At 36.5% G+C, this 72,089-nt stretch overlaps 4 protein-coding genes and 1 non-coding gene across 6 annotated transcripts; 3 read left to right on the forward strand and 2 right to left on the reverse strand.

The window, feature by feature from the left end:
- Positions 1-20,262: 20,262 nt before the first annotated feature.
- On the reverse strand, positions 20,263-20,369 carry LOC112739008 (small nucleolar RNA R71). The gene has a single exon (XR_003169951.1). It is a non-coding gene; the product is annotated as a small nucleolar RNA R71 (small nucleolar RNA).
- A 5,630-nt stretch (positions 20,370-25,999) lies between these two features.
- Positions 26,000-27,056, forward strand: LOC112733869 (uncharacterized). The gene is made up of 2 exons (XM_025782966.1): positions 26,000-26,264; positions 26,368-27,056. Exons 1-2 carry the CDS (start codon positions 26,000-26,002, stop codon positions 27,054-27,056), a joined length of 954 nt encoding a protein of 317 aa, XP_025638751.1.
- A 6,430-nt stretch (positions 27,057-33,486) lies between these two features.
- Positions 33,487-36,548, forward strand: LOC112738236 (G-type lectin S-receptor-like serine/threonine-protein kinase LECRK2). The gene has a single exon (XM_025788587.3). The coding sequence runs from the start codon at positions 33,915-33,917 to the stop codon at positions 36,345-36,347; it is 2,433 nt and encodes an 810-aa protein (XP_025644372.1). The 5' UTR covers positions 33,487-33,914; the 3' UTR covers positions 36,348-36,548.
- A 560-nt stretch (positions 36,549-37,108) lies between these two features.
- On the forward strand, positions 37,109-39,579 carry LOC112738238 (G-type lectin S-receptor-like serine/threonine-protein kinase LECRK2). Its single transcript, XM_025788588.3, has one exon. The coding sequence runs from the start codon at positions 37,109-37,111 to the stop codon at positions 39,521-39,523; it is 2,415 nt and encodes an 804-aa protein (XP_025644373.1). The 3' UTR covers positions 39,524-39,579.
- An 11,406-nt stretch (positions 39,580-50,985) lies between these two features.
- LOC112738239 (G-type lectin S-receptor-like serine/threonine-protein kinase LECRK3) lies at positions 50,986-54,522 on the reverse strand. Of its 2 annotated transcripts, XR_011869686.1 has the most exons (3): positions 53,545-54,499; positions 51,579-53,447; positions 50,986-51,328 (listed from the first exon to the last, which is right to left on the reverse strand). XR_011869686.1 is itself a non-coding variant. In XM_025788589.3 (2 exons), the coding sequence occupies exons 1-2, from the start codon at positions 54,210-54,212 to the stop codon at positions 51,680-51,682; spliced, it is 2,436 nt and encodes an 811-aa protein (XP_025644374.1). In that variant the 5' UTR covers positions 54,213-54,522; the 3' UTR covers positions 51,559-51,679. The 2 variants fall into 2 exon arrangements, 1 of the variants encoding a protein (XP_025644374.1); XM_025788589.3 differs by lacking the exon at positions 50,986-51,328 and having other exon boundaries at positions 51,559-53,447; positions 53,545-54,522.
- Between the last annotated feature and the right edge of the window lie 17,567 nt (positions 54,523-72,089).

Raw genomic sequence — 72,089 nt, forward strand, 5'->3', positions numbered from 1 at the left:
ATGTCTAGAAAAAGAGGAGAATCTAATAGAGGGAGATGGTGCCACCCCACAATTGGCACCCGGGTGTCCATGAAGATGATGATGTGGAGCTATCGAGGTTTGGAGAATCTTCTGACGGTTCATAGCATGAAAGGGATTTTCAAATCCCATTCTCCTGAGATAATATTTTTATGTGAGACAAAAAATGTTACCTCGATAGTTAAAGAGCATTGTGGCAAGGCTGGTTTTAAGCAAATCTATTGTGTGGAGCCGAGAGGCACAAAAGGAGGCCTTGTTCTTGCTTGGAAGGACAATGTAGAGGTAACTATTTTGCATGCGGAAGACTACTTAATCCTGTTCACTTGGGCAGATCCAATTCTACAGAAAATTTGGAAAGTTGCAGTAGTACATTTGCATGCAGAGGAAAATACAAGAGCTAAACAATTCAAGAAAATACTAGAATTAAAGGGAGAAATAGATGAACCTTTCTTAGCAATTGGTGACTTCAATGCAATCTCAACTTTTCATGAGAAAGAAGGGGGGGGGGATGAAATCGACTTCTTCCATTAACTCCTTCAATAGTTTCATTAACAAAGGTGAGATGGTTGACTTGGGATATGTAGGGAGAAAATTTACATGGAGCAATAGGCAATTCGGGGATCATCTTATTCGTGAAAGACTAAATAGAGGCTTGGGATCACTTTCCCTAAGAAACAACTACTTGAGAGCTTCCATTCTTTACTTGGAGGATACAGGCTCAGATTATAGCCCAATTATGCTAGTTTCTGATAGTGAGGTGAGAAGACCAAAAAGAAGGTTTCAATTCCAAGAATGATGGTGTGAAAGTGAGGAAGTGACAAATATTGTAAAAGAAGCATGGCGAACTGGAATAGATGGGTCCCTAATGTTTAAACTGCACTGCAAGCTGAAAAGATGTAAACATATGTTGGTAGAGTGGCAAAAATCTAGCATAAACAACTCCAAAAAATTCATAATAGACCTAAAGGAGAAATTGGAGACATCAAAAGGAGGTGGAAGGGAGGTGGATAGACGAAAAATTCTAGAGCTAGAGGAAGAATTGACCGAGGCCTATGTGATGGAAGAAAGATATTGGAAGGAGAAATCAATAGTCCAATGGCTAAAATGGGGTAACCAGAGTACGAAATTCTTCCATACAAAATTCCAGTACAGAATAAGAAAAAATCGAATTAACAAATTGCATGACAGTCAAGGACAGTACAAATCACGGCCAAAGGAAATAGCCCAAATAGTCCAAGAGTACTTTGGAAATCTATTCACAACCTCAAACCCGAGAGATGTTAATATCGAACTTCAATCTATGAGCAAAAAGGTGGACGAGGGCACAAACAGAAAAATTACAACAAGAGTAACAGAGAAAGAGATCAAGACAGCCACTTTTTCCATCAATGCGCTAGGAGAAGACGATTTCACAGCCAAACTCTTCCAACACTTTTGGAAAATAATCAAGATGGATGTAATTGATGCAGCCACAAGTTTCTTCGCCGGGGGGGGGGGGAATGCTGCGAGCCATGAACCATACCCAGATATGCTTGATTCCCAAGACAGAGAATGCGAAAAATATGACACAAATACGGCCGAATAGCTTGACTTGTGTGTTCCACAAAATTATCTCCAAAACCTTAATTCACCAGATGCAAGGGATCCTCAATGGAATCATTAGTGATAATTAGAGTGCATTTATTAAAGGCAGACTAATCAGTGACAATGTGCTGATAGCTCATGAGTTTATGCACTATTTGAAGAACAAGTGCCATGGTGATTATGAAATGGTAGTAAAACTGGATATGAGCAAGGCATATGATAAAGTGGAATGGTGTTTTATTTGGAACCTTATGGAAAGACTTGGGTTCTGTGATAAATGGATCGGTTGGATAAACGAATGTGTCATTACGGTATCCTACTCTGTTACTGGAGAAGGCCAACCATATAGTTTGTTTAAACCTACCCGGGGCCTGCGTCAAGGTGACTCCCTCTCCCCTTATCTTTTTCTAATTTATGCAGAAAGGTTATCTCATCTGCTTCACAGAGGAGAGCAGAGATAAGAGATATCTGGTTTAAGACTTAATCCAAGATATCCTAAATTCAACCATCTATTCTTTGCAGATGATTCGATTCTTTTTTGAAAGGCAACACAACAAGAATGCCAAAGATTACTTGAGGTGCTAGAAGTCTATGGAGACATTAGTGGGCAACTAGAGAATTTAAATAAATCATCCGGCTTCTCTAGTTCAAACACTCCAGCTCAGACCCGAGATTCACTAGCACAGACTCTACAAATTTCTCATGTGGACAATCAAAACAGGTATCTAGGACTGCCAGCAGTGGTATATAGGTCCAAGAAATAGACGTTTGTATACATTAAGGATAAGGTACAAAAGTGGTTTCAATCCTAGAAAAGATCTTTACTATCAGTGAGCGGAAGGGAGGTATTAATAAAGGCAGTGGCTACAGCTATCCCAATCTACACATTGAGTTGTTTCAAACTCCCTGACACAATGGTTTATGAGCTGCAGGGAAAAATCATGAATTTTTGGTGGGGGCAACGCGATGAGAAAAGAAAACAGAGGTGGATAAAATGGGACATAGTTTGTTGGGACAAGAAGATAGGAGGAATAGGCTTTAAGGACTTAAAAGCCTTCAACCTAGCTATGTTGGCTAAGCAAGGTTGGAGATTGTTAAGAAAGCCTAATTCTCTAGTGAGCAAGATATACAAAAGCAAGTACTATAGATTTACATCTTTTCTAAAACTAGAACCAGGACAGAACCCATCATGGGCCTGGAGAAGCCTATAGGAAAGCAGGAAAGTATTAAAGAAAGGAGTAAGGTGAAAAGTGGACAGAGGAATATCAATCAACATTTATGAGGACTCATAGCTCAAACTATTCAACCCAATCTCAATCCATCTACAAATCAATTCTCAATCAAATTTAAGATGGGTAAATTAATTACTCAACAAAAATAGGCAATGAAATGCAAAACTCATTAGAAACAATTTCAGGGAAGACATAGCCTTAGCAATCATGCAAACAGAAATAGAAGAATCTGAGGAAGAATACATTACCTGGAGCCGCGACTCCAAAGGACAATATACGGTGGCTTGCCATTTCTACCATCCACCGGCATAACATCTTCCCGAAATCTGCAAACAAAAATGCTTTTGGACAAACTTGTAGGAGCTTCAATGCCCAACAAAAGTGCAAGTATTCTTGTGGAAGGCCCTTCATGATGGCCTCCCTTTGCAACAAAAGCTCCATTGCTGTTTTTCGGTCATAGATAAAAGCTGTCCCAGATGTCCAGACTTGGGAGAAACAATTACCCATTGCTTAATTGAATGTTCGCAAGCAATGCACACATGGAGAAAAGCTGGATTCGAAGATTGGTAGAGGCAAGAAACAAATGGAGAAAATGAGCTCTGAAGGTGGTGGTTAAAATTAGTGGAAGAATTGTGTTGGGGACGAGAATGGAAGAAATATATGGCACTGACAGCAACAATTATGTGGAGACTATGGCTAGATAGGAACCTCAAAAATTTTGAAAATAAGAAAAACACCCCTAACCTTATTAGCACATTATTCATGGAATTGGTAGAAGAATTCCAAAAGAGTCAAAGATGCTAAAATATTTTATCTCTTTTTTGAGTTGTTATCTTTATTAATCATTTTAATTGGGTATCCCATTCAGTCTATGCTGGTTATCCTAATGTAGGACCCTCCCATTTTATGTATTGATTTTACTAATAAATGAATACATTACTATCTTGGAGAAAAAAAAAGATTGTTAAGAAAGCCTAATTCTCTAGTGAGCAAAATATACAAAAGCAAGTACTATAGATTCTCATCTTTTCTAAAACTAAAACTAGGACAGAACCCATAATGGGCCTGGAGAAGCCTATTGGAAGGTAAGAAAGTATTAAAGAAAGGAGTAAGGTGAAAAGTGGACAGAGGGATATCAATCAACATTTATGAGGACTCATAGCTCAAACTATTCAACCCAATCTCAATCCATCAACAAATCAATTCTCAATCAGATTTAAGATGGGTAAATTAATTACTCAACAAAAATAGGCAATGAAATGCAAAACTCATTAGAAACAATTTCAGGGAAGACATAGCCTTAGCAATCATGCAAACAGAAATAGAAGAATCTGAGGAAGAATACATTACCTGGAGCCGCGACTCCAAAGGACAATATACGGTGGCTTGCCATTTCTACCATCCACCGGTATAACATCTTCCCGAAACCTGCAAACAAAAAGGCCTTTGGGCAAACTTGTAGGAGCTTCAATGCCCAACAAAAGTGCAAGTATTCTTGTGGAAGGCCCTTCATGATGGCCTCCCTTTGCAACAAAAGCTCCATTGCTGTTTTTCGGTCATAGATGAAAGCTATCCCAGATGTCCAGACTTGGGAGAAACAATTACCCATTGCTTAATTGAATGTTCGCAGGTAATGCACACATGGGAAAAAGCTGGATTCGAAGATTGGTAGAGGCAAGAAACAAATGGGGAAAATGAGCTCTGAAGGTGGTAGTTAAAATTAGTGGAAGAATTGTGTTGGGGACGAGAATGGAAGAAATGTATGGCACTGACAGCAACAATTATGTGGAGACTATGGCTAGATAGGAACCTTAAAAATTTTGAAAATAAGAAAAATACCCCTGACCTTATTAGCACATTATTCATGGAATTGGTAGAAGAATTCCAAAGGAGTCAAAGATGCTAAAATATTTTATCTCTTTTTTGAGTTGTTATCTTTATTAATCATTTTAATTGGGTATCCCATTCAGTCTATGCTGGTTATTCTAATGTAGGACCCTCCCATTTTATGTATTGATTTTACTAATAAATGAATACATTACTATCTTGGAGAAAAAAAAAAGATTGTTAAGAAAGCCTAATTCTCTAGTGAGTAAGATATACAAAAACAAGTACTATAGATTTTCATCTTTTCTAAAACTAGAACCAGGACAGAACCCATCATGGGCCTGGAAAAGCCTATTGGAAGGTAGGAAAGTATTAAAGAAAGGAGTAAGGTGGAAAGTGGACAGAGGGATATCAATCAACATTTATGAGGACTCATAGCTCAAACTATTCAACCCAATCTCAATCCATCAACAAATCAATTCTCAATCAAATTTAAGATGGGTAAATTAATTACTCAACAAAAATAGGCAATGAAATGCAAAACTCATTAGAAACAATTTCAGGAAAGACATAGCCTTAGCAATCATGCAAACAGAAATAGAAGAATCTGAGGAAGAATACATTACCTGGAGCCGCGACTCCAAAGGACAATATACGGTGGCTTGCCATTTCTACCATCCACCGGCATAACATCTTCCCGAAATCTGCAAACAAAAAGGCCTTTGGACAAACTTGTAGGAACTTCAATGCCCAACAAAAGTGTAAGTATTCTTGTGGAAGGCCCTTCATGATGGCCTCCCTTTGCAACAAAAGCTCCATTACTGTTTTTCGGTCATAGATGAAAGCTGTCCCAGATGTCCAGACTTGGGAGAAACAATTACCCATTGCTTAATTGAATGTTCACAGGCAATACACACATGGAGAAAAGCTGGATTCGAAGATTGGTAGAGGCAAGAAACAAATGGGGAAAATGAGCTCTGTAGGTGGTGGTTAAAATTAGTGGAAGAATTGTGTTGGGGACGAGAATGAAAGAAATATATGGCACTAACAGCAACAATTATGTGGAGACTATGGCTAGATAGGAACCTCAAAAATTTTGAAAATAAGAAAAACACCCCTAACCTTATTAGCACATTATTCATGGAATTGGTAAAAGAATTCCAAAGGAGTCAAAGATGCTAAAATATTTTATCTCTTTTTTGAGTTGTTATCTTTATTAATCATTTTAATTGGGTATCCCATTCAGTCTATGCTGGTTATCCTAATGTAGGACCCTCCCGTTTTATGTATTGATTTTACTAATAAATGAATACATTACTATCTTGGAGAAAAAAAAAGATTTGAATGATATATGAATTTGTGGTGGATTATTTTGAAGCAAGGCCTAGATGATGTTCACATGAACTTGGAGGTTCTTAAGCATTGTGCTACGCTGTTATTTCTGGTGAGTGTTTATAAAATTAGTAAATTAACTTTGAAAACAAACACAAATATGAATTTCAAGAGAATGCATGACAGTTCTTACACATTTAATTTGTTCATGTTTTGGGAATGTCAGGAATCAAGTCTGCCAAGCACATTGCATAGCAACTAAAATGGGTACTCGAGTTCGACCATTATGACTCGAAGCAGAAGTAATGGGAAATCACCCCCCAGAGAAGACACAAGCAGAAAATCTCCTCCTTCTTCTTTATTAAGATATCAGAGGACACAGTACTAGGGGTGACAACATGCACCCTACTTGCGGGTACCTAACTCGACCCCATCTGGTCGGGTAGGGTTGCCAACTCAATCTGCAGCAGGTAGGGTAGGATACAGGTAGGGTTCTCATACGGGTCAGATAGGATGCGAGTTGAGTCTCAACCCTACCCAACCAACCTGCACCCTATATATGTATATGTTATATACTTATAAAAAATATATTTCAAGTGGATGTTGAACCAAATACCTCTCACTAAATTCAAAAGATCCTTAGCCACTAAAAGAAGATCATTAATTGATAATTTAGTACTTTTTTTAGATAAAAGTCATTTCTATTTTAAATTATCATCAACTTACATAATAATGTTGCATCTTTTTTGTAACCCACGGGTAGGGTCGGGTATCTGCAGATTAAGAACGGGTAAAATTAGAGTTGAGATATTTTTAACCCGCGGGTAGAGTTAGGGTTGACTCCAAACCCTATCCTATCCTAACTATTGCCACCCCTAGATAATATCCTATGGCAGAAAAAATTTAGGAAAGGTTTGTTTAATTTTATATTGGAATTCTTAATTCATTTTGATGTTACATGTATATATGCTGTAATGAAAATGAAAATATTTTGAATACAGATGGCTGAGAGTGTGAAGGGCCTAGTCTCTAAAGCCCGATGACAACTTACTATTGACCAAATATTAAAGCATTCTCATTCACTTCTAAGGTGATGGAAGTCACTTTTAAAATGTATGTGACTCATCAGATTAGATTGACTGTTTACAATTTTATTGATCTGAGATGATAGTTTTTTTGCTTTTGGTATTTATTTTGGTTGTATTTTTTTTGTAGGCAACTAAAACAAAAAGAAAGGTAGTGTATGGAAGAGCTACATTACAACATTGTTGTTATAAAACAATCCCAACCGAAAATGCTCTAGTTAAATTTGAATTTTATAGCAGAAATTTTAGAGTTTTTTATACTTTAATGGATGTTCTTTCTCAATTATTAAGATATTTATTTTCATGAGAAGAAGAACTAGTAGAATGAGTGGAAGAAGAATGTACTTGTAATAATGTGCCACTTATGGAGCTAGAGGTTTTTGAATTATAACTTTTGTATTAATATAGTTTTTTTATAATGCCAATTTGTTGTGGAACTTGGCTATGTACTTCATCTTGAGTGAACAAATCATGCTCTAATATTGAAAATGATATTTTTTTAAAAAAAAATTTGTAAAGATCAAAATAGATGAAAATGCTAAAAACAAAAGAGACTTTTAATCTTATTGTCATTGATCTTATCAATTAGTTAGTTATGAATTACACACAAAAACAAGCATTTATATTTGATATTTATTTATCTACTAATAATCCATGGAGTTCCAAGTAGTTGCTGTACAAAAATACATCTTGATTCCTATCAATGACTATTATTGATAGGAATAGAGATATTGCATGTATGATAAACCATGCTCGTGTTTGCCACCTACAACAAGGTCTTAAACAGTTTCATCCAACAAACTTTGAAATATGCATCTATCTATCGTAACACCAGCCTCAATTTCATGAGTGAACTTGCTTCTTGTCAAAGTTGACCCAAAAGAATATAAGTTTTGTAGTGGTCCCAGAATTTGGTTGACAAGATCAATCATGTTGAAGTAGAAGTTTATAACCGTGAACTGCGTATTACTTTTTTTTTCTATCTGGCTTGGCTTTTCAGCAATACAAATCAGAAAGGTTTATAATCTATTAAGAACCGGCAATGGGTTAGATTTCACACAAGTAGAACTTACAATGTAATTTGAAATCAAACATTCAACGAGAAATAGAACAACCATACATTTTAAATGAAAAATATACTGAATTTATACTATTGTACCAAATTTAATTAACTCCCAAACCACATAAAAAGCAAAAGACCAATGGTATAACCCAACAAACATCCACTTTTTGAATAGAAAGAACCATCTGCATGCATAGTAAAATAAACATCCTCCTTAATTTTTCAGTAACAACTAACATATTGACCAAAATACTACCCGTGCACCATGTTTAAATGGCTTAACTTAAATCCAATTTTAATTTAAGCAAAATTACACTAAATCAAATCCAAACCACATAAGAAAAAGAATCTATGGAACATGTGCATGCAGAATTAAACAAATTAAGTAATAGAGCAATAGTATAAATCAACTAAACATCCACTTCTCATATAAAAGAACCATCCATATATATAGTAAAATAAACATCTGCCTTAGTTCTTCAGTAACAACTAACAAATTGATCAAAGTACCACCAATGCACCATGTTTAAATGGCTTAACTCAAATCCAATTTCAATTCAGATAAAACTAAACTAAATCAAATCTCCACATAACAAAATAGATAATTGTTATAACTGAAAATAAGAAAAAAAAATAGAGGAGAGGCACGTGAAAAAAAAGAGACAACACATGACCCCAGTAATCTTTCTTATCTTCCTTCAATAGGGCTCCCAAATCCTACCCTTCCCCCCTCTCAGCCTCACCCTTCTCCTTTCTCATCCCTCTCATCTCCCTTATCTCTTCCATCTTCTCATCTCTTCTTTTTGCAATCACATACTATAATCACACTCACTTTCTTTATTTTACTTTGTTCTCCTTCTCTATTCTATTTTTTGTTCATTCAAATTTCATTTATCACAACCCTAAATCATAGAGCTTCAACTTAATGAGTAATGAAGCATTCAATTTTTGAGTTCTGGTTATTGTTAAGATTTCAAGGTAACTCTTTGATTCAATAATTAGATATATCTCTAATTTTTGTCATCCTAATACTTGTGAGTATAGATAAATCCAAAATTAGGATTATTATGTTAGAAAATTTAGGGCTTCTATCAAATTGAGTAAGATTTTATTAATTGACAACATTATTAGCTCACAAATATTATTATTGTCATATCTAGAGTTGTAGAGTTACTGGACATTATTTGGTAGCTCCGTAGCATGCTCAGAGTTTCTTTCGGTTCTTTAGAATCAAGATGTGAGTAGATATTATGTCTATAATTGTTTTTAAGTATACTATTATCAATATTTAAATTGAATCATTATCCTTAGAATTTGAAAATATTTTATTACTATGATGTTTGGATTATTAGAATGAATATTGATTTTTAGAAAACTTATAATTTTATAAAAATACACACGAGATGATATTTATATATTTTATCAAGCATACATGTTTTCCTTATTTGAATTTGTTAAACTTAATTTAAATTTTTAATATGCATTCTTATATATGTTCTATTTTTATGAAATTTAGTAATATGTGATTTGTTTGAATTGGTTTGGGAGACTCGGACTAGAAAATCGTAGTTAACGGCGGTTACGACGTTAACCTAGATGCATCTAACTCAGATCTGAGCTAGCAAGGGCGTTGCTTGCCAAACATGTAGGCCACACGTTGGATTTGTTATACCGTACGGGCACACTAGAGAAAAGGGCTACTTGATGTAAGGATTATCGTCGGTTAGGAATTTCACACAAATAATCTCGTCGAAGTATAGTTCCTAACCAACAAACAATCCTCCATCAAAGTTTCATTTTGGTTGTCACAAGTCCAACCCAATAAAGATAACCGAGAGTATTAATCCCGGGTCGTTCTCCTTAGGAATTACAATCGAGTGCTCAATTATTGGTTATGAGTTTCAAGGAGTTGGGTTGATAAAACAAGAAATTAAAAAGGCAAGAAATGTAAATTAAACAACTAAAGAAAGCAAATACTAAAGAGAGACATTCATGGCAAGAATTGAGAATCTAGGTTTTCTGTCCTAGTCTCTAATCATGATAGAATAATTAACAAAAGCTAATCCTATTTCGTCATCCCCAACATCGGAAGAAGGTATAATGTTATCTTCACATTGAGAGAAAGTCAAATAAGACTAGTTAATCTCAATCCATAAGTCCTAATCAACTTACTAATTGAATTAGCAAGAGATTAGATTCAATGGAAACAATATTAACTAACAACTCTAGATCACCAACATAAGTTGGGGATTAATGACTCAAGATTGCCTAATTTCTCTTTTCAAGCCAAGAATGCTCAAAAAGCTACTCTAAAGTCCAACCAAATATTTTGTCAAATACTTGGAAGGCATAAAAAGAAAGCATCATAAAATTGTAATAATAATAAAATCTACAACTACCCAAAGCAAGAAATTAACAATAACAACTCAAATAAACAACAATAAACAAAGAAACATTAAATTGCATTAAAAGAAAATCCAAATCCAACAAGAGTTCATCAACATAAAAAGAGGCATAAAAGGGGAATTAACAATGCAAACTAAGAGAATAAAGATGTAGGAACAAGAAATTGCAAAGAAAACAAGATGAAAACAAGAATTAAACCCTAAATCTAAGAGAGATTAACCTAATTCTACCCTAATTCTAGAGAGAAGAGGGAGCTTTTCTCTCTATAAAACTACCTAAAGCATGATCCTAAGCTAATCCAATTGCTCCCGCTTTGTCCAATCTTGAATTCTGCATCAAATAGCCTCAGAAATGAGTTGGATTTGGGCATGGAAAGCTCAGAAATCGCCCCCAGCATATTCACTTTAATGAGGTCACGTGACCAACGTCACGCATGCGCGTCGCCTTAGAATTTCCCTCCTCATGCGTACGTGTGCGCGTGGCCTTGAATTCTCCAAATGCTCATTTCTTCATGAATTCTCCATTTTCATGCTTTTCTCTTCACTTCTTCCATCAAATCTTTGCCTTATAAGCCTGAAATCACTCAACAAACATATCAAGGTATCGAATGGAATTAAAGTGAATTAAATTTAGCTATTTAAAGGCCTAAAAAGTATGTTTTCACTCTTAAGCACAAATTAGGGAGAATTTCACAAAACATGCTATTTCATCGAATAAATGTGAGATAAGTTGATAAAACCCACCAAATTCAACACAAGATAAACCACAAAATTGGGGTTTATCACTACTCTTAGAGGTGGAGCTGCCCTAAGTGTGTAATATTCAATTTGATTTAACTTCTGGAATGAGAACTCCCATTTCAGTTTATCCGTTTAATTATTTATCTAATTATTCGCATATTTATTTAATATGAATTTTTATCTCCAAAAAAAAAAGACTTTTAAGGTGAAGTTTGTATCGTCTTGTGTGAGTTATAGATATAATGTTTGCTCACTGAGTTGCAAAACTTACCCTATTATATTCCTATGTTTTTTAGATACAGGTGTCATTCCAGGTTCCATTCCACCCGCACCTCAGTAGATCTTAGTCATTTCGGTAAGCCCTTCTTCTTTTCAAGGGCTATGTGTTTATGTAATGAAACCTTTACTCAAAACTCTAAATTATGCCAATGCTCTATATGTCATAGACAGGGTTTTCGTGTAGGTTATGTTAGTTTGAATCTCGAACTGTTTAGATAGTAATTATGACTTGGTTATGTAAAACATATGGATTTAACTATATATTTTAGTTATCAACTTAATATATATCATGCGACTTTTGACATGTTTGGTTGTGGATATGATTGGAATATGTTGTTGTTGTCTTTGGAAATGGATGTTTATTTTTGATACAGGAAGATAATATTCATGTTGGTAAAGTCCTAGGAGTAGAGAAGATTCTGTTTGTTTTTCTAAAAATTTGATCGTTTGGCTTGCTGAGGAACTTGTCCCTTGAGCGCCAATCATGGCTTGGTTTGGGCCATGACAATAAGTGTGGGATTCGTTTCAAGAATCCAAATCTTATAGCTTCTATTTCCTCTAGCTTCGCTTTGGCATTGATTTTTTCCAAGTGGCTCATCATACCATTCATGTAACAACATGAACAACGTATCTCTACTAGTTTCTATCAACACTGTAAGTAGCTGTGAGAAGCAAATACAATCATGTTGAAGTAAAAGCCCATAACAGTGAAATGCGTATTACTTTTTTTCCATCTAGCTTGGTTTTTTAGCAACACAAATCAGGTGGGTTTATAATCAATTAAGAACCAACAAAAGGTTAGATTTTTCATACAATCCGAACTTTACAATCTGATTCGAAAACAAACATCCAACTAGTAAGTAATAGAACAACCATAAATTTTAGTTAGAAAAATATAATGCATGCATACTATTGAACTTAAATTAATTATGTAAAATATGGAACAATTAAACTAAGTTTAAACTAGTTGTTTAATTAACTCTCAAGCCACATAGAAAATCAAGCCGAAGACCAACAGTATAACCCAAACAAATATCATCTTTTGGAATGATAATAACCATTCAAATACAGGGTAAAATGAATATCCTCTTAGTACTTTAGTAACAACTAACCCGCAAACCAAAATATCACCCGTGCACCCAATTTAAATGACTCAAATCAAACTCAATTTCAATTCAATCAAAATTAAACTAAATCAAATCCAAACTATGTAACAAAATAAACATGCAGAGCACATGCATGAAGAATCTATCAAATTAAGTAACAGAGAAATGGTACTATAAAGCAAATAAACATGCACTTATCATATAAAAAAACCAACCACATCCATGGCAAAATAAAAACCTCCTCAATTCCTAAGTGACAACTTTCAGAGTGTCCAAAATACCACTCTTGCACTATGTTTAAATGGCTTAAACCCAAATTCAATTCAAGTAAATTAAACTAAATCAATTCCAAAGCACATAATACAAGAAACTTGCGGAGCATGTGAATGCAGCATCCATTACATCGAGCAAAAGAACAATGCTATAACTAAATAACTATCCACTTTTTGAATGAAATTAACCAATGCACTTAGTACTTGAATCCTAAATTCACACAAAATTTCAAATGAAGCGACATTAGGTTGAGTTATAACTATTTTTGGGTTTCAAAATCTAATAACAAACACAGAATCAGGAATTAGAATTTCATATTTGGTCTAACTAGCAGTTCATAGCATTTATAGCAATTGAAATCCAATATCAAACACATTAAGCAGCCAGGCCTAAAATCAAAGAACATCTGAACACTAAGAATCAAAGAAACATCCTCTAAATATTAGAACAATAGTTTTATACTGACCTTTCATAGTCTAAAAGGGGGATGAAGAGAAGCGTTGTGATGAATGAGCAGGACTCACAGCAGCACGATGTTGCAACAGGAGCAGGGGTGCGGCGTCGGGGCCGTAGCAAGATGAAGATGCTGCCTCCGCGAGGTAGAGACGACACTATGTATTTTGTGAAGGAAAGAACCAACGCACACGACGGATGGCAGAGAGCATATGCGACGACGGCTCTTAACAGGAAGAACCACCATCAAAGCAGGGGCAGATGTTTGCTCAGAGAGCAGACGCGATGGCAACTCTGAAAGGGAGGAGGAAAGGTGATTCTTCTCTCAGGGTTGGTGATGGTGGGAGACAGTGACGCTGCAGAGCTTCATCACTGGCGAGGATGACTGCATGCTATGGTTGGGTGAAGGTAGGGGGCTGTTGGCTACAGTGAAAAAGGGATTTGGATTAAAGAATGAGGGTGAAATTAGATCAAAGAGAGGGGTGAAGGGTGAAAGTGAAATTGGATATTTAGTAGGCCAAAAATGCGGCCCTTTGTTCATAACTTCCTTTGTCAATCTAGCAGAATTGTTTTTGATATGACTATTATACATCGGTTATACATTATAACTTGACTTTGGAGGTTATAAATCGGCTGTCAATAACAGTTACTCAAACAAATACCAAAACACTCAGAAATGCTATAATTCTCCATTTAAAGCATCATTACTCGGGGAAATAACCGTTACTTTTCATCTTCAAATATAAAAAAAATGGTAAGAAGATTGTTCTGATCATTGCATTCTACAAAGTCTATTATTCACTTACTAATTTGAGCATCGAAGTGCCTTTTGTAGGTACACACCCCCTTATTCCTTCACTGCTGACGTATAACTGATTCTGATGAAAAGTTTGCAGATACTTATCGGCGGACGAGCTATACACCGGCCAACTCCATAAGAACAATTGGCGCCCACCGTGGGCGTTAAAATAAAAAACCTTTCTTTTTATAGGTCCCAAAACTCCCATACCTGCTCATGGCTGACTTGCCTCCTCCCATACCATCCGAGCTCCTTCAGATGATAACTGATGAGCGGATAATTTATACGCTTTTTGGCATTGTTTTTAGTATGTTTTTAGTAGGATCTAGTTACTTTTAGGGATGTTTTCATTAGTTTTTTTGTTAAATTCACATTTCTGGACTTTACTATGAGTTTGTGTGTTTTTCTGTGATTTCAAGTATTTTCTGGCTGAAATTGAGGGACTTGAGCAAAAATCAGATTCAGAGGTTGAAGAAGGACTGCTGATGCTGTTGGATTCTGACCTCCCTGCACTCAAAATGGATTTTCTGGAGCTACAGAACTCAAAATGGCGCGCTTCCAATTGCGTTGGAAATTAGACATCCAGGGATTTCTAAAAATATATAATAGTCCATACTTTGGCCAAGAATAAATGACATAAACCGGCGTTCAACGCCAGCTTTCTGCCCAATTCTGGCGTCCAACGCCAGAAAAGGATCCAAAACCAGAGTTGAACGCCAGAAATGGCACAAAACCTGGCGTTCAACTCCACAAATGGCCTCTGCACGTGTAAAGTTAAAGCTCAGCCCAAGCACACACCAAGTGGGCTCCGAAAGTGAATTTATGCATCAATTACTTACTCATGTAAACCCTAGTGACTAGTTTATTATAAATAGGACCTTTTACTATTGTATTAGACATCAAGGGATTGTATTTTGATCCTGTGATCACGTTTTGGGGGCTGGCCATCTCGGCCATGCCTGGACCTACACTTATGTATTTTCATACGGTAGAGTTTCTACACTCCATAGATTAAGGTGTGGAGCTCTGCTGTTCCTCAAAGATTAATGCAAAGTACTACTGTTTTCTATTCAATTCATCTTATTTCGCTTCTAAGATATCCATTCGCACCCAAGAACGTGATGAAGGTGATGATTATGTGTGACGCTCATCACCATTCTCCCCTATGAACACGTGCCTGACAAACACTTCCGTTCTACATGAAATAAGCTAGAATGAATATCTCTTAGATTTCCTCATCAGAATCTTCGTGGCGTAAGCTAGAATGATGGCGGCATTCAAGAGAATCCGGAAAGTCTAAACCTTGTCTGTGGTATTCCGAGTAGGATTCAATGATTGAATGACTGTGACGAGCTTCAAACTCGCGATTGCTGGGTGTTAGTGACAGACGCAAAAGAATCAATGGATTCTATTCCGACATGATCGAGAACCGACAGATGAATAGCCGTGCTGTGACAGAGCATGTTAGCATATTATTCACTGAGAGGAGGGGATGTAGCCACTGACAACGGTGATGCCCTTGCATAAAGCCAGCCATGGAAAGGAGTAAGACTGATTGGATGAAGATAGCAGGAAAGCAGAGGTTCAGAGGAACAAAAGCATCTCTATTCGCTTATCTGAAATTCTCACCAGTGATTTACATAAGTATTTCTATCCTTCTTTCATTCTATTAATTATTATTCGAAAACACCATTATCAATTTATATCTGCCTAACTGAGATTTGCAAGGTGACCATAGCTTGCTTCATACCAACAATCTCCGTGGGATTCGACCCTTACTCACGTGAGGTATTACTTGGACGACCCAGTGCACTTGCTGGTTAGTTGTATCGAAGTTGTGAACCATGGTATTGGCACCATGTTCTTGGCGCCATTGCCAGGGAAAGAAAGAGCCATGAGTTTTACATAATCAAAGTGTAATCACGATTACCCGTACCAAGTTGCTCACGTTGCCAGGGATCGTTTGAGCCTGGACATCACAATTTCGTGCACCAAGTTTTTGGCGCCGTTGCCGGGGATTATTTAAGTTTGGACAACTGACGGTTCATCTTGTTGCTCAGATTAGGTAACTTTTTGTTTTGTTTTCAAAAAAAAAATTTTTCAAAAATCTTTCAAAAATTCTTCCTTTGTTTTCGAAAAAAATAAAAATGTTTTCAAAAATATATTTTTCTTCAGAATTTTTAAGAATGAATTCTAGTGTTTCATGAAATATGTTGAATCCTATCTGGCTGTAAAGCCATACCCAAACTACTTTGGGATTGGTATTCAACTAATCACTCCAGTCCATGTAATTATATGCTAAAGCTTGGCTGGCTATTAAGCCATGCCTGACCCTTTGATTGGAGCTTTAAGACTAACATGGCAAGATTCCTGGAATTCATATTAAAAATTTTGAAATCCTTATTTTTATTTTTCACAATAATTTTCGAAAAAAAAATTAAAAGAAAATACAAAAAAAAATTTAGAAAATCATAAAAATAAAAAATATTTCATGTTTCTTGTTTGAGTCTTGAGTCATGTTATAAGTTTGGTGTCAATTGCATGTGCATCTTGCATTTTTCAAAAATTTCATGCATTCATAGTGTTCTTCATGATCTTCAAGTTGTTCTTGGTAAGTCTTCTTGTTTGATCTTGATGATTTTTTTGTTTTGTGTTGTTTAGTGTTTTTCATATGCATTCTTGAATTCTTAGTGTCTAAGCATTAAAGAATTCTAAGTTTGGTGTCTTGCATGTTTTTTTTGCATTAAAAATTTTTTCAAAAATGTGTTCTTGATGTTCATCATGATCTTCATAGTGTTCTTGGTGTTCATCTTGACATTCATAGCATTCTTGCATGCATTCATTGTTTTGATCCAAAATTTTCATGCATTGAGTCTTTTTCATGTTTTTTCTCTTTCATCATAAAAATTCAAAAATCAAAAAAATATCTTTCCCTTTTTCTCTCTTAAAATTTCAAAAATTAGATTTGACTTTTTCAAAAATTTTTAAAATCTAGTTGTTTTCATGAGTCAAATCAAATTTTCAATTTGAAAATCTTATCTTTTTCAAAATCTTTTTCAAAAATCAAATCTTTCTCATTTTTTTTAGTTATTTTCGAAAATTCTAAAAATATTTTTCAAAAATCTTTTTCTTAATTTTACATCAAATTTTCGAAAATAACAATAACAATTAATGTTTTGATTCAAAAATTTCAAGTTTGTTACTTGCTTGTTAAGAAAGATTCAAACTTTGAGTTCTAGAATCATATCTTGTGATTTCTTGTGAATCAAGTCATTAATTGTGATTTTAAAAATCAAATCTTTTCAAAAATATCTTCTTATCTTATCTTTTTTAAAAATGTGATTTCAAAATATCTTTTCTAACTTCTTATATTCTTATCTTTTCAAAATTGATTTTCAAATTTTGTTTCAACTAACTAACTAACTTTTTGTTTGTTTCCTATCTTTTTCAAAACCACCTAACTAACACTCTCTCTCTAATTTTCGAAAATATCTTCCCCCTTTTTCAAAATTTCTTTTTAATTAACTAATTATTTTATTTTTATTTTTTATTTGAATTTTCGAAAAAAAACCACTAACCTTTTTCAAAAACTATTTTCGAAAATCACTAACTCTTTTTCAAAAATAATTTTTGAAAATTCTCTCATTCTCTCATCTCCTTCTATTTGTTTATTCATCTACTAACACTTCTCTTCATCTCACATCTCTACTCTCCTCACAAATGTGTTTCTGTCCTTACATTACACCCATATCCCTTTTCTTCTACTAACAATAAGGAACCTCTTTACTGTGACATAGAGGATTCCTCTTCTTTTCTTTTTCTCTCCTCTTTCTTATGAGCAGGGACAGAAAAAAAGGCATTCTTGTTGGCTCAATTGCAAAATCTAAATGAGAGGTTGAAGATCTCAGGAGCTCAATGAGACTAGAAAACAAGTCTAGATCTCAATCCCTTCCTTGATCCAACAGCAAACAGATTGAAGAAGAAATAGAGATGAAAGCAGTAAAGAGAGCTTTGATTCAAATCACAATTCAGTGAAATTATGCAGACAAGCAAACAGAGAGAATTTCCAAGGTGAGATTGAAACAGAATTTCTTCAATTCTCAACCCAAGATTCAAAACAAAAAGGAAAAACTAAAAGAGAGAGCTCTCTAATCCTAATGCTCCCTCGTGGAGCCAGCCTCTCTGATGGAGCTCCCCTCTAATGAGATGGAATTGATGCCTTTATATAGACTTTTTACAAATGAAAATGAAAATGAAATTGAAATTAAAAACAAATTACAATTGAATAAAATTCCTAATCTAGCTTCTCTATGTGCCTTTGAGTGATGGTAATGGGCTTAGCTTGCTTTGGATTTGAGGAAGAATGGATCTGGATGGCCTTGATGGAATTGGGATCATTCACGTTTGAGTCAACGTTTGAGGCAAACGTTGACTCAAACATCTTGTAATGGCATGATACAGAATGGGGGTTTGTTGTCACTCACGTTTGAGTTCACGTTTGAGGTCAAACGTGAGCTCAAACGTTAAGTCCTCCAGGGTGTGTTTTTGAAGTTCAAGTCTTGGGACGCTTCTTTGTCCTCTTGTCAACGTTGCCAATTTCATGCTCACTATAGACTATTATATATGGTTGGAAAGCTTTGAATGTCAGCTTTCCAACGCAACTGGAATCACCTCAATTGGACATCTACAACTCAAGTTATGCTCCATTGAAGGGGACAGGGTCGTTGGCCTTGGTGTGCAACGTTTGAGGCGACGTTTGCCTCAAACGTGGACGAAAACGTCAGGTTTTGGAGGCTCAAATGCATTGTCCACCCCATACTATTATATATTGTTGGAAAGCCCTGAATGTCTACTTTCCAATGCCATTGGAAGCGCATCATTTGGAGCTCCACAGCTCGAGTTATACTCCGTCGAAGGTGTAGAGGTCAGTTGGCCTCACTGCAGGTTGCCACCATGTTCGTTTATGCACATTTCGGAGCAGTTTTCTCCCTCAATTTTAGTGTCCACCATGCAGTGCCATATATGCTTGGAAAGCTCTCGATTCCTACTTTCCATTGCTTTTTGAATCACCTCATTTGGAGCTCTGTAGCTCAAGTTATTCTTGTTGGAAGTATGCCCCTTCATGCTATTTGGCGCCAACGTTTGACCTCACGTTTGAGGCAAACGTTGGCTCAAACATTGCTGCCTCCAGGGATGCCATTTCTCTTGGTATTCCTTAGCCAACGTTTGACCTCACGTTTGAGGCAAACGTTGGCGCAAACGTTGAGCTCCTGGGTGGCTGTGCTGATGAAGCTTCCTTGATTTGGTCATGGGCCACGCTTTTAAAAGCGTGGTCTAAGGCTCCAAAGTGTGCTCCAACTTCAAAGTGTGCCCAAAATTCCTCTTTTCTTCTTTTTAGCTTATTTTGTGCTCTTTTTGCTTCTTTTTCTTCTTATTTCCTACAAAGTTTATCAAATCAAAAGATCAAAGAAATATACCATTTAAGCACCAAAGAATGCAATATTTAAGCACTAATCATAAATTTCTTGTATGAAAAAGCATAGAAAAACATAACATGATGACATGTCATCAATCCAGAACCTGAAAGGACTCTGAAAAGGAAACTAAGAGAAGCTAAATTACAACAATCCAGAGACAACTTGATTGAAAATTTCGAACAAGTAAAGGAGATGGCAGCCGAACCCAACAACAATGCAAGGAGAATGCTTGGTGACTTTACTGCACCAAATTCCAATTTACATGGAAGAAGCATCTCCATTCCTGCCATTGGAGCAAACAACTTTGAGCTGAAACCTCAATTAGTTTCTCTGATGCAGCAGAACTGCAAGTTTCATGGACTTCCATCTGAAGATCCTTTTCAGTTCTTAACTGAATTCTTGCAGATATGTGATACTGTAAAGACTAATGGAGTAGATCCTGAAGTCTACAGGCTCATGCTTTTCCCTTTTGTTGTAAGAGACAGAGCTAGACTCTGGTTGGATTCTCAACCTAAGGATAGCCTGAACTCATGGGATAAGCTGGTCAAGGCTTTCTTAGCCAAGTTCTTTCCTCCTCAAAAGCTTAGTAAGATTAGAGTGGACGTTCAGACCTTCAGACAGAAAGAAGGTGAATCCCTCTATGAAGCTTGGGAGAGATACAAAGAACTGACCAAAAAGTGTCCTACTGACATGCTTTCAGAATGGACCATCCTGGATATCTTCTATGATGGTCTGTCTGACTTAGCTAAAATGTCATTGGATACTTCTGCAGGTGGATCCATACACCTAAAGAAAACGCCTGCAGAAGCTCAAGAACTCATTGACATGGTTGCTAATAACCAGTTCATGTACACTTCTGAGAGGAATCCTGTGAGTAATGAGACGCCTATGAAGAAGGGAGTTCTTGAGGTTGATACTCTGAATGCCATATTGGCTCAGAACAAAATATTGACTCAGCAAGTCCATATGATTTCTCAGAGTCTGAATGGAGTGCAAGCTGCATCCAACAGTACTCAAGAGGCCTCTTCTGAAGAAGAAGCTTATGATCCTGAGAACCCTGCAATAGCAGAAGTAAATTATTTAGGTGAACCTTATGGAAACACCTATAACTCATCATGGAGAAATCATCCAAATTTCTCATGGAAGGATCAAAAGCCTCAACAAGGCTTTAATAATGGTGGAAGAAACAGGTTTAGCAATAGCAAGCCTTTTCCATCATCAACTCAGCAACAGACAGAGAACTCTGAACAAAATACTTCTAATTTAGCAAACTTAGTCTCTGATCTGTCCAAGGCCATTGTAAGTTTCATGAATGAAGCAAGGTCTTTCATTAGAAATTTGGAAGCACAAGTGGGCCAGCTGAGTAAAAGGATCACTGAAATCCCTCCTAGCACTCTCCCAAGCAATACAGAAGAGAATCCAAAAGGAGAGTACAAGGCCATTGACATAAGCACCATGGCCGAACCTGTAAGGGAAGGAGAGGACGTGAATCCCAAGGAGGAAGACCTCCTGGGACGTCCAGTGATCAATAAGGAGCTTCCCTCTGAGGAACCAAAGGACTCTGAGGCTCATCTAGAGACCATAGAGATTCTATTGAACCTCCTTATGCCATTCATGAGCTCTGATCAGTATTCCTCTTCTGAAGAGAATGAGGATGTTACTGAAGAGAAAACTGCCAAGTTTCTTGGTGCAATCATGAAGCTGAATGCCAAATTATTTGGCATTGATACTTGGGAAGTTGAACCTCCCTTGTTCATCAATGAACTAAGTGATCTGGATCAACTGACATTGCCTCAGAAGAGACAGGATCCTGGAAAGTTCTTAATACCTTGTACTATAGGCACCATGATCTTTAAGGCTCTGTGTGACCTTGGTTCAGGGATAAACCTCATGCCCCTCTCTGTAATAGAGAAACTGGAAATCTATGGGGTGCAAGATGCTAAAATCTCTTTAGAGATGGCAGATAGCTCAAGAAAACAGGCTTATGGACAAGTAGAGGATGTATTAGTAAAGGTTGAGGGCCTTTACATCCCTACTGATTTCATAGTCTTGAATACTGGAAAGGAAGAGGATGAATCCATCATCCTAGGAAGACCTTTCCTAGCCACAGCAAGAGCTGTGATTGATGTGGACAGAGGAGAATTAGTCCTTCAACTAAATGAGGACAACCTTGTGTTTAAAACTCAAGGATCTCTCTCTGCAACCATGGAAAGGAAGCATGAGAAGCTTCTCTCACTACAGAGTCAAACAGAGCCCCCACAGTCAAACTCTAAGTTTGGTGTTGGGGAGTTTCAACTATGCTCTGAACATCTGTGAGGCTCCATGAGAGCCCACTGTCAAGCTATTGACATTAAAGAAGCGCTTGTTGGGAGGCAACCCAATGTTTATTTATCTAACTCTATTATTTTTGTTTTTCATGTTTTCTTAGGTTAATGATCATGTGGAGTCACAAAATAAACAAAAAAATTAAAAACGGATTCAAAAATAGCAGAAGAAAAATCACACCCTGGAGGAAGCATCTGCCTGGCGTTCAACGCCAGAACAGAGCATGGTTCTGGCGCTGAACGCCCAAAATGGGCAGCATCCTGGCGCTGAACGCCCAGAACAAGCATGGTTCTGGCGTTCAACGCCAGAAATGGCAACAAATGGGCGTTGAACGCCCAAAATGGGCACCAACCTGGCGCTGAACGCCCAGAGTTGTGTGCAAGGGCATTTTACATGCCTAATGGGTGCAGGGATGTAAATCCTTGACACCTCCGGATCTGTGGACACCACAGGATCATCTCAGGATCTGTGAATCTCACAGGATCCCCACCCACCTCACCCCCTCTCTCTCTCCATTCATGATCATCCCTTCTGTTCTCCATTCACCATTCACATCCATACACACCTTCCCCCTCCTCTCCATATCTTCTTCTTCTTCTTCTATTATTCTTTCTTCTTTTGCTCGAGGACGAGCAACATTCTAAGTTTGGTGTGGTAAAAGCATAGCTTTTTTTGGTTTTCCATAACCATTAATGGCACCTAAGGCCAGAGAAACCTCAAAGAGGAAAAGGAAGGCAAGTGCTTTCACCTCTGAGCCATGGGAGATGGAAAGATTCATCTCTAAAGCCCATCACTAAGAAAAGGATGGAGCAAACAAAAGAGCTCATTCATGGAGCTCAAGAGGCGCAAGAAGCTCATCACCATGAGATCCTGGAGATGCCTCAAATGCATTTTCCTCCACAAAACTATTGGGAGCAAAGCAACACCTTCCTAGAAGAATTAAGTTCCAATATGGGACAACTAAGGGTGGAACATTAAGAACACTCCATATTCCTTCATGAAATAAGAGAAGATCAAAAAGCAATGAGGGAGGAGCAACAAAGACAAGGAAGAGACATAGAAGAGCTCAAGAACATCATTGAAACGCCATCATCACTAAGGTGGATTCATTCCTTGCTCTTATTTCTTCTGTTTTTCGTTTTCTATGTTATGTGCTTATCTGTGTTTGTGTCTTCATTACATGATCATTAGTAGTTAGTAACTTTGTCTTAAAGTTATGAATGTCCTATGAATCCATCACCTCTCTTAAATGAAAAATGTTTTAATTCAAAAGAACAAGAAGTACATGAGTTTCGAATTTATCCTTGAACTTAGTTTAATTATATTGATGTGGTGACAATGCTTCTTGTTTTCTGAATGTATGCGTGAACAGTGCATATGTCTTTTGAAGTTGTTGTTTAAGAATGTTAAATATGTTGGCTCTTGAAAGAATGATGACTAGGAGACATGTTATTTGATAATCTGAAAAATCATAAAAATAATTCTTGAAGCAAGAAAAAGCAGCAAAGAACAAAGCTTGCAGAAAAAAAATAGGCGAAAAAAAAATAGAAAGAAAAAGAAAAAGCAAGCAGAAAAAGCCAAAGCTCTTAAAACCAAGAGGCAAGAGCAAAAAGCCAATAACCCTTAAAACCAAAAGGCAAGGGAAAATAAAAAGGATCCCAAGGCTTTGAGCATCAGTGGATAGGAGGGCCTAAAGGAATAAAATCCTGGTCTAAGCGGCTAAACCAAGCTGTCCCTAACCATGTGCTTGTGGCGTGTAGGTGTCAAGTGAAAACTTGAGACTGAGCGGTTAAAGTCAAGGTCCAAAGCAAAAAAAAGAGTGTGCTTAAGAACCCTGGACACCTCTAATTGGGGACTTTAGCAAAGCTGAGTCACAATCTGAAAAGGTTCACCCAATTATGTGTCTGTGGCATTTATGTATCCGGTGGTAATACTGGAAAACAAAGTGCTTAGGGCCACGGCCAAGACTCATAAAATAGCTGTGTTCAAGAATCATCATACTGAACTAGGAGAATCAATAACACTATCTGAACTCTGAGTTCCTATAGATGCCAATCATTCTGAAACTCAATGGATAGAGTGAGATGCCAAAACTATTCAAGAGGCAAAAAGCTATAAGTCCCGCTCATCTGATTGGAGCCATGTTTCATTGATAGTTTGGAATTTATAGTATATTCTCTTCTTTTTATCCTATTTGATTTTTAGTTGCTTGGGGACAAGCAACAATTTAAGTTTGGTGTTGTGATGAGCGGATAATTTATACGCTTTTTGGCATTGTTTTTAGTATGTTTTTAGTAGGATCTAGTTACTTTTAGGGATGTTTTCATTAGTTTTTTTGTTAAATTCACATTTCTGGACTTTACTATGAGTTTGTGTGTTTTTCTGTGATTTCAGGTATTTTCTGGCTGAAATTGAGGGACTTGAGCAAAAATCAGATTCAGAGGTTGAAGAAGGACTGCTGATGCTGTTGGATTCTGACCTCCCTGCACTCAAAATGGATTTTCTAGAGCTACAGAACTCAAAATGGCGCGCTTCTAATTGTGTTGGAAAGTCGACATCCAGGGCTTTCCAGCAATATATAATAGTCCATACTTTGGCCAAGAATAGACAACGTAAATTGGCGTTCAACGCCAGCTTTCTGCCCAATTCTGGCGTCCAGCGCCAGAAAAGGATCCAAAACCAGAGTTGAACGCCAAAAATGGCACAAAACCTGGCGTTCAACTCCACAAATGGCCTCTGCACGTGTAAAGTTAAAGCTCAGCCCAAGCACACACCAAGTGGGCCCCGGAAGTGAATTTATGCATCAATTACTTACTCATGTAAACCCTAGTGACTAGTTTATTATAAATAGGACCTTTTACTATTGTATTAGACATCAAGGGATTGTATTTTGATCCTGTGATCACGTTTTGGGGGCTGGCAATCTCGGCCATGCCTGGACCTACACTTATGTATTTTCATACGGTAGAGTTTCTACACTCCATAGATTAAGGTGTGGAGCTCTGCTGTTCCTCAAAGATTAATGCAAAGTACTACTGTTTTCTATTCAATTCATCTTATTTCGCTTCTAAGATATCCATTCGCACCCAAGAACGTGATGAAGGTGATGATTATATGTGACGCTCATCACCATTCTCCCCTATGAACACGTGCCTGACAAATACTTCCGTTCTACATGAAATAAGCTAGAATGAATATCTCTTAGATTTCCTCATCAGAATCTTCGTGGCGTAAGCTAGAATGATGGCGGCATTCAAGAGAATCCGGAAAGTCTAAACCTTGTCTGTGGTATTCCGAGTAGGATTCAATGATTGAATGACTGTGACGAGCTTCAAACTCGCGATTGCTGGGCGTTAGTGACAGACGCAAAAGAATCAATGGATTCTATTCCGACATGATCGAGAACCGACAGATGAATAGCCGTGCTGTGACAGAGCATGTTAGCATATTATTTACTGAGAGGAGGGGATGTAGCCACTGACAACGGTGATGCCCTTGCATAAAGCCAGCCATGGAAAGGAATAAGACTGATTGGATGAAGATAGCAGGAAAGCAGAGGTTCAGAGGAACAAAAGCATCTCTATTCGCTTATCTGAAATTCTCACCAGTAATTTACATAAGTATTTCTATCCTTCTTTCATTCTATTAATTATTATTCGAAAACACCATTATCAATTTATATCTGCCTAACTGAGATTTGCAAGGTGACCATAGCTTGCTTCATACCAACAATCTCCGTGGGATTCGACCCTTACTCACGTGAGGTATTACTTGGACGACCCAGTGCACTTGCTGGTTAGTTGTATCGAAGTTGTGAACCATGGTATTGGCACCATGTTCTTGGCGCCATTGCTAGGGAAAGAAAGAGCCATGAGTTTTACATAATCAAAGTGTAATCACGATTACACGTACCAAGTTGCTCACGTTGTCAGGGATCGTTTGAGCCTGGACATCACAATTTCGTGCACCAATAACAGAGTTACAACAAGCTTATCAGCATATGGCGGAGGAAAACCAACGAATGGAAAATCAAATAGTCGAGTTAACAAATGCTTGGATTGAAAATAATGATAATGAGCAATGGGAAGACGATGAAGAAAATTCTGACCCAACACACATATATGAAAATCAACAACCAGAGAAAAACCAACAAAACGATGACGATGACAAATTGGACAACGCTGCTAGACCATTCATAGCTGACATGATGAATTTTATGCTGCCTAGAAACTTCACGTTACCACTCACATTGACTCCCTACGATGGCATGGGAGATCCTAAAAAAAATGTCAAGATATTCTAATCTATGATGATAGTGAACAGTGCTTCGGATTCTATTTCATGTCGTTGTTTTCCTACATTTTTTAGACGGTCCTACACTTGATTGGTTTTCATCTTTTCATGTAGATTCAATTTCACACTTTTATGAGCTCGCCAAACAATTCGAGTATCAGTTCGCTGCATCTTCCATCTATTTACATGATTTCGACTATCTGAACACCGTCAAAGAAGGGCAGCACAAAAGTTTAAAGGACTATATCACACACTTCACTAAAGTAGCAATGAGCTTTCCAAACCTCCATCCTAAGGTGCATCTGCATGCTATAAAGAGCGGACTTTGCCCGGAAAAGTTCCAAGAAGCCATTACAGTGGCCAAACTTAAAACCTTGGCCGAGTTTAGGGAGAAGGCTAAGGGTCTAATAGAAATTGAAGAACTGTGCCAAACTCAGAAATCTGAAAAGAATTTAAACAATAAAGATGAAGAAAAAGTTCAGGACAACAAGAAACCTTTTTGGTTGGCGCCGCGCTACGATTCCTATACTCAATTGAACACCAAGAGGGAGGAAATCATCAAGGAAATACTAAATACCAAGCTAATCAACCCTCCTCGAAAGGCCGGAACCTACCAAGATACAAAGGATGTGGACAAGACAAAGTACTATACTTTTAACCAGAAGCATGAGCACACTACTGATGAGTGTATCGTAGCCAAAGACTTGTTCGAGTGCTTAGCTTGCCAAGGACATCTGGACAAATACATATTGGTCATTTTATAATTCAGTATATATATAGTTGGTCAAATTACATATTGTATAGATATAGTTGGTCATTTTATAATGTATAACTATCTGTTACTTCTGACTCTGAAAAAAAATTCAAGTTTTAACTCCTATGTTATCTTGGAGGGCTATACTTTATATTAATTTTTTCAACATCAAAAGTTCCGGTAATAATTTTTTAGATGCTAATGAGTCAAAGGATAATTTTTAATAAATTTTTAAAAATAATCTAATATTCCGTTTTAAATTCATAAGTTTATAAAAATATAATTTTTCTAAAATTTGAACTAAAACACAAAAATTGAATTTCTAGTCTTCTTCGTTTTGATTTTTTTGATATTTTATTTGACTCCAAATGGAGAGTATTTCCTTATTAACATTTATGTTTTAAAGTTAGTATAAACAATTAACTTAAAAGTAGTAAATGTCAATAATCTGTTATAAGTAATAAATCGAATCAAGCTGATTCGATTTATATTGTTCTATACTAGTTCAATCACATTGATTCGATTTGGTACTATAATGTATGATTTGAATTTAACTAATTCGATTTATATTTAAAATAATATTTCCATATAATTCGAACCCATGTGTTTCGATTTACTACTCTATTGTATAATTCGAATTAGAGACATTCATGTAATATTATTTGATTTGAGTAATTCATATAATATTGACATTGGTTTGGTTTATATAAGTGTTTTACCTAAATAAAAATATAAATTTATATAGCTCCAATTTCAAAATTTTTTTATATTAAAACACATATCAATTTTTTTTCTCCAAAATAGTAATGTATTCATTTATTAGTAAAATCAATACATAAAATAGGAGGGTCCTACATTAGAACAACCAGCATAAACTAAATGCGATACCCAATTGAAATTATTAATAAAGTTAACAACTTAAAAAAGAGATGAAAGGTTTTAGCATCTTCAACTCCTTTAGAATTATTCTACCAATTCCATGGCTAATGTGCTAATAAGGTCAAGAGTGCTTTCCTTATTTTCAAAAATTTATAGGTTCTTATTTACCCATAGTCTCCACATAATTATTGCTGTCAATGCCATACTTTTCTTCCGTTCTCGTCTCCGACACAATTCTTCCACTAATTTTAACCACTACCTCCGGGGCTCATTTTCCCTTGTTCCTTGCCTCCACCAATCTCCGAATCCAGCTTTTCTCCATGTGTGCATTGCCTGCAGACATTCAATTAAGCAATGGATAATTATTTCTCCTAAGTTCGGACATCTGGGACAACTTTCATTTATGACCGAAAAATGGCAATAGAGCTTTTGTTGCATAGGGAGGACACCGTGAAGGGCCTTCCACAAGAATATTCGCACTTTTGCTGGGCATTGAAGCTCCCACAAGTTTGTCTAAAGGCTTTTTTGTTTGCAGATTTCAGGGAGATGTTCTGCCGGTGGATGGTAGAAATGAAAAGTCACCGTATATTGTCCTTTGGAGTTGCGGCTCCAGGTAATGTAGTCTTCCTCAGATTCTTCTATTTCTGTTTGCATGATTGCTAAGGCTATGTCTTCCCTGAAATAGTTTCTGATGAGTTCTGCATTGCATTACCTGTTGTTGTTGAGTAATTGATTTACCCATCTTAAATCTAATTGAGAGTCGATTTGTTGATGGATTGAGATTTGGTTGAATAGTTTGAGGCATGACTCCTCATAAATGTTGATTGATATCTCTCTGCCCACTCTCTACCTTACTCCTTTCTCTAGTACTTTCCTACTTTTCAATAGGCTTCTTCAGGCCCATGATGGGTTCTGTCCCGGTTCTAGTTCTAGAAAGATGAAAATCTATAATACTTGCTTTTGTATATCTTGCTCACTAGAGAATTAGGCTTTGTTAACAATCTCCAATCTTGTTTAATCAACATAGCTAGATTGAAGGCTTTTAAGTTCTTAAAGCCTATTCCTCCTATCTTCTTGTCCCGACAAACTATGTCCCATTTTATCCACCTCTGTTTTCTTTCCTCACCGCGTTGTCCCCACCAAAAATCCATGATTTTCCCCTGCAGCTCATCAATCATTGTGTCAGGGAGTTTGAAACAGCTCAATGTGTAGATTGGGATAGCTGTAGCCACTGCCTTTACTACCACATCCCTTCTGCTCAGTGACAGTAAAGATCTTTTCCAGGATTGCAGCCTCTTCTGTCCCTTATCCTTAATGTATGCAAACGTCTATTTCTTGGACCTATGTACCACTGCTGGCAGACCTAGATACCTGTTTTGATTACCCACATGAGAAATTTGTAGAGTCTGTGCTAGTGAATCTCGGGTCTAAGTTGGAGTGTTTGAACTAAAGTAAGCGGAGGATTTATTTAAATTCACTAGTTGCCCACTAATGTCGCCATAGACTTCCAGCACCTCAAGTAATCTCTAGCATTCCTGTTGTGTTGCCTTACAAAAAAGAATCGAATTATCTGCAAAGAATAGGTGGTTGATTTTAGGACATCTTGAATTAAGTCTTACACCAGATATCTCTTGTCTTTGTTCTCCTCTGTGGAGCAGATGGAAAAATCCTTCTGCATAAATTAGAAAAAGATAGAGGGAGAGGGGGTCCTCTTGATGCAAGCCCCGGGATGGTTTAAAAAAATCATATGGTTGACCTTCCACAGTAACAGTGTAGGATGCCGTAGTGACACATTCCTTTATCCAACCGATCCATTTATCACATAACCCAAGTCTTTCCATAAGGTCCCAGACAAAACACAATTTTACTCTATCATATGTCTTGCTCATATCCAGTTTTACTGTCATTTCGTAATCACGATGGCGCTTGTTCTTCAAATAGTGCATAAACTCTTGACCTATGAGCACATTATCGCTGATTAGTCTGCCTTTAATAAATACACTCTGATTGTCACTAATGATTCCATTGAGGATCCCTTGCATCCGGTGAATTAAGGTTTTGGAGATAATTTTGTAGAACACACGGCTCAGGCTAATTGGCCGTATTTGTGTCATGTTTTTTGCGTTCTGTATCTTGGGAATCAGGCATATCTGGGTATGGTTCATAGCTCGCAGCAACCCCCCTACGAAGAAACTTGTGGTTGCATCAATTACATCCATCTTGATTATTTTCCAAAAGTGTTGGAAGAATTTGGCTGTGAAACCATTTTCTCCTGGCGCTGAGAAGGGATTGATGGAAAAAGTGGCTATCTTGATCTCTTTCTCCATTACTCTTCTTGTAAGTGTTCTATTTGTGCCCTCATTCACCTTTTTGCTCATAGATTAAAGTTTGATATTAGCATCTCTCGGGTTTGAGGTTGTGAATAGATTTTCAAAGTACTCTTGGACTATCTGGGCTATTTTTTTTGCCATGATTTATACTGTCATGCAATTTGTTAATTCGGTTTTTTCTTATTCTGTACTGAAATTTTGTATGGAAGAATTTCGTACTCTGGTTACCCCATTTTAGCCATTGGACTATTGATTTCTCCTTCCAATATCTTTCTTCCATCACATAGGCCTCGGTCAATTCTTCCTCTAGCTCCAGAATTTTCCGTCTATCCACCTCCCTTCCACCTCCTTTTGCTGTATCCAATTTCTCCTTTAGGTCTATTATGAATTTTTTAGAGTTGTGTATACTGGATTTTTGTCACTCTGCCAACATATGTCTACATCTTTTCAGCTTGCAATGCAGTTTAAACATTGGGGACCCTTGTATTCTAGTCCGCCATGCTTCTTTTACAATATTTGTCACTTTCTCGCTTTCACACCATCATTCTTAGAACCGGAACCTTCTTTTTGCTCTTCTCACCTCACTATTAGAAACTAGCATAATTGGGCTGTGATCTAAGCCTGTATCCTCCAAGTGAATAATGGAAGCTCTTGGGTAGTTGTTTTTTAGGGAAAGTGACTGCAAGCCTCTGTCTAGTCTTTCACGAATAAAATGACCTCTGAATTGTCTATTGCTCCATATGAATTTCCTCCCTACATATCCCAAGTCAACCATCTCACCTTCGTTAATGAAACTATTGAAGGAGTTAATGGAGGAAGTTGATTTCATTCTCCCCTTCTTTCTCATGAAAAGTTGAGATTGCATTAAAGTCACCAATTGCCAAGAAAGGTTTATTTGTTTCTCCTTTTAATTCTAGTATTTTCTTGAATTGTTCAGTTCTTGTATTTTCCTCGGCATGCAAATGTATTGCTACAACTTTCCAAATTTTCTATAGAATTGGATCTGCCCAAGTGAACATGATTAAGTAGTCTTTTGTATGCAAAATATTTACTTCCACATTGTCCTTTCAAGCAAGAACAAGGCCTCCTACTGTGCCTCTCGACTCCACACAATAGATTTGCTTAAAACCAATCTTGCCACAATGCTCTTTAACTACCGAGATAATATTTTTTGTTTCACATAAAAATATTACCTCGAGAGAATGGGATTTACAAATCCCTTTTATGCTATGAATTGTCAGAGAATCTTTTAAACTCCAACAGTTTCACATCATCATCTTTACGGACACTCGGGTGTTAATTGTGGGGTGGCACCCTCTCCTTTATTAGATTCTCCTCTTTTTCTGGGTATTGTTTCTTGTGATTGCTTGGAATTCTAGGTTCTTTTGATCTTCTTTTAGCACCTGCCACCTTAATGAAGCTTCTTCCATCCTATTGTTTCATAGTAGTCTTTTATTCCGTTGTTGTTCTGATTGCTGATTTGTTGCCCCAAAAACAAAGTTTGTTGGTAGGTCTTTTATACTTGCTTTTTCTCCCTGTATTCGGTCATTGGACATTCCTTGCATCACCTCAGAATTTCGGTTGTAGCATGCAGATTCTTTAATAAGAATAAGAGATTGTGAATTAGTGCTACTCTCTAGCTCCTTATTCTCACCTTCGCAGATTCTTCTTCCTTTGGACTTCATTGAGAGACTAGAAAGATTGTTGATGAAATTTATTGGAATCGGTTGTTGTGACCTTGAATGTCCACTTCGTTCTCCTGTACCTGTGTTTTGATCCTTTTTATCTCTCACTATTGTTTCTCTTTTTCCTCCTTGGTCAGATTTTAGCCAATCACCCCATTTTTCTTCTTTAACTTCTCCTCTAATTGAATCTTCAATTTGGATGGTGCATCCTCGTGTTTCATGGCCTATGTATCCACAATAATTGCAAAAGTTACCAATTTTTTCGTACTTGAGTGAGACCTCCAGCACCTTTTTGTTGGGGTCGGCAATCTTGAGTGTTCTCTTAAGTGGTTTTGTAATGTTGAGACTTATTTTGGACTTTTATAATGCAGTTCTCCCTGCCTTTCACATAGAAGAAATCAACATTCAAGACGTTCCCAATAGCACTCTCCAATTTTCGTCCCAGTTTTTTTGTTTTGTAGTGCTCCGGTAATTCCTATATTTGGATCCAAATTGGGACTTTTGAAAATTTTGAATCTTCTATAACTTCATCCTTCTTTTACCATTTTAGATTTAATATGTAATTTTTAAGCAGTCATGGTACTCATCTTTCGATTCTGACGACATCTTTTTCTTCTTCAAAAAACAATTGGAAAAGATTTCTTCCTGTGTCCACAACTTTAAATCCTTTTGGACGTCTCCATATTGCTTGAATAGCAGGTTCAATTGTGCCAATGAAAAAGGCTGTCTGCCAAGAGTCTTCCTATCAAGCTTTTTGAACACTTTTCCACCTCTACTTGTATATCCTTCTCATCGATTGTGATTATTGCGTCTTCCATGTCAGTTTTGTCTTCTGTTGTAGCAGCATTGGCTGCCATCCTGAGACTTGATCACTCACACTCACTCTCACTGGTTGAAACTTTATTGCTCACGCACGCTGGCAGGTTAAGTTTTGATTACTCACTCACAGGTTGAATCTTGCTTGATCACTCACACTCACTCTCACAAGTAAGAATTAGGATTACCCTACTAAACCCTAGCAGAGCACTTCTAAACCCTATGGTCCCTATGGTCACTTTTTTACATTTTTAAACACGTCAAATTTAACATTAGTTTATATATATTTTTTAATTAATTTTTAAATAATATAATATTTATCCCACTGTAGTTTCAATTAATTTCTGTAATTTTGACACCATAATCAACGGTATTGTTTGTTCCACGCTTGAGAAAATCGCATTCAGGTCTTTCTTTTTCAACTTATAATTTTTTCTCTTTTTATTTTATTTTTTTAATGTGTGAATTTCGCTGTTTGAGCTTTAGTTCAGTTAATTCTTAGTTGTAATTCTTTTTGCTGTCAGATCATGTTAATGTGCGTGATGTTTTTTTTTTTTAATTTTTTATTCTCAAATTCATGTAATGAAAGATAATGTAGAGGGTGGCTGACGGTGCTTGTGGTGGTGGGAAAGGGAGTGGAGGAGGGTGAGTGTGGGACTGTGGGATGGGGCGGAGCAGGAGGAGGTGAAGATGAGTGCAAGGATAATTTTGGTATTTTATATTAAAACAAACCATATTAAGGGGGTTAATATATATTGAAAAACCAAGGAGGAATTGGGTGTAGTTTAGGCAAATCTGGATTTGTAAGTATAATTTCTCAGAAATAAAGATTGGCTTAAGTCAACAATGTGTAAAGACAAAAGTTAATTCTTAGAGGACTTGCTAGTTTTGTGTCCAAGATTTGGAACCAATCTCCTGCATGACACGGCTCATGACTTGATGCATATTGCATGATTTTAATTTCCACACGGAATGTGGAGTGTGGACCACTCCTTTCTGCATCATGTGTGGAATTTGGGAGTGAGACTCAGCAATGCATGAGAGTCAGTCAACTCCTGTAATGGAGCCTGAGCCTTACTTAACTGTTGTGTTTTGGCTAGTGAGTTCATCACTAAGAATCATTCTCATTTCAGAATAGTTAAGACTCCACAAAATCCTATGGCATCAACACCTGCTCTGTTATTGCTAGTGTTGTTGATGCTATTTGCAAATGAAACCACAGCTGAGACAAACCACACCCACCTCATTCCTATAGGATCTACGATCTCTCCTACAGGCAAAAATACTTCATGGTCTTCACGTTCTGGCCTCTTTGCTTTTGGCTTTTACCCTCACGGTAACAGCTATGCTGTTGGAATATGGCTGCTTACTCAACCTAAACACACAATTGTGTGGACTTATCATCCTTATAGTCCATCAATGTCTTCAAATTCCACATTGAGATTGACCAAAGAAGACGGGCTACTTCTTCTGCAAGAAAATGAAGACCCAGAGTTTCTCATTCCACTTTATTTTTTACATCAGGCTAAAGTAGAAGTGGCTTCAGCATCTATGCTTGATTCTGGCAACTTTGTGCTTTATGATAAGAATTTTAGTATGTTATGGAGTAGTTTCGGTGACCCAAGTGACACCATATTAGGTGGCCAGAATTTAACAGGTGGAATGGGCCTGGTCTCTAGTGTGTCACAATCAGACCATTCGAGTGGACATTTTTTGCTAAGCAGGCAGCTTGATGAACACCTAGCTGCTTGCCGTGTGAACAGCACATGTGAACCGGAGGATGCTTATTGGGCTAAAAACACATACTTTGAAGGTTATGGTTATCTACAGCTCAGTCTTAGCATTGAAGGTTCGCTTTGCCTAAAAGATTATTCCTCTGGTTCTGAACTGGAGTGTTTAGCTAGTAGCAAGAACCTCACAGACAAGTCAAAGAATGCAACTTTTATCTACCGTGCTACACTTGATGAAGATGGGGACTTCAGACTGTATGCTCACCAATTCGAGGGAAATACTAGCTCAGGTGTGCAAACGCTGTGGAAAGCCGTGGAGGGGGATAAATGTCAAGTCCCACTTTGTGGCTTGAACAGTTACTGCTTCATCAAGAGCGACAAAGTCATGTGTCAGTGTTATCCCGGTTTCATCCCTATCAAGAGTGGTGGTAACGATACCAGGTTTCTCGACTGCGAACAGAACCACAGCAAAGATAATTGTGAGAGCATAGAGGACCCAACAATGATGTACAATATGACTTCCTTAAAGGATATCTACTGGGGTGGTTCTCCTTATTTGGTTGTGCCAATAGAGATGGAAACTTGCAAGAAGTCTTGTCGGAAAGACTGTGATTGCAGGGCGGTGTTATATAAGAGCGGCATCTGCGAAAAATATAAGCTTCCACTTCTATATGGCAGAAGCTCTAAAGATGCATCAATGACGGCCTTCGTGAAGATGCCTTCAGGAATTGTCCTAAGTCCTACTTCAAACCAAACTGCTCTATCTCCAACAAAGCCCTGCGTCTTTGTTGATGACAAGAGAAGTCTTATAATGATTCTGTCCCTTACCCTGGGTTGGATTTCGTTTTTTGGTTTGGTCTTTGTATTGTATATTTTCATCATTTACAGGCATCAAGTTCATAGGTATGCAATATTATCTGCAAGTGAAAATCTAGGATTTGTAGAAGAATGTTCCTTGCGTTCATTTTCCTTTGATGAACTTGTGAAATCAACTGGAGGCTTTGCAGAGGAGATAGGCAGAGGATCTTTTGGAGCGGTTTATAGAGGCACAATTGGTGACAGTAACAGAAGGGTTGCTGTGAGGAGACTTGAGAAATTTGTTGATGAAGGGGAGAGGGAATTCCAAGCAGAAATCACAGCCATTGCTCGAACTCATCATAGGAATCTGGTGAAGCTCATTGGTTTCTGCATTGATGGATCCAGGAAGCTTCTTGTTTTTGAATATCTCAGCAATGGGTCTCTTGCAGATCTTCTCTTCAAGTCTCATATGACTATGGCTTGGAAAGAGAGATTAAAGATTGCATTAGACGTGGCTAGGGGAGTCTTGTATCTGCATGAGGAGTGTGATGTTCGGATTATCCACTGCAACATAAAGCCTCAGAATATACTCATGGATGAAGTGTGGACTGCAAAGATATCCGATTTTGGATTTGCAAGGCTGTTGAAACCCAGCTATTCAAGAATGAAGAAAATGGATGACAAGAGAAGTAGGTACTTGGCACCTGAATGGCAGAAGGATGAATCAGTGTCAGTTAAAGCTGATGTTTATAGTTTTGGGGTGGTGTTACTGGAGATTGCATTCCGTAGAAGCAGTATTGATATGAATGTTGCATCACCAGAAGAGATAGTTCTTTCCAGCTGGGTATATAAATGCTATGCGGCGGGGCAGTTGAATAAGCTTGTGGCAGATGATGAAGGCGAAGATGTAGATTGGAAAATACTTGAAAGAATGGTGAAGTTGGGGTTGTGGTGTGTTCAAGACAAACCATCTCTTCGTCCGACAATGAAGGATGTGATCTTAATGTTGGAAGGACTGAAAGATATTCCGGTTCCTCCCTCTCCAGCCTTCTTTGTTGAATAATCTAGGGACACCACCGTCCATTTTTATGTTGTTCTTGTCATCCATGTTGTGTGTAGCGTTTGTACTTGTCGTGCCATCCATGGGAGTACATAAAAAGAAAGGTTTATGTTTTCATATTGCATATAATAATAACAGTTGTTTATAAATTGTATTTACATGTATGCCAGTGGAGATTCACATAATAATAATATTAGTTTTTCATTTCTACAGCTTCAAAACGTTTGGTTACGCTACTCTATTATATATGGAATCATTATCATAGACACAAATGTTCATTAATATATTATCACACTTTGGATTTAAATCGATGAATCTTCCCCTGCATTACATGGGTAATTTACATGTTATATTCATATTTGATTCATGCGGTTCAACAGGGGATTCACTAACTCGAAACTTTGACCGAGTCCATGGTCTCATTGAGCTTTAACAAAATAATGTATGAGTTCCTTGTTTACCAGGTCTAAAGACCGTGGAAGATACTCCAAATGTGTGATAATGAAGATTGACGTTCATTGTCTAGTTAGAAAGCTTCTTAGGCTTTTCTTCACTAGGTGTCTTTCCACAACTGGTCCAAGAAATTTTGGTCTTATTTGTTTGCACTATTGCTAGTTTTCCACTTGATGTTGATTTGAGTGGTTATAGATGAAGCAAGGTCTTTGTATGGCATTTCCTATAAAGCTCAAAGCATGAAAGGCAATGATGTTATGAGCCAGTTTGCATCTCTTGTTATCAAGACCAAAGTACTGATTTGAGTAGTTATGAATACTCTTTCTGCAAGTGCCGTTGGTATCTTCCTATTGCTCCTGTCCTTATGTTATGTAGGAAGAACAACAGAAACACAAGTTCCAGTTACAAAGATAACACCCGGTTCCTCACTTCACCCTGCCACTAACCCTACTCACTGGTCTTCTTCTTCTGGCCAATTTGCATTTGGCTTTTATAAGCAAGGTAGTGGCTATGCCGTTGGAATCTGGTTGGTTGATGCGAAGAACAATACGGTGGTATGGACTGCAAACCGAGACGATCCACCAGTTACTTCAAATGCAACTCTACAGCTGACTGCACAAGGTAAATTTGTTGTGCAAACAGAACAAGGAAAAGAGATGCTCTTTGCTAATGCAACTGCTTCCTATGCCTCCCTGCTCGATTCTGGAAACTTTGTACTATATAACCAGACTTATGGCATCATATGGCAGAGTTTTGATTTCCCAACCGATACTATGTTAGGTGGTCAATCTCTACCTTCTGGAGGTCAATTATTGTCTAGTTCTTCAGATACCAATCATTCAAGTGGACGATTTCGCCTTAAGATACAGGATGATGGAGACTTTGGTCTGTATCCAGCACATACAACTGACACAACAAGGGATGCTTACTGGCCGCAAGGTACTCCATTATATAATGATAAGATAGTCAAAGGCAAAGCTTATCTTTACCTCAACAAAACAGGTTTGCTGGTGTCCAAGAATGGTAGCAATAGTGTTATTTCGAGCCATTATGGACCTTTATCTGGCGATAGTGTCGGCAGCAACCAGACCATTTATCGTGCAACCCTGGACCCTGATGGGGTTTTCAGGCTGTATGCTCATGATAAAGGTAGTGTGTCCAAGAAAGTTTCACAGTGGCCATGGGATGACGGATGTGAGGTAAAGGGTTACTGCGGCTTTAACAGCTACTGTACATTCAACGACGACAAACCCTACTGCTATTGTCTTGAAGGTTTCGACTTTATAGAGCCAGATCAACCCACTCTTGGCTGCAAAAGGAACTTCTCAATTGCAGAGTGTAGAGGTGAGAAAGGCAGCGCAGCTGCAGCCTATTATAACATGGTCACCATGCTAGATATTCAATGGGATGATCACGCTTATTCCGGGGCCGATATGGAGCACGAACAAGAATGCTCTGATTCTTGTTTGGCTGATTGCAACTGTTGGGGTGCCCTTTATGAGAACGGGAAATGCTTGAAACAAGGGATGCCTTTCAGATATGTCTCAAGGAGAGTTGAAGAGTTCTCAGCCACAGCCAGCACAATGTTCTTAAAGGTGGGAAATATCACCCATAAAAGCAGGAATCCTAATGATGTATTCATGTCTCTCCCAATCAGGAGTACTAGCAACAAAGCAGTTGTCACTATCATTGTCATCACATCGGTGTTCACTCTTCTTTTATGCTCAATGATCACCATCTCTTGCCACCTGATTTACAAGACTCGAGTTCTAAGGCTTCAGAGGCAGATGGAGACTGGGAACTTAGGCCTAAATGAAGAAGTGGCCTTGAGAAGATTTTCATATAGTGAACTGAAGCGGGCAACAAACGGTTTCAAGCAAGAGCTGGGTAAGGGTTCTTTTGGAGCAGTCTACAAAGGCAGCTTATACAAAAGTAGAAGATCCATTGCAGTGAAGAGACTAGAGAAGCTAGTTGAAGAAGGAGAAAGAGAGTTCCAAGCAGAGGTGCGAGCCATCGGAAAAACACATCACAGGAACCTTGTTCGCTTGCTGGGATTTTGTGCCGAGGGTCCCAAGAGGCTTCTGGTCTATGAATACATGAGTAATGGTTCCCTTGGAAAGCTCATCTTTGGGGGTGAAAAGCGTCCTGATTGGCATGAGAGAGTGAGAATAGCACTGGATATTGCAAGAGGGATCCTTTATCTCCATGAAGAGTGTGAGGCACCCATTATTCACTGTGACATAAAGCCTCAAAATATCTTGATGGATGAATTTTGGACTGCAAAAATATCTGATTTTGGTCTAGCAAAACTCTTAATGCCAGATCAAACGAGAACCTTCACAGGGATTAGAGGGACAAGAGGGTATGTGGCTCCAGAATGGCACAAGAACACCCCAATATCAGTGAAGGCAGATGTTTACAGCTATGGTGTTGTGCTGCTGGAAGTTATATGCTGCAGAAGGAACATCGAAATTAGCGTTTCTGTACCAGAGGAGATTCTTCTCTCTAGCTGGACCTATAACTGCTTTGTTGCTAAAGAGTTGCATAAGCTAGTTCCTAGGGAAATAGTGGATAAGAATGTTTTGGAAAATATGGTGAAGGTAGCACTGTGGTGTATCCAAGATGAGCCTGCTCTCCGGCCAACAATGAAGAGTGTGGTGTTGATGTTAGAAGGGGTTACTGATGTAGCTATTCCTCCTTGTCCAACAACCTCTATTTCTATGTAAATTCTCTTCTGCACTGTGGGAAATAATATTGATGTGTCTTTGTGTTTTTCAGTTTATATGTTTGTCTTCTGTTTAGTGCGTTTCAAATTCTTTCAATTGTTCTCGGTGGTGTTGAGATATATAACAAGGTACAAGAAAGAAGCTAATGTAATTCCCATGATAATTAATGTTTTATCAAAACCACTGCTTTTGAATTGATGATCAGAAGTTCAAGACACTACAGTTTGTGATATATGAATTGTACTGTTAATCTATTATAAGCATAATAATCACAAACATGTCATTTTAATGTTTACTTTGTTAATATAAAATAGAAATGAATAAAAGAAGGTAAAATTTTCAGAGAGAATATGAGTAGTGATTTTGATAGTGAAGTCAAGATCATTGAGTTTGACTGGAGCATTGCATCATAGCCATAGGATGAATTGAAGGGTTCTTTCAAGTGTAGAACACGGCATAACTCGGTGGCTGGTTTTTGTGTTCATGTTATGAATTTATGGGTGATTTGATTATTTATTGGTTCATTATAATAATTTTAGTCTCTTAGATACTGACTCAAAATCTTCCACATAATATATAAACAGTGACGTTTGAGAGGAAAATGAAGACTACAGAAAATAATTGTTCAGGCTCTATTCTAATATTAGTGTTTGACAGTGAAATCAACCTATATTATTTTCAACCAACTCAATGCTCTTGTTATTTTTGCTTCAACACATGAGACTTGATAATACAGTTACAGTTCAGCAACACGCCACAGCCATAGGATGAATCAAGTGAAGAACACGGCACACATATCATTCATTCATTCATTCCTTCGTTCTTTTCTCTTACTATAACTAAGCAATGATCCATATTCTCACTTTTATGATCTTTGTGTTATTTTATTGCTACCCTTTTTCGCTATTTTGAATATTATTTTATGAAACTACTCTTAGATAAACGGATGTATCTAAAAATTTCTAAATTGTACTACTAGTTTGCATTGTCATTTTTATGCTTTAGATTTCAAATATTCTGATTGATAATAAATCAAACAAAGAAACTAGAGATCTAATGTAACTCATTCTCAAACCAACTTACAATCTCTTAAAATAGTAGGACTTCAATTTATTTTGTCGAATTTCAGAAAATTTGAAATCTGACTCCTATTTTCAAAATTTGGTGAGTAAAATATTTTGCTATTTTCTTTTGTCCTGGATACCCCATTTTTTCCCCTCCTTAATGCTAGTTTTTGTTATTGGGTCTTGTTTTCCTTCTCTTTTCTGAAACTTTTGGATCTGATTTTGGAACAGCAAAGCTATGTTAGAATACTACTACGTATGGCAATGTCAAATGCCAATCAGCCAATGTAACGTGTGACATTAGCACTCAATCAATGGAAGCTAACTAACTAACGAATTGTACTCTTGTGACGTACTTAAAAAAGGATTAAATCCCGCTATAACTGACTCTTTATTAGCCTTGATCAAGTAAATGCCAAGTTGAAGTTGCATTCCTTTGAAGTATTGTTCTATTCTAGTTTCAGCCATGCATACTCGTTAGTTTTTGTTTCGTTAGAGTCTAAACTTATTCAGACAAGAAGCAAACTAATGTTAGGAAATTATTTTAATTTCCTAATTTGTTTGTGTGTAATACATATATTAATTATAATAATAAATTATGCTATTTTAAATTAAATGACTTATATAATGGTGATCTCATTTATTGTTATAAATGTTAAATTGAATAAGTCATTATTACTTTTGATTTGGAATTAAATGAGAATAAAATCGGATATTATCTTTTGTTCCTTAGATAATTATCTTTTGGATTTTAGATATATTATCTTTTGGACTTTAGATATTATTTTATTTGGGTTTTACGGTTTAATGGGTGTCATACTCAAATATAAATAGGCATTCAGGGTTTCGGTCCCCAATATACCAAAGCCGCCTTTGTTGCTCTTTCCCCATCAAAAGAATTGCAGTTCAGTCACTTAAGAATACAGAAGGCTTTGGTTGAGAAAGATCGAAAGAACCACAAGATCCAAATCCTTCTATCAATTTCTGAATTTCTACGAGTAAAGGTGCGCTTCCGCATCATGCTATATTTTTGATGATTCAATATAGATGATCTGGATTAATAAAATAATTTATTCCAACAAATAATATCAGAGCTATCCATAATTCAATTATCAATTTATTTTATTAGATCAATATACATATAGATATGCGTGTTTATATTATATATGAAATTGATGCACGCTTCATGAAATTGTTCTTGATTATGTGCGTGCATGGATACGTATATATTCGGTTATATATGTAAAAATATCCCCTCCATGCCTTTTTGGTTGCCTTTATTTATATGGATAAATCTAGGGGATAACACTTTTATTAAAATTTGGCCAATATTTAACTATTAAAAAAAATGATTAATCTTATACTATTAAATTTTATCTCACACAATTAAAAATATTAATGATAGTTAATATTTTTAGATTATTATACCCACTTATTTTATAATGATAGTTAATTTTATCTCATTGAATAAAAAAAATATTATTTAATTGTTACAAAGGAAACTAGTAACAATTTAGATTATTATACCCACTTATTTTATAAAGGTTTGGTTTTAGAATAAATTGATTAAACATTATACTGCCAAAGTAGCCTCTTTTATGAAAATTGATTTATTTAAAACACTAGGAATATAGTGATATGTACTTCATGCAAATATTGGTCAGTCCAAAGAAAGGTCTATATTTGGCCGAATTACATACACATATTAATGGTAAATAAATATTTGGGTAACTGATTAAGAATAAAGTAATACTCATTATTTATGCGAAAAATAATCGACCCAAAGGAAGTTTATTGTTTGGCCAAATAATAAGCATTGCACACTTTTGTTTATTTTCTATTAATTATGCGGTCAATAATCGGCTCAAAGGAAGGTTGTTGTTTGGCCAATTAATAGAAAATATATGCGATAATAAATAGGTTGCGAAGTTTAAGTCTCCATGTGTGCATTAAGACGGTCCAAAGAAAGGCTTCATGTGTGACAGGAATTTTGACAATATTTAATTACTGCAATGAGAGTATCACTTACAGTTAATTTTTCTATCCAAAGATTGAAAATTAATGTTGTTCTAGATATCTTAATATGAATTTTTTTCCATTATTTAACTAATGTTTACTTCATGTTTATTTGTTCTAATCCGGAAACTATGGATTTAGCTACCAATGTTAGCACAAATTAGTAGTATTCCTATGATAAATGGTTCAAACTTTAAAGTTTAGAAGGATACCGTGGAGATTGTCCTCGATTGTATGGATTTAGATATAGCTCTTTGAGAGGAGAAACCCACTTCCACTCCGAAAAATCTCAATGAGGTTAAAATAGAGAAGTGGGAGAGATCCAATCGAATGAGCATTATGATCATGAAACGCTCAATTCCTGAGGCGTTTCGGGACTCAATTACTAAAGATAAAGATGCCAAACAGTTCCTAAAGGATGTTAAAAAATTCTTTACTAAGAATGAAAAGGCAGAGGCAAGTAGTCTTTTGAGCAAACTTGTCTCCATGAGGTATAAAAGTAAAGGGAACATAAGGGAGTACATTATGGAAATGTCTCATCTTGCTTCAAAATTGAAAGCACTAAAGTTAGAGTTGTCTGAAGACTTACTCGTGCATTTCATTTTGATCTCCCTTCGTGCACACTTTGGGCAATTCAAAGTGAGTTATAATACTTTGAAGGACACTTGGTCCTTAAATAAGCTTATATCTCACTGTGTGCAAGAAGAAGAGAGGCTGCAGAAAGATAAGATTGAAAGTGCTCACATAACTTCATCTTCTTAGTATAAAAGAAAGCATGATACTATTGCGGATATGCCTTCTCAGCGGAAAAAGGCTAAGAAACAAGATCAAGTTTCAACCTGTTTCTTCTGTAAGAAGGTAGGACACATGAAGAAAGATTGTACCAAAATATGCCACCTGGCGTGTAAAGAAGGGTATAATTCTTACTTTCGTTTGTTCTGAGTCTAGTTTAAGTTATGCACCTGTTGATACTTAGTGGGTAGATTCTGCTGTTACTACTCATGTAAATGTTACTATGCAGGGTTGCCTGTGGAGCCGACCGCCAAGTGATGCTGAAAGATACATTTATGTGGCAGACGACAATATAGTTGCAGTCGAAACTATAGGAACCTTTAGATTATGTTCCACGAGTGAATTTTACTTGGATTTATTAGAGACATTTTATGCACCGTCATTTATACGGAATTTGGTTTTTATTTCTCGTTTGGACAAATCAGGTTATTTTTGTTCGTTCGGAGACAATAAAGTCAGTCTCTTCTATAATTCGAATAATATTTGCTCTAGTCATTTGGTGGATAATCTATATAGGCTTGACTTAAATTCCTATAATAATGAAATACTGCAAACGGGTACAAAACAAAAACTAAATGAGAATTCGGCATCATTATGGCACAAACGCCTAGGTCACATCTCTAAACAGAGAATTCAGAGGCTTGTGTCAGATGAAATTCTTGGACCCCTAAATTTGGTAGACTTTGAAATCTGCATTGAGTGCATAAAAGGGAAAAGGACAAACAAAAAAAAATTAGGTGCCGAGAGAGCTAAAAATGTCTTAAAACTGATACATACCGATATATGTGGCTCATTCCCTACTATCTCTTGGAATGGACAACGGTACTTTATTACGTTAATAGATGATTACTCTCGTTACGGGTATCTATATTTAATTCATGAAAAGTTCCAAGTCTTGGATGTTTTTAAGTCTTTCAAAGCTGAAGTTGAACTTCAACTTGGAAAGAAAATTAAAGCTATCAAATCTGATCGTGGTGGTGAATACTATGGAAGATATGATGGTTCAGGTGAGCAACGTCCCGGGCCTTTTGCTCTTTTCCTAGAGGAGTGTGGTATTGTTCTGCAATACACCATGACAGGCAAACCTAGCATGAATGGTATTGCAGAATGAAGGAATCGAACTCTTAAGGACATGGTGAGAAGTATGATTAGTCATTCTTCCTTGCCTGAATCACTCTGAAGAGAAGCCTTAAAGACTGCAGTGTACATCCTTAATAGGGTGCCAAGCAAAGCAGTTAACAAAACCCCATATGAAATTTGGACTGGGAAAAGGCCCAGTATAAAGCATTTGCATATTTGGGGATGTCCAGCTAAGGCACGACCTTATAGGCCGTATGAAAGAAAATTGGACTCAAGGACAATTAGTTGCTACTTTGTTGGTTACGCTGAGCGTTCACGGGGGTACAAGTTTTACAATTCTGCATCAAGGTCTATTTTTGAAATGGAAAATGCGAGATTTCTTGAGGATGTTGAGTTTGGGGGAAGGAAACATTAGAAATGTTGCTTTTGATGAGGATTTTATAACTGACAATGATCAGGACCTTGTGCCTATTATTATTCAAGATACAGTTATAGTACAAAAGTACAATAAAAATCCTACTATAGATCTAGTTACAGTACAAGAGAACAATGAGAATATTGTTGTTGCTTAAGATGCTGCTACAGTACAGAAAAATAATGAGAATCCTCCTCAATTCTAACCCATACAGCAAGCTCAACAACCTCAAGAAGTGTCATTAAGGAGATCCAATAGAGAAAAGAGAAAATCCATCTATGGTCTCAAACAAACTTTCCGTTAATGGTATCACAAGTTCATCAAGTCATTACCTCAAGGTTTTAAGAGAAATATCATAGATGAGTGTGTATACTGCAAGTTCAGTGGGAGTAAATATATATTTTTTGGTCTTACATGTTGATGGAATTCTACTTGCCAGTAACGATATAGGCTTGTTGCATGAAACTAAGAAATTTCTATCAAACAAATTCAATATGAAAGATCTTGGTGATGCCTCTTTTGTATTAGGAATCGAGATACTAAGAGATCGCTCTCAAGGTATTCTTGGATTATCATAAAAGAACTATATCGATAAGATTTTAAGTAGATATGGCATGGAAAGTTGTAGACCAATGGACACACCCGTAGCTAAAGGAGACAAGTTCAGTCTCAAAACAATGCCCTAAAAATGATCTTAAGAGGAAAACAATGCATGATAAACCTTATGCATTAGTACTAGGGAGCTTAATGTATGCTCAAGTCTACACACGTCCTGATATATCATTTATAGTGGTAGTGTTGGGTAGATACTTAAGCATCCGGGCAGGGATAATTGGATAGCTGTTAAACGCATAATGCGTTATTTAAAGAGAACAAAGGATAATATGCTTATTTATCGGAGATCAGAAAATTTGGAGATCATTAGGTACTCTAATTCCGATTTCATGGCATATGTTGCGAAACTTTGTCACTGAGCTTCGTATAGTGGATGACATTGAAAGGTCATTAAAGATATTTTGTGACAATAAGTCAGCAGTACTATACTCCAACAACAATAAGAGCTTGACAAAATCGAAGTATATAGACATCAAGTTCTTAGTTGTCAAGGAGAAAATTCAAGAAAAACAGATTTCCATAGAACATATAGGAACAGAATATATGCTAGCAGACCCATTAACCAAGGGATTGATCCCTAAAGTCTTTCATGAGCACACTGCTCGAATTGGCGTCAATATTTGTGATGCCTTGGTTTAGTGGGAGTTTATTTTATGCTATATGTCCTATGATAGATAATTGAATTATTTTTCTGCAGAATTAAGTTGATGGTTTATTTCATGTTATGTGAAATTTTCATTGCAATATTTGTAGTATTTGATCTCAATAAAGTTTTAAAGTTGGACCAGCTGGAAATAATCATGCATGAGATCATTTGGCATGTAATTTCTATATTACTCATCCAAATTTGATCTATGTCGTTAAGTATATTAGGATGGTGATTGTCATGATTTAGTCACGACATTAATGTGATAAAAGCTGCGGTAGTTCCATATCTAATATATGAGACGGACCAGATTGTTAAAGTAATGAGAGAAATAGCATTCAGATACGCGCATAAAGTTTATAAGATGTGATTATATCAAGAAAGAATATATGTATAGCCCAAGTGGGAGATTGTTAGGAAATTATTTTAATTTCCTAATTTGTTTGTGGGCAATATATATATTAATTATAATCACAAGTTATGCTATTTCAAATTAAATGACTTATATAATGGTGATCTCATTTATTGTTATAAATGCTAAATTGAATAAGTTATTATTACTTTTGATTTGGAATTAAATGAGAATAAAACCAAATATTATCTTTTGTTCCTTAGATAATTATCTTTTAGATTTTAGATATATTATCTTTTGGACTTTAGATACTATTTTATTTGGGCTTTAGGGTTTAATGGGTGTCATGCTCAAATATAAATAGGCCTTCAGGATTTCGGTCCCTAATATACCAAAGCCGCCTTTGTTGCTCTTTCCCCATCAAAGATGTTGCAGTTCAGTCACCTAGGAATATAGAAGGCTTTGGTTGAGGAAGATCGAAAGAACCACAAGATCCAAATCCTTCCATCAATTTCTGATTTCTACAAGTAAAAGTACGCTTTCGCATCATATTATATTTTTGATAATTCAATATGGATGATCTGGGTTAATAAAATAATTTATTCCAACTTGCTAGCCTCTTTGGAAGTAAAGTAATACAGAAACAATGCACATAACCATATATAATTAATCAACTCAGGGGAGACAGCAACATTAACATTAACATTTTTCTTTTCACATGGAATTAGAAGTTGGGCAAGGAGGAATTGCCACATAAGTAATAATTTGTTTTATTGTTTATGATCCAATATTGCCTATGTCCGTTATATGCACAGTTCATATGATTCATTCATTGATGTTAATAAATTAATGAGTAATTACCCAAATCAATTTTGGAGAATTTTAGAATTGGGTATTTTAGTCCTAAGAAAAATTAATACACAGATCAATCTTTAAGGTTTTATTCTGGCAGACAAATTAACTTTTAGTTTATTTTCTGGCAGAGTAATTACTCAAATCAGTCTCCAAAAATTTTAAAAACGGACATTTTAGTCCCAAAAAAAAAACTAATGTACAAATCAATTCCTAACGTGTCTCTCTGTTAGACATAATAGTCCTCTGTCCAAAAATAAAATAAAATAAAATAATTATTATGAATTGCACAATAATATTGTACTATATTTTTTGTATTTTTTGGACAAAAATAATGATAAATTTATTCATTAAATTCTTATATATATATATATATATATATATAGTCACTCAACAATAATAATAATAATAATAATAATAATAATAATAATAATAATAATAATAATAAAATTATTTGAGATTATTTTACAAGAAATTCAAAATTAAAATCATTTGATATTTTTGTATTTAATATAATCAAAAGATGTCCTATGTAAAAAAAATATATATGTTTGTATTAAAAAATATATATTAAAAAAATATTTTAATTTGGATTTATATTAAATACATATTTTTTAATACAAACATATTTTTTAAAATAGTACATCTTTTGATTATATTAAATACAAAAATATTAAATAGTTTTAATCTTGAATTTTTTGTAAACTAATCTCTAATAATTTTATTTATTTATTTATTTATTTATTATTATTATTATTATTATTATTATTATTATTATACCATTATTTTTTGTATTTTCTAGATAAAAATAATAATAAATTTATTTATTAGATTCTTTTATATATATATATATATATATATATATATATATATATATAGTCATTCAATAATAATAATAATAATAATAATAATAATAATAATAATAATAATCAATAAAATTATTAGAGATTATTTTATAAGAAATTCAAGGTTGAAACTATTTGATATTTTGGTATTTAATATGATAAAAAAATTTACTATTTTAAAAAATATGTTTGTATTAAAAAAGATATGTATTTAATATAAATGCAAATTAAAATATTTTCTTTTAATATATATTTTTTAATACAAACATTTTTTTTTCACATAGGACATCTTTTGATTATATTAAATACAAAAATATCAAACGGTTTTAACCTTGAATTTCTTGTAAAATAATCTCTAATAATTTTATTATTATTATTATTATTATTATTATTATTATTATTATTATTATATAAGAATTTAATGAATAAATTTATCATTATTTTTGTCTAAAAAATATAGTACAATATTATTGTGCAATTAATAATAATAATTATTTTATTTTATTTTATTTTTGGTCGAAGGACTATTATGTCTACAGAGAAAAATGTTGGGGATTGATTTGTACATTAGTTTTTCTTGGGGACTAAAATGTCCGTTTTTAAAATCTTTGAGGACTGATCTGGGTAATTATTCTGCCGAAAAATGAACTGAGGACTGATTTATCTACCGGAGTAAAACATTGAGAATTGATCTGTGTATTAATTTTTTTTAAAAACTAAAATGTTCGATTTTAAAATCTTTGGGACTGATTTAGGTAATTACTCTAAATTAATAAAGGAAAGGAAATTACTTCGAAAGTGTTTTGTATAATTAGCAAAGCAAGACTTTGGGAAGTCTCCCTGCAAGTGGGGACACATATCACTAAATTCCAGCTTAGAGGAGATAACGACTTGAACAACCCGTGTGTTAGATAATTGCCAAAAACCAAAACACAAAAAAGTTTGTAGAAAATTCAACCCAAAATTAACTTAGCTAACATTATAGAAAGAAAGAAATAGTATCTTTATTTTGCGCAAGTCCCATTCATGGAAGCTAATACAAAGAACTTGGTACATATTACAGAGACATATTTATAAAGTTATTTAAGAAGCCTAGCAGGATGGGGATGGGGAATTGGAACATCTTTCATTCATATTAATAAATAGTTTAATTATTCTATTAGTTTTCATAATTTCATCAACTTTATAATTAAATTTTTATATTTTTTAATATTTATATTATTTTTAATTTTATAATTAAATTTTTGTTAATATAAAAAATATTAGAATTAATAAAATATTTTTTACAAATTAAAAATACTCACCATTAAAAATCAAATTAAATATTTAACCACATGTTTTTTGAACGAAAAAAACTTAATTATAAAGTTAAAAATAGTGTATAGACCCAATTAAAAAAAATTATAAAATTATAATTACAAATTTAATAAAATTATAAACCTAAAAAAAAAGTAATTAATCCTAAGTAAATTAATAAAGGAAAGGTAATTACTTCGACAGTGTTTTGTACAGTTCGACAGCAAGACTTTTGGAAGTCTTCCTGAAGTAGGGACAAATGAACTTGCAACTAAAACGAGTTATTACTTACGGTGGGTACTCCCATGAAGATATTATAATTGTCTTCATGTGATGATTTTTCTTTTTGACCTTTAGATGATGGATTGTAGAGTTAGATTTTGATATGTTATAAAAGTGTTGTTTTTATTTGAAGTGTGGCCAAATTAATAAATCACACTTTTATACAAAGCATCTTCATAAAAAGATGTTTTTTACATCTTCATTTGAGTAGCTCCCATTACTTATTATAGGGGAGACAACGACTTGAACAACTCCGTGATAGATAGTTCCCAAAGACCAAAAAACAACAAAATTTGTAGAAAATTCATCCCAAAATTAACTTAACTAACATTATGAATAGATTCATTTTTTAAAATATCATTCTTTAGATAATTTTTAAATTTAATTATTTAATTATAATAATTTTTTAATCACTAATTTTTTAATTTTTAAAAAAATTAATTTTTATATCCATTAATTCTCTTATTTTTTTATTTTTTACACTATTAAGCTCTTGTTAGTTATTTTATCTTAAAACATAAAAAATACATTTAAAAAAAATACTCCAAACCAATTAAACACATACCTCTATTTTCTTATATGCATTTGGCTGTAAAAAAATTCTCTTTTTATTTATTTATTTTTTATTTAGTATTGTTAGGTACACATCTAAATATAATAAATAATTAATAAAGTATTTTTAAAATACATCCAAAAATACATGGAATATAATTTTTTTTAGTAAAATTAAGTAAACACGTCACATCTAAAATAACAAATAACAAACTAAATACTTTGTAAACACATTCAAAATGATCAAAAATCATAAAAAAATAGATACAATCAAGTATAAAGATATTAATTACTATGTTTATTTAGCTATGATAGCTTCAAAATCATTCTTACAAGAATGAATCTTTATCTCTCAAATACAAATAGAAACATAGATTTAAAAAGATAAAATATTTTATCACAAGAGGCTGAAAATTATTATTTATAGTTTTTTGGTGGTGCTTCTTGAAAAAAGTGATTTGATTTATGATATAATTTTTAATTATATTCAAGACACATTCAAAATAACAAATAATAAATAAAATGTTTTTAAAACACATCCGAAAATATATATAATATAAAATTTTTGGATAAAATTAAGTAAACACATCTAAAATAACAAATAATAAATCAAATATTTCGTAAACACATAAAATAATCAAAAATCATAAAAAGATGAATGTGAAGATAGCAATTATTATGTTTATTTAGCTATAAATTATAATAGTTTCAAGCCATTCTTACAAACATGAAGCTTTTTTTCCTTAAATACAAATAAAAACATATATTAGAAAGATAGAATTTTGTACTAGAGGAGATGGGAAAGACAAAGAGCGCATTATACATCTAAATTTCGGTAGAGGATTGAAGCGCCACGAAGATGAGAGGAACATGGGACGGAAAAGAGCACGGTGCGACAGAGGAGCACAGCTCGAAGAACGAGGGAAGAGTGCAGGGTAGTGAGAAGCGCAGGGCATGGAAGGAGCGCCACATAGGGAGAAACGCGGCAACAGAAGGTACTGCAGATTTTAGATTTTACGAGCCGGTAAAAAATTTAATAGGATAAAATATGTATTTTGAGATATTTAAATGGTATTTTAGAATGTGTTAGAGTTTAAAAAATTTAAAATTAAATTGTTGAATTTTAAGTTTATTCAAATTATTTTTTAAATATATTTATTTTAAGTTTTTAAATTAGTGTAATAAAAGACGGTTTAAAAAATAAATTTAAAGAATACTTAGTCATGTATGGAAAGAAAGAAATAGCACCTTTATTTGGCGCAAGTCTGGCGCAAGTCCCATGCATGGAAGCTAATACAGAGAACTTAGTATGTATTACACAGATAGATATTATAAACTTATTAAGAAGCCTAACAGGATGGGGATGGGGGAATTGGAACATCTTTCCATCCTTCCAACATCAAAATGACATTCTTCATTGAAGGACGCAGAGATGGGTCATCTTGAACACACAGCAGCCCCACCTTCACCATTCTTTCCAGTGTTTTCCAATCCATGTCTTGCTTTTCATCCTCATTGTATACAACAACTTTATGTAACTGCTCAGTTGCAAAGCAATGATATGCCCAACTAGAAAGAAGCACCTCCTCCGGTGATGGAACATTTACTTCTATACTCCTTCTGCGGCATACAATCTCCAACAGTACTATCCCATAACTGAAAACATCAGCTTTAACCGATGCCAATGCCTCCTTTTGCCATTCAGGTGCTAAGTACCCGGTTTTAACCTCGTTCTTGTCCGGTCTAATACTCAAAAGTTCCGGCTTTGATAGCCTTGCCAATCCGAAATCCGATATCTTAGCCGTCAATAGTTCATCCATTAGTATATTGTGAGGCTTCAGATTACAATGGACAATACGAACTTCACACTCTTCATGTAGATACTGGACTCCTCTGGCCACATCCAATGCAATTTTGAGTCTCTCTTTCCATGGCAGATGCTTCTTAGTCTTGAAGAGAAGATTGGCAAGAGATCCATTGCTGACGTATTCATAGACAAGAAGCTTCCTTGACCCCTCAATACAGAAGCCAATGAGCTTAACCAGATTCCTATGATGAGTTCTAGAAATGGCAGTGATTTCGGCTCGGAATTCCCTCTCCCCTTCATCGACAATCTTCTCTATTCTCTTGACGGCAATCCTTTTGCTATTCTCTCCTATTGTGCCTCTATAAACTGCTCCGAAGGATCCTCTGCCTACCTCCTCTGTGAAGCCACTAGTTGCTTTGACAAGTTCATCAAAGGAAAACGAGCGTAGCGAACATTCCTCGGTGAATCCAAGATTTGAACTTGCAGACAGCTTCGTAAATCTATGAACTTGGCTCCTATAAATGAAGAAAATAGACACAACAAAGACCACACAGAGAAATGAAAGGGAACCCAAAGTAGAGGCTAGAATCAGTATCAGACCTCTCCGGTTATTAACAATGGCATTAGGATTCTTGGGAGATGAGGTGGTAGTGTTTTTCCTGATGACATATTCCGAAGGAACCTTGAAGAGTGCCATGCCTGTATCTGATGCATTTGGAGCCTTTCTGCCATAACTGAGTGGAAGACTATATTTGTTGCATCGGCCATTTGTGTATAATGCTGCTGCACAATCACAATCCTCCTTGCAAGACTTGTTACAAGCTTCCATGCTCATTAGTTTAGCCCAATATGGGTAGTCATAATTCCACTGCATCTCCTCCAAGGAAACAATGTTATAGTTTCGGCCACCACTTGTTTCGCAATCATCCTTGCTGTAGTTCAGTTTGCACTCCAGAAACATGGCATTACCACCACTGGTTTTGTTGTTGTAGGGGACGAAACCAGGATAACAGTGGCATCTAGCATTGCCGCTTGTGTTGGAGCAGTAACTGTTGGAGCCGCAAAACCCCTTGATTTGGCATTCATCAGTCAAGGCTTGCCACACCGTATTCGTATGAACAAGAAGTGATGATGATGAGTTTGCGTCAAATAGGTGCTCATACAATCTCAGGTTTCCATCAACATCAAGAGTTGCGCGGTAGATTGAACTAGTGTTCTGTTGCTTGATTTGCTGGTTAGTGTTATTAGCCAAGCATTGAAAGACACTGAAGCAGAGATAGCCTTTAGCGTCAAGACTCAACTGTGCCACCCTAAACCAAAATTATAAGCGGATAACATTTCTTCAGTGAAAAACTATGAACCAAGCAACCATTCATTAGAAGAAATAAACATAACACCATGTCTTACTCTGTCCCATGATAAATGTTCTGATCCCTGAAAGCCCAGTAAGCATCAGAAGCGGTGCCAGAGCTATTGATGGGATAAGCAACAAGGTTGTTATCATCCTGAAAGGCAAGATAGTGGTGTCCAGTGGAACGGTCTGAAGTGGACCTGCTAGAGACTAGCTGGTTCAGAATAGTTAAATTCTGGCCTCCTAATATGGTGTCAGTTGGGTGATGAAAGCTTTGCCACACAACAAAGGAAGAACTTTCTTGGCTATAGATCACAAAGTTACCGGAATCGAGCATGGATGCAGAACCTGCTGGCTCTGAAGGCACATAGAGTTGTCCTCGGTCATCACTACCTTGCTTCAGAAGTAGGCCCTCTACGGTTAATTGCAAGGTGGAGTTAGATGAGAGTGGAGGGTCGTCACGGTTAGTGGTCCACACAACAGTGTTGGTGGTTCCACCCATCAGCCATATTCCAATGGCATAGCCGTGGCCATCACCGTGACGGTAAAAGCCGAATGCAAAGTGACCAGAACTTGATAACCAAGATGGGTGTGTCGTGTTACTATCAAGAGGAGAGAGAATATCATCCAACCCAATATACATGTTCTCAACTGCAACTTCATCTGCCAGAGCCACACACAAGGATAGCCATAAGAGCAGAACATGAAAGCGGTTTGAAGCCATGGGAATGGGATAGAACAAGAAGTTTCTTTTAATCACCAAGGCCACTCATTAGTATTTTAGAAACAAGTATTGCGACTAAACTGACTATTGAGTGGTAAATATAAAGTCAATGGTTTTTCTCATCATATACCGTGTGCTGCAAGGTGTTCCATCCATTAACTACTTCCATTTTCTATCGCTAAAAGTTCTTCATGTTTACGTACGCATTCTTTTCAGCTTTTAATTTAGAGAGAAATTTCTTAGATACTGACTAAGAACTTTTGTTCATATCAAAATCAGTAGAAGACAAGAAGCTAAATACCTATATCCCACGAAATATAGGTAATCACGGTTTTTAGGAAAAGAAAGAGTCAAAGAAACAAATTTTGACTTTTTAATTTTGGTGTTGTGTTTTTTGGTGGTGTTTTTTAATTTGTGTTTTTAATACGCAAATTTTTGAACCATCCGATTTATACACTATAAAATCTAAGAATTTATTTTTTAATACTGGGCCAGAAGTGGTGTATACTACCAAAATTGGCCAACAATAGTGTTTAACGGCATCGTGATAGTGGTTACTGGCGAAACAAAAAAGTCATCGCCGTTCAATGAAAAACGTTGATGCCCCCCTCTTCCTCACGCGTTAACCTGAAACCAACAAGGCAACGACACCCTTCCTTCATTCATTCAAAACTTCTTCGGTCCCCACTTCCTATTACTTTAAAGAGTAAGTTTCCTCCTTACTCCCAAGTTGTTAAAAGAAAACGGTAGCACGTACACAAGTAATTTTTTTTTTGAATGTTTTATATTATTATTAGGTAGTTATTTAGTCTAATTTGTTAGTGTTTTAGGCTGAAAGTAAAACCATAAGTAGTTAGTTAGTGTTTTAAGTTGAAAGTAGAACAAAATAAACGGCAAATAATTAAAAAAAAAAGAATTATTTAGTATTTTTAGGCTTGTTTCAAATAATTTTTTTCAAAAGACACAATTATTTAATAATTTTAGTTTTATTTTAAATATTTTTTTAAAACAGAATTATTTAGTAATTTTAGTTTTATTTTAAATAATTAAAATTTTAGGCTAATTTCAAACAATTTTCTTCAAAAACAATTATTTAGTAATTTTAGTTTTATTTTAAGTAATTTTTTTCCAAAAAAAATTTATTTAGTTATTTTAGTTTTATTTTTAATTTTTTTCTGAAACAGTATTATGTAATAATTTTAGTTTTGTTCTAAATAATTCAAATTTTAGTTTTATTTTACTTAAAATTATTAGCCTTGATTACTATTTAACGACTATGGTTAATATGTATTATTAGGGTTTTTATATTTTAATTATTTATTGAAATAGCAGAATTAATATTATTAATTTTTAGCATATGTTTACTAATTTTAGGTTTGTTTGTAATATTTAATAAATTATTTTTTAGTTTAAATGCTTAATTAATTAAAAAAGGAACAATATTAGTAATTATCTGTATATATTATTACTAAGTTTAGTTTATTTTTATCTTAAGTATTTGTTAAAAAAATATTGTCATTAATTTTTAGTATATGTTTTTTTTTATGTAGAATAAAAGGAAGACGAAAATGGGAAAACATGATATCACACGTGCTGAGGATCATATTGTAGAATATTTTTGACATTCTGCATATGTAAGTAATTTTTGTGTTTATAGTAGTGGTTAGTAATTAATAATTGACTTAGTATTTAGTAATTATTGAAATTTGTAGTAATTTATTAGTGATTGATTATAATTCTTACTAAACTGAGTATTAATTTATTTTATTAGCAATAGTAGTCATGGACTAATTATAGTGATTCACTGATAATTATTATTTTTTATTTTCAGGGTTCAAGAAATTTGCACGAGACACTTACACCAGATAGACTCATATGATATTAGGGTGGAAGAACAGTTGAGAGAGAGCAAGTTCTATCATATATCTAAGACTGGGAGGATCATGTATCATAGTCCGACCATAGACGCACTGGTTGAAAGGTGGCGTCATGAGACGCACACATTTCATCTTCCACACGACGAGTGCACAATTATTTTGGAGGACGTCGCCATGATTTTGGGACTCCGAACTAACAGTTTGTTAGTGACTGGTTCAACCGATCACAGCACAAGTGCGTTAGAGAACGAGTGCTTGACCCAATTTGGTACTGCTCCCAGGCCGAACAACCACAGAGGAAGCGGAATCAAGCTGTCATAGTTCCAAACCCTGTTCGTGTATTCAGCGACCGACATTTGACCTTGTTTCAATTACAGCAGTTCAAGCTCCTTAGCCGTTCTGACCGAGTTAGGAAAGTATTTCTTGTAAAACTCAGTTCAGAATACATCCCAGGGTATAGCAGCATCACCCTACTACAAAAGGCGATGCATCCCTTGCAACTAATACTGGGCTTCATCCGCTAACTGATAAGTTGCAAACTCAACACGTTGATCTTCAGGGACTTGCTGTGCTTGTAAAGTCCGCTCAATCGCTTGAAACCAATTGTCGGCCTCAGTAGAGTTTGTGGTTCCTCCGAAGATCGGTGGATGTATCTTTAGAAAAGTTGCAACCGTCATTGGCCCGTTATCCCCATTAGCGACGTTCCCATTTCCAGCTTGATTCCCTAGCACTTCGGCTATCGCTTGCATAGCCGCAGCCATATTTTTCAGGGTAGCCAAAAAGTTCATAGGGTCGTTTTCCATTGTTTTAGGGTCCGTAGTACCTATTCTACCTCTGCGTCGCCTGCGACCACGTTCACGAGTTGCTATCTGGTTCCTGTTCACACCAAACAAGTGATATCAAGGTGATCGGTCTCAATATCGCAAGTCTATTGCTTCAAACTCCCAAATGCATGGTCATGAACATTCATGTCACATTTATCAGTTAGATAACCTAGTTTAGCATGTACAGACAACCAGAGTATGCCCAGAAGCATAGTCAGTCAGTCCCTCGGGCTCTACAGGAATGAACTGCTCTGATACCATAATGTAACACTCTACCACACAGAGCATTATGCTTAAGTCATAAAACAGAGGTGTGAAGTATTACGACCTCTAAGAATAAAATATATACATAGATATAGTTGAAAAAATTTGTAACTAGTAGCTTTGAAGAAAGGTTTAAGTAAAAACCGCGAAAAGAAAAGCGCATTACACTCGTAAATGTAAAACCGGAGAAAAGATAAGGGTAAGACGTGAGTATATACAAAGAATTGAGTACCAAAATACAGAATATCAAGCTCCGGATGCAACCTGCAAAGTTAAAGCTGGCCGGAGTATAAATACATATATAGGCATAAGTATATATCCCAAGATAACCCAACATGCATAAAGAAAACACATAGTTCTCCAAAAAGCCTCTAAGAGGATTAAACATCATATATATATATATATATATACACACACACACACATATATACATAACAAACAACCCCAAAATATAACTTCCTAACTTCGCTTGCCAAAGAAACCTCCAGATGCTCACCGAGGCACATCTCGACTTGCAAAAAAAAAAAATAACATAGATATGGAATGAGAACCGGAGGTTCTCAGCATGGTAATGGTGCCCATATACATAATATATAAGGTCCCGAAAAAGTCAGAGGTGATCCTAGAAATCCGACACTCAGATTTAAATCTTAAAGTTAATAAATGAAAAACCATAAATAGGGTAGGTTATCTAAGGTTCTTATTTCTAATTCCTTTAATTTCTAACTTAAACTCTAATTTTCGCCTTCCTCCAATCCTTCAATACTACGATGCACAGACAAGGAATACAGACATAGCAAACACAAGTAGGATACAGATACAGCAGATAGCAAATATAGCAGGTAAGCATAATAATCATATAAGCAAGCCCAATTAATGCACAATCAAATAAAACACACATATGCATATGATGTATGTCTGCCTTATGGCAGATAAGTCTCACCTGTCAGTTATATAGCCAACCCGACATGTCCGGCATCTAACCCGGGAATCGTCCTCCTGAAAACTGGTGAGCGGTACAGTACAACGATCCTCACCTAGTGAGCGGTAAACCACCTCGATCCTTACAGACGTTTTCAATTGGAAAACAGCACATACGTGGGCGGTAAATAACCACGATCCCCACAAAACAATTTCTTATCAAATCTGGTGGGCGATAAATAAATACAATCCCCACAAAATATTTCCATATCAAATTCATCTTCGTCATCATTCAATTCATTCATCAATTATCATCATCACACCTCCCATTCCTTTCATCAATAATTCACACTCAAAATATAATTCTCTTCTTAACTAAATAAAACTCAAAACATAATACTTTTCTTGATAAATTGAAACTCCAATATAATACTTTTCTTAATAAATCAAGTTCCAAAATATAATGCATTTCTTTTCTTTATAAATCGAAGTCAAATAATATAATTGTTCCGAGGGTTACCTGAAACTGGAGGTCGATCTCGGACGAGATCTTCTGTACTGGTCGGAGATAACGTGTCTGGCTGGCTGATGGCGCCCGGAGCTGTTGTATCCATGATGAGCGGATAATTTATACGCTTTTGGCATTATTTTTACTTAGTTTTTAGTATGATTTAGTTGGTTTTTAGTATATTTTTATTAGTTTTTAATTAAAAATCACATTTCTGGACTTTACTATGAGTTTGTGTGTTTTTCTGTGATTTCAGGTATTTTCTGGTTGAAATTGAGGGAGCTGAGCAAAAATCTGATTCAGGCTGAAAAAGGACTACTGATGCTGTTGGATTCTGACCTCCCTGCACTCAAAGTGGATTTTCTAGAGCTACAGAACTCCAAATGGCGCGCTCTCAATTGCGTTGAAAAGTAAACATCCAGGGCTTTCCAGCAATATATAATAGTCTATACTTTGCTCAAGGATAGACGATGTAAACTGGCGTTCAACGCCAGTTCCATGTTGCAGTCTGGCGTCTAGCGCCAGAAACAAGTTACAAGTTGGAGTTCAATGCCAGAAACAGGTTACAACCTGGCGTTGAACACCCAAAACAGCCCAGGCATGTAAGAAGCTTAAGTCTCAGCCCCAGCACACACCAAGTGGGCCCCAGAAGTGGATTTCTGCACCATCTATCATAGTTTGTTCATTTTCTGTAAACCTAGGTTACTAGTTTAGTATTTAAACAACTTTTAGAGGTTTATTTCGCACCTCATGACATTTTAGATCTGAACTTTGTACTCTTTGACGGCATGAGTCTCTAAACTCCATTGTTGGGGGTGAGGAGCTCTGCTGTGTTTCAATGAATTAATGCAACTATTTCTGTTTTCTATTCAAACACGCTTGTTTTTATCTAAGAGGTTCATTCGCACTTCAATATGATGGATGTGATGATCCGTGACAGTCATCACCATTCTCAACCTATGAACGTGTGCCTGACAACCACCTCCGTTCTACTTTCGATTGAATGAATATCTCTTGGATTCCTTAATCAGAATCTTCGTGGTATAAGCTAGAATCCATTGGCAGCATTCTTGAGAATCCGGAAAGTCTAAACCTTATCTGTGGTATTCCGAGTAGGATTCAGGGATTGAATGACTGTGACGAGCTTCAAACTCGCGAGTGTTGGGCGTAGTGACAGACGCAAAAGGATCAATGGATCCTATTCTAACATGATCGAGAACCGACAGATGATTAGCCGTGCGGTGACAGCGCACCTGGACCTTTTTCACTGAGAGGACGGATGGTAGCCATTGACAACGGTGATCCACCAACACACAGCTTGCCATAGGAGGAACCTTGCGTGCGTGAAGAAGAAGACAGGGAGAAAGCAGAGATTCAGAAGACAAAGCATCTCCAAAACTCCAACATATTCTCCATTACTGCATACCAAGTATTTATTTTATGTTCCCTTGTTCATTTGCAAGTCAACTGATAATTATAATTGACCTCCTAACTAAGATTTACAAGATAACCAGAGATTGCTTCAAACCAACAATCTCCGTGGGATTCGACCCTTACTCACGTAAGGTATTACTTGGACGACCCAGTGCACTTGCTGGTTAGTGGTACGAATTGTGAAAAGTGTGATTCACAATTCGTGCACCAAGTTTTTGGCACCGTTGCCGGGGATTGTTCGAGTTTGAACAACTAAAGGTTTATTTTGTTGGTTAGATTAGGAATAATTTATTTTGTTGCTATAGAGTCATCAAATCTGAGTCCTTTAATTTATTTTCAAAAAAAAAATTTTTCAAAAATATTATTTTTCTTTATTAAATTTTTAATTTTTTTTGTGAGTTTAGTGTCATGTTTTAAGTTTGGTGTCAACTGCATTCTTATCTTTTTCTCTTAAATTTTCGAATTTGTGTTCTTTATTCTTCCTTGATCTTCAAGTTGTTCTTGTTTATTTTTCTTGTTTGATCTTTGGTTTTTCTTGTTCTGTGTCTTTTCTTGTTTTACTTGTGCTTTCTCAAAACATTAGTTTTCAAAAATTTTATTTTTAGTTATTAAAAATACCTCTTTAAAACAAGTGTTACATTTACTGCTCAATTGGCTAGAGCGTTGGTTTATGTTCTTGGTGATTGGGTATCTTCTTTTTAAAATCTTTTTCAAAAATAATTTTTCTTTGATTGAATCTTGTGCCAAACTTTAAGTTTGGTGTTTTCTTGTTAATCTTTTTATAATTTTCGAAAATTTTATTGAAGTTTTCTAAAAATTTTAAGTTTGGTGTTCTTTCTGTTGTTCTTGTTGTTCTTGTGAATCTTCAAAGTGTTCTTGAGTTTTCTTTGTGTTTAGATCTTAAAATTTTTAAGTTTGGTGTTCCTTGGTGTTCTCCCTCCAAAATTTTCGAAAACAAGGAGCATTAGATCTAAAAATTTTAAGTCTTGTGTCTTTTGTGTGTTTTTCTCTTTCATCATTAAATTCAAAAATATATTTTCTCTTTATTTTAAGTAATTTTCAAAATTTTCCATTAAAAATTCAAATTTTTATTTTAAAACTTTTTGTTTTATCTTATCTTAGTTTTAAAATTTCAAAAATAATATCTTTTTCAAAATCTTATCTTATCTTATTCCAAATTAAAAATTTAATATTCAAATTTCAAATTTCAAATTTCAAAATTTCAAATTTCAAAATTTAATTTTCAAAATTTAATTTTCAAACTTAAAAATCAAATCTTTTCAAAATTTAAATCTCTTTCAAATCTTTATCTTATATTGTTGACTTTTTCAAAATTCAAAATTCAAAATTTAATTTTCAAATTTAAAATTTAAATTTCAAAACTTCCTAACTACTTTCTCTCTCTTCATTTTTCGAAAATTCTCACCCACATCTTTTTAATTAATTAATTTAGTTTTTAATTTTCTTTTATTTCTTTTTCTTCTAATTTTCGAAATTATACTCAATTTTTTATTTATTTTATTTTATTTTATTTTAATTTTGATTTTCAAAAAAAAAAATTTAATTTGCAATCCGTATCATCACCCTTTTTCCATCATGGACATAAGTGGAAATGAACAGTCTAGAAGGACTCTGGGGTCATATGCTAACCCCACTACTGCTTCATATGGGAGTAGTATCTGTATACCCTCCATCGAAGTCAGTAGCTTTGAGTTGAATCCTCAGCTCATTATCATGGTGCAGCAGAGTTGCCAGTATTCCGGTCTTCCACAGGAAGAACCTACAGAGTTTCTAGCACAGTTTTTACAAATTGCTGACACAGTACATGATAAGAAAGTAGATCAGGATGTCTACAGATTATTACTATTTCCATTTGCTGTAAAAGATTAAGCTAAGAGGTGGTTAAATAACCAACCTAAAGCTAGCATAAGGACATGGAAACAGCTGACAGAAAAATTCCTGAATCAATACTTCCCTCCAAAACGGATGACACAGCTAAGGCTGGACATCCAAGGCTTTAAACAAGGAGATAGTGAATCTCTTTATGATGCCTGGGAGAGATACAGAGAGATGCTAAGAAAATGCCCCTCTGAAATGTTTTCAGAATGGGTGCAGTTAGACATCTTCTATTATGGGCTTACAGAGAAAGCTCAGATTTCTCTAGACCACTCAGTTGGTGGATCTATACATATGAGAAAAACAATTGAAGAAGCTCAAGATCTCATTGATATAGTTGCCAGAAATCAGCATCTGTACCTAAGCAGTGAATCTTCCATGAAAGAAGAGGCTAAAACAGTAACTGCTGAACTCAATCCTGCAGAACAAATTACAGAATTCAATAAGCAATTAGACTTTCTAACAAAACAGCTGGCCGAATTCAAGGAGATACTACAAGACACAAGAATGGCTAATCTGAATATGGAAGTACAGTTGAAGCAAACAGAACAGCAGTTATCAAAACAAATAACAGAAGAGTGCCAAGCAGTTCAATTAAAAAGTGGAAAAACATTAAATACCTCACTTCAAGGCAGCAGGAAGCCAAGAAATAAACAACCGGCTATCTAAAATCCCTTTGAGGACAGTAAGAGCCCAGAGAGGAATAACTCTGGTGTTCAAATGCCAGAAACTGGCAAGGAGTTGGCGTCAAACGCCCAATGGAAGCTCAGTTCTGGCGTTCAAACGCCAGGAACAAGTAAGGAGTTGGCGTCCAACGCCACTCCAGTTTCCAACCTGGCTTTCAAATGCCAGTGAGGGATCAGACACCTGCAAGTGCTGATAATAAATCCCTCAAGAAGGCTTCTCAACCTACCTCTGTAGGAAATAAACCTACAACAACTAAGGTTGAGGAATACAAAGCCAAGATGCCTTATCCTCAAAAACTCCGCAAAGAGGAGCATGATAAGCAATTTGCCCGCTTTGCAGACTATCTCAGGACTCTTAAAATAAAGATTCCGTTTGCAGAGGCACTTGAGCAAATACCCTCTTATGCCAAGTTCATAAAAGATATCTTGAGTCATAAGAAGGATTGGAGAGAAACTAAAAGAGTTCTCCTCACTGAAGAATGCAGTGCAGTCATTCTGAAAAGCTTCCCAGAAAAGCTTAAAGATCCCGGGAGCTTGGTGCACGAATTGTGAATCACACTTTTCAGAACGCGTACCACTAACCAGCAAGTGTACTGGGTCGTCCAAGTAATACCTTACGTGAGTAAGGGTCGAATCCCACGGAGATTGTTGGTTTGAAGCAATCTATGGTTATCTTGTAAATCTTAGTCAGGAAGTCAATTATGTTTATCAGTTGAATTATGAATAACCAAGAGAGCATAAATTAAAGGTTACTTGTTGTGCAGTAATGGAGAATATGTTGGAGTTTTGGAGATGCTTTGTCTTCTGAATCTCTGCTTTCCTCTGTCCTTTGATTCACGCACGCACGTCCTCCTATGGCAAGCTGTGTGTTGGTGGATCACCGTTGTCAATGGCTACCTTCCATCCTTCCAGTGAAAACTACGCTCACGCGCTCTGTCACAGCACGGCTAATCACCGGTTGGTTCTCGATCCGGTTGGAATAGGATTTACTATCCTTTTGCATCTGTCACTAACGCCCAGCCTTCAGGAGTTTGAAGCTCGTCACAGTCACTCAATCCTTGAATCCTACTCGGAATACCACAGACAAGGTTTAGACGTTCCGGATTCTCATGAATGCCGCCATCAGTTCTAGCTTATACCACGGAGATTCTGATTAAGAGATCTCAGAGATACTCATTCAATCGGATATAGAACGGAGGTGGTTGTCAGGCACACGTTCATAGTTTGAGGAAGGTGATGAATGTCACTGATCATCACCTTCATCACAGTTAAGCGCGAATGAACATCTTAGATAGGAACAAGCGTGTTTGAATAGAAAACAGAAATACTTGCATTAATTCATTGAGACACAGCAGAGCTCCTCACCCCCAACAATGGGGTTTAGAGACTCATGCCGTCAGAGAATACAAAGTTTAGATCTGAAATGTCATGAGATACAAAATAAGTCTCTAAAAGCTGTTTAAATACTAAACTAGTAGCCTAGGGTTACAAAATATGAGTGGACTATGATGAATGATGCAGAGGTCCACTTCTGGGGCCCACTTGGTGTGTGCTGGGGCTGAGATTTGAGTGAGTCACGTGCAGAGGCCATTTGTGGAGTTGAACGCCAGTTTTTATGCCAGTTTGGGCGTTCAACTCCAGTTTTTGATCCTTTTCTGGCGCTGGACGCCAGAATTGGGCAGAGAACTGGCGTTGAAAGCCAGTTTACGTCATCTATCCTTGTGCAAGGTATGGACTATTATATATTGCTGGATAGCCCTGGATGTCTACTTTCCAATTCAATTGGAAGCATGCCATTTCGAGTTCTGTAGCTCCAGAAAATCCAATTTGAGTGCAGGGAGGTCAGAATCCAACAGCATTAGCAGTCCTTTTTCAGCCTGAATCAGATTTTTGCTCAGCTCCTTCAATTTCAGCCAGAAAAATACCTGAAATTACAGAAAAACACACAACTCATAGTAAAGTCCAGAAATATGAATTTTTCCTAAAAACTACTAGAAATAGACTAAAAACTAACTAAAACATACTCTAAACTATATGAAATTATCCCCAAAAAGCGTATAAAATATCCGCTCATCACAACACCAAACTTAAACTGTTGCTTGTCCTCAAGCAACTAGACAAATAAAATAGAAGACTAATAGGTTGAGAAGCAATAATATCTCAGAGTTTTTGATTGAAGCTTAGATTCTAATTAGATGAGCGGGACTAGTAGCTTTTTGCTTCTGAACAGTTTTGGCATCTCACTTTATCCATTGAAGCTCAGAGTGATTGGCATCTATAGGAACTCAGAATTCAGATAGTGTTATTGATTCTCTTAGTTCAGTGTGATGATTCTTGAACACAGCTTCTTTATGAGTCTTTGCCGTGGCCCTAAGCACTTTGTTTTCCAGTATTACTACAGGATACATAAATGCCACAGACACATAACTGGGTGAACCTTTTCAGATTGTGACTCAGCTTTGCTAAAGTCCCCAATTAGAGGTGTCCAGAGTTCTTAAGCACACTCTTCTTTTTGCTTTGGACCTTGACTTTAACCGCTCAGTCTCAAGTTTTCACTTGACACCTGCACGCCACAAGCACATGGTTAGGGACAGCTTGGTTTAGCCGCTTAGACCAGGATTTCAGTCCTTTAGGCCCTCCTATCCACTGATGCTCAAAGCCTTGGGATCCTTTTTAATTGCCCTTGCCTTTTGGTTTTAAGGGTTATTGGCTTTTTCTGCTTGCTTTTTTTTTCTGCAAGCTTTGTTTTTTGCTGCTTTTTCTTGCTTCAAGAATCATTTTTATGATTTTTCAGATTATCAATAACATGTCTCATGTTCATTATTCTTTCAAGAGCCAACATATTTAACAGTCTTAAACAACAAATTCAAAAGACATATGCACTGTTCAAGCATTCATTCAGAAGACAGAAGGCATTGCCACCACATTTAACCAATTAGAATTTGTTTTATTTAAACTCGAAATTTTATTGCTTCTTATTCAAAAGATCTACTATTTTATTCATGTTTAATGATGATGAGAAAAATAAACTATAGCTTAATTGGAGATAAAATCAAAATAGATACTAATTACTACTATATGACTTCTAAGGTGCTTTTATAAGGACACTGTCACAGAGTTAAGGCAGAAATTGGAAATTAACAACCTTTATTCTGGGGGTATGGGGGTTCCTCTGATCCTTGGGAGACTTGGTATCACAGAAGATTTTTGGCGTTTCAGTTCCCTTAAGTCACGTCCCTGCTCCTCTTGTTCTTTAAGCATATGGGTCAGCATTTGACTGTGTTCCTTCTGTTGTTTTATTATCTGCTCCATAGCTTCCTGCATCTTGGTGATGGATGTCTCCAGATATTCCCAGTATTCAGCTTGAGGTATCTCTGGAAGGAATTCCTGTGCTCTCTTCTTGATGAGATCCTCCTGTGCCTGTTGTCTCTCCATTGATGCTTTGGTGATTGACTTTTCAATTAGGATATATTCATTTATTCCCATCTTGACTCCAGCGTCCTTGCAGAGCAGAGAAATCACGCTTGGATAAGCCAACCTAGCCTCTTTTGAATTTTTGTTAGCAATCTTATAGAGCTTAGTTGAAATCAGCTGATGAACCTCCACTTCCTTTCCCATCATGATGCAATGAATCATCACTGCTCTCTTAATTGTGACTTCAGAACGGTTGCTAGTGGGCAACAGAGAACGCCCAATGAAGTCCAGCCATCCTCTGGCAACTGGTTTGAGATCCTCCCTCTTGAGTTGATTTGGGACGCCCTTTGTGTTGGTGGTCCACCTGGCTCCAGGGATACAGATGTCCTCTAGAATCTTATCCAGGCCAATGTCTACTCTCATCATCCTGCTGTTGAAGGAGTCTGGATCATCCTTTAGCTGAGGTAGCTTTAATATCTCTCTGATTTTGTCAGGGGTGGTATGAACAATCTTTCCCCTGACCATGGTCCGAAATTCGTAGCAGGCTGTTCCAGATAGTCTTTGCTTGTCAGTCTGCCACATATTAGCATAGAACTCCTGGACTATGTTCCTTCCTACTTTCGTTTCAGGATTAGCTAGGACTTCCCAGTTCCTGATTCGAATTTGCTCCTGGATCTCCGGATATTCATCTTCTTTCAGATCGAATCTAACTTCCGGGATCACTGATCTCAGACCCATTACTTTAAGATAATGGTCTGAATGTTCTTTAGATAAGAACTTCCCTTGATTCCAAAGTGGTTTTGGAACGCTCTCTTTCTTGCCTCTTGGAGTGTATTGTTTCCCTTTGAGAGCCATAATCTTAGTAGTGATCTCGGATAAACACACCAAACTTAGAGGTTTGCTTGTCCTCAAGCAAAAGAAAAGAAAGGAGAGGGATAGAAGGAGATTGAGTAGCACTTGTTGATGAAGGAGGGGGAGGCCGAGCCCAATTTAAAGGGGTGGGGGGTGGGTTTTTCGAAAAATTGGAGGAGATAAGATAAAAAGATTGAGTTGAAAAAGATAAGATAGAAGATAGAGTTTAATTTTGAAAAGATATGATAGATTTTTGAAAAAGATAACTCTGAATTTTGAAAAAGATATGGATTAGTTGAAAAGATTTTTGAGTGAAAAAGATAGATTTGTTTTCAGAAAAGATTTTGAAAAGAGTTGGATTGAATTTGGAAAGATGGATTTTTAGAAATTAGGGATTTTAGAAACCAGGGTTCTTGATATGTTCATGTAAAAATCATGCATTGAAGCATAAAATTTGAAATTAAAATGGAAATACGTGTGGGATTCCTGGATTTGGCTCCTCCCTGTCCTCCTGGCGTTTGAACGCCCAAACACTGCCTGTTTTGGGCGTTCAGCGCCCAAATGCTGATCTCCTGGGCGTTCAGCGCCCAGTTGCTGCCATTACTGGCGTTCAACGCCCAGTGGGTGGCCATTCCTGGCGTTGAACGCCCAAATGCTGCCATTACTGGCGTTCAGCGCCCAGTGGATGCCCATTTTGGGCGCTGAACGCCCAAAATGCCCCTTTACTGGCGTTTTCTTGCCATTGAGCTCTTTTACTCTGTTTTGTGTGCCGAGGTCTTCTGTAAATGATTATTTACCTTGTTGTCAATGAATTCTATATAAACAAATAAAAATAAAAATAGAAATAGGGCAAAATGCTCAGAGGATTGTTGCCCCATGGCTGGGTTGCCTCCCAGCAAGCGCTTCTTTATTGTCTTTAGCTGGACCTTGCTGAGCTTTTAATCTAGCTTCAGCCTTGAGCATTTTTGCTCAGTGTTGCCTTCAAGATAATGCTTGATTCTCTGTCCATTGACAATGAACTTCTTATCAGAATCAATATCTTGAAGCTCCACATAACCATATGGTGACACACTTGTAATCACGTATGGTCCCCTCCACCGGGATTTTAGTTTCCCGGGGAATAGCCTGAGTCTAGAGTTAAACAACAGGACCTTCTGTCCTGGTTCAAAGATTCTAGATGACAGCTTTCTGTCATGCCATTTTTTTTATTTTTCTTTATAAAGCTTGGCATTTTCGAAAGCTGTGAATCTGAATTCCTCTAGCTCATTTAGCTGGAGCAATCGTTTTTCTCCTGCTAATTTGGCATCTAAGTTTAGGAATCTGGTTGCCCAGTAGGCCTTATGTTCCAGTTCCACGGGCAAGTGGCATGCCTTACCATACACGAGTTGGTATGGAGAGGTCCCTATAGGGGTCTTGAATGCTGTTCTGTAAGCCCACAGAGCATCATCCAAGCTCCTTGCCCAATCCTTTCTACGGGTATTTACTGTCCGTTCCAGGATTCTCTTTAATTCTCTGTTAGAGACTTCAGCTTGCCCGTTGGTTTGTGGATGATATGGAGTGGCCACTTTGTGGCGAATTCCATACCGAACCATGGCAGAGTAAAGCTGTTTATTGCAGAAGTGAGTGCCCCCATCACTGATTAACACTCTAGGGACACCAAACCTGCTAAAGATATGTTTTTGGAGGAACTTCAGCACTGTTTTAGTATCATTGGTGGGTGTGGCAATAGCCTCAACCCATTTTGATACATAGTCAACTGCCACCAGAATATAAGTGTTTGAGTATGATGGTGGGAAAGGTCCCATGAAGTCAATTCCCCATACATCAAACAACTCTATTTCCAAGATTTCTTGTTGAGGCATGGCGTAACCATGAGGCAGATTACCAGCTCTTTGGCAACTGTCACAATTACGTACAAACTCTCGGGAATCTTTATAGAGTGTAGGCCAATAGAAGCCACATTGGAGAACCTTGGTGGCTGTTCGCTCACCTCCGAAATGGCCTCCATATTGAGATCCATGGCAATGCCATAGGATTCTCTGTGCTTCCTCTCTGGGGACACACCTACGGATAATTCCGTCTGCACATCTCTTAAAGAGATAGGGCTCATCCCACAAGTAGTACTTTGCATCAGTAATTAGTTTCCTTTTTTGTATTCTATTGTACTCCTTGGGTATGAACCTTGCAGCTTTATAGTTTGCAATATCGGCAAACCATGGTGCTTCCTGAATGGCAAATAGATGCTCATCAGGGAACGTCTCAGAGATCTCAAGGAAGGGGAGGGACGTCCCTTCCACTGGCCCTATCCGGGACAGATGATCAGCTACTTGGTTCTCTGTCCCTTTTCTGTCTCTTATTTCTATATCAAACTCTTGCAGAAGCAATACCCATCTGATGAGCCTGGGTTTTGAATCCTGCTTTGTGAGTAGATATTTAAGAGCAGCATGGTCAGTGTACACAATCACTTTTGATCCTACTAAGTATGATCTGAACTTGTCAATGGCGTAAACCACTGCAAGTAGTTCTTTTTCTGTGGTTGTGTAATTTTTCTGGGCATCATTTAGAACGCGACTGGCATAATAAATGACATGCAGAAGCTTGTCATGCCTCTGTCCCAATACTGCACCAATGGCATGATCACTGGCATCACACATTAACTCAAATGGCAATGTCCAGTCTGGTGCAGAAATGACTGGTGCTGTGACCAGCTTAGCTTTCAGCGTTTCAAACGCCTGCAGGCATGCTGTGTCAAACACGAATGGCGTGTCAGCAGCTAGCAGATTGCTTAGAGGTTTTGCGATTTTTGAAAAATCCTTTATAAACCTCCTATAGAATCCTGCATGCCCCAAAAAGCTTCTGATTGCCTTAACATTGGCAGGTGGTGGTAATTTTTCAATTACCTCTATTTTTGCTTGATCCACCTCTATTCCTTTGTTTGAGATTTTATGCCCAAGAACAATTCCTTCAGTCACCATGAAGTGACACTTTTCCCAGTTTAAAACTAGGTTGGTTTCTTGGCATCTTTTCAGAACAAGTTTCAGGTGATCAAGACAGGAGCTGAATGAGTCTCCATATACTGAGAAGTCATCCATGAAGACTTCCAGAAATTTTTCCACCATATCAGAGAAAATAGAGAGCATGCATCTCTGGAAGGTTGCAGGTGCATTGCATAGCCCAAAGGGCATCCTTCTATAAGCAAACACTCCGGATGGACATGTGAATGCTGTTTTCTCTTGATCCTGGGGATCTACTGCAATCTGGTTATAGCCTGAGTAGCCATCCAAAAAGCAGTAGTAATCATGACATGCTAGTCTCTCTAGCATCTGGTCTATGAATGGTAAAGCAAGATGATCCTTTCTGGTGGCTGTATTGAGCCTTCTGTAGTCAATACACATGCGCCACCCTGTAATTGTTCTTGTAGGAACCAGTTCATTTTTTTCATTGTGAATCACTGTCATGCCTCCCTTTTTTGGGACGACTTGAACAGGGCTCACCCAGGGGCTATCAGAAATGGGATAAATAATCCCAGCCTCTAGTAATTTGGTGACCTCTTTCTGCACCACTTCCTTCATGGCTGGATTTAGCCGCCTCTGTGGTTGAACCACTGGTTTGGCATTATCCTCCAATAGGATTTTGTGCATGCATCTAGCTGGGCTTATGCCCTTAAGGTCACCTATGGACCACCCAAGAGCTGTCTTGTGTGTCCTTATCACTTGAATAAGTGCTTCCTCTTCCTGTGAATTTAAAGCAGAGCTTATGATCACTGGAAAGGTGTCACCTTCTCCTAGAAATGCATATTTCAAGGATGGTGGCAGTGGCTTGAGCTCCGGTTTATGAGGTTTTTCCTCTTTCAGAAGAAAGTTCAGAGGCTCTTTCATGTCCCCTGAATCCTCCAAATCAGGCTGAACATCCTTAAAGATGTCTTCCAACTCTGATTCGAGACTCTCAGCCATGTTGATCTCTTCTACCAAAGAGTCAATAAGGTCAACTTTCATGCAGTCTGTTGATGTGTCTGGATGCTGCATGGCTTTGACAGCGTTCAACTTGAACTCGTCATCGTTGACTCTCAGGGTTATTTCCCCCTGTTGGACGTCAATGAGGGATCGTCCAGTTGCTAGGAAGGGTCTTCCTAGAATGAGAGTGGCACTCTTGTGCTCCTCCATTTCCAGCACAACAAAGTCAGTGGGAAAGGCGAATGGCCCAACTCTGACAATCATGTCCTCAATCACGCCTGATGGGTATTTAGTGGAACCATCAGCAAGTTGGAGACATATCCGGGTTGGTTTAACTTCTTCAGTTAAGCCAAGCTTCCTGATAGTGGATGCAGGTATTAGGTTGATGCTTGCCCCAAGATCGCATAAGGCTGTCTTGGTGCAATCACCTTCCAATATGCATGGTATCAGAAAACTCCCAGGGTCTTTAAGCTTTTCAGGAAAGCTTTTCAGAATGACTGCACTGCATTCTTCAGTGAGGAGAACTCTTTCTGTTTCTCTCCACTCCTTTTTATGACTCAAGATCTCTTTCATGAACTTGGCATAAGAAGGTATTTGCTCAAGTGCCTCTGCAAAAGGAATCTTTATTTCAAGAGTCCTTAGATAATCTGCAAAGCGAGCAAATTGCTTATCCTGCTCCTCTTTCCGGAGTTTTTGAGGATAAGGTATCTTGGCTTTATATTCCTCAACCTTAGTGGTTAAAGAAGCCTTTTTAGAGGGGTTGTTATCAGCACTTGTGTGTGTCTGATCCCTCACTGGCAATTAAGTACCAGAGTCAGAAGCTGGAGTGACGTTACACGCCAACTCACTGTCTGTTCCTGGCGCCTGAACGCCAGAAATGTGCCCATTTTGGGCGTTCAACGCTGAATTATGCCCCCTTTGGGCGTTCAACGCCAGATTTTTGCCCATTTCTGGCGTTGAACGCCAATCCTGCCTTGTTTCTGGCGCTGAACGCCAGTTTTGGGCATGGTCTGGGCGTTCAGCGCCAGCCTTCCATCCATTTTCTGGCGTTTTAGTGCCAGAATTATTTTTCCCTGGGATCTTACTGTCTTCAGGGGAATCTTTGGTGGGTCGCTCATTTCTTGAATTTTTGATGCCTTGAGGTGGGGTATTTAATGTTTTCCCACTTCTTAGTTGAACTGCTTGGCATTCTTCTGCTATTTGCTTTGATAGCTGCTGCTTTGTTTGCTTAAACTGTTCGTCCATGTG

Source organism: Arachis hypogaea, chromosome 13 (genome assembly GCF_003086295.3).
Source record: "Arachis hypogaea cultivar Tifrunner chromosome 13, arahy.Tifrunner.gnm2.J5K5, whole genome shotgun sequence".
NCBI lineage: Eukaryota > Viridiplantae > Streptophyta > Magnoliopsida > Fabales > Fabaceae > Arachis > Arachis hypogaea.

What these genes read in the sequence shown, in the direction of transcription:
- LOC112733869 (XM_025782966.1), top strand. Translation starts at nt 26,000, where the DNA reads ATGGCGGAGGAAAACCAACGAATGGAAAATCAAATAGTCGAGTTAACA. An exon ending in CACATTGACTCCCTACGATG is followed by an intron (nt 26,265 to 26,367) that starts GCATGGGAGATC and finishes TACATTTTTTAG; the next exon opens with ACGGTCCTACACTTGATTGG.
- LOC112738236 (XM_025788587.3), top strand. Translation starts at nt 33,915, where the DNA reads ATGGCATCAACACCTGCTCTGTTATTGCTAGTGTTGTTGATGCTATTT.
- LOC112738238 (XM_025788588.3), top strand. Translation starts at nt 37,109, where the DNA reads ATGAATACTCTTTCTGCAAGTGCCGTTGGTATCTTCCTATTGCTCCTG.
- LOC112738239 (XM_025788589.3), bottom strand. Translation starts at nt 54,212, where the DNA reads ATGGCTTCAAACCGCTTTCATGTTCTGCTCTTATGGCTATCCTTGTGT. An exon ending in AACATTTATCATGGGACAGA is followed by an intron (nt 53,448 to 53,544) that starts GTAAGACATGGT and finishes ATTTTGGTTTAG; the next exon opens with GGTGGCACAGTTGAGTCTTG.